The sequence below is a fragment of the Aotus nancymaae genome, unplaced genomic scaffold (assembly GCF_030222135.1).
Source record: "Aotus nancymaae isolate 86718 unplaced genomic scaffold, 86718_ANA_hifiasm-v0.15.2.pri h1tg000014l, whole genome shotgun sequence".
Taxonomy (NCBI): Eukaryota; Metazoa; Chordata; class Mammalia; order Primates; family Aotidae; genus Aotus; species Aotus nancymaae.
The window spans coordinates 80,324,702-80,395,000 of NW_026988425.1; the positions used below are offsets into that span (position 1 = coordinate 80,324,702).

A 70,299-nucleotide genomic window follows, 5' to 3' on the forward strand; every position below is an offset into this window, starting at 1 on the left:
TAAAATTCCACATCCCTTCATGATGCAAAGTCTCAACCAACTAGGCATAGAAAGAACATGTCTCAACATAATAAAGGCCATATATGACCAACCCACAGTAAGTATCATGCTGAATAGGGAAAAGTCGAAAGCCTTTCCCCTAAAAACTAGAAAAAGACAAGGGTTCCTGCTTTCACTACTCCTATTAACATAGTACCGGAAGTCCTAGCCAGAGAAATCAGGCAAGACAAAGTAATAAAAGGCATACACATTGGAAAAGAGAAAGTCAAATTGTCCTCTTTGCTGATGAAATGATCTTATACCTAGAGAAACCTAAAGACTTTACCAAAATTCTTTTAGATTTGATAAATGAATTCCATAGTTTCAGGATACAAAATCAATGTGCAATAATCAGTAGCATTTTTATACACCAATAATCTAGCTGAGAATAAAAACAAGAAGGAAATCCTATTTATAATAACTACCAAGAAATAAAATACCCTGGAATACATTTAACAAAGGAGAAACATCTCTGCAAATAAACTATAAAACACTGATGAAAGAAATAAAGATGACACAAAGAAATTGAAACACATTCCATGCTAATGGACTGGATGAATTAATTTTCTTAAAATGACTATATTGCCCAAAGCCATCTACAGACCCAATGCAATTCCTATTGAATACCAATGATATTTTTCACAGAATTAGAAAAACAATCCTGAAATTCATGTGGAACCAAAAAAATAAAAGCCTGAATAGCCAAAGCAATCCTGATCAAAAAGAACAAAGCTAGAGGCATAGCATTACCTGACTTCAAAATATATTACAAGGCTATAGTAACCAAAATAGCATGATACTAGTGTAAAAATAGACACATAGACAACTGAAATAGAATAGAGAATCCAGGAATAGAGTAACAAATTTACTGTCATCTGACCTTCAATAAAGCCAACAAGAACTTACATTGGTGAAGAAACAGACCCTTCAACAAATGCTGCTGGGAAAATTCGACGACCAAATACAGGGTTATGAAATTGGACTCTATTTCTCACTGTATACAAACATCGACTCAAAATGGATTAAAGTCTTAAATGTAAGACCTGAAACCACAAAAACACTAGAAAAAAATCTAGGGAATCAGCCAGTGTGGTGGCTCATGACTGTAATCTTAGCACTTTGAAAGGTCGATTGGGCAGATCACAAGGTCAGGAGTTTAAGACCAGCCTGGCCAATATGGTAAAACCCCATCTCTACTAAAAATACAAAAATTAGCCAGGCATAGTGGTGTGAGCCCTAGCTACTCAGGAGGCTGAGGCAGGAGAATCGCTTGAATCCAGGAGGTGGAGGTTGCAGTGAGCCGAGATCGCACCACTGACTCCAGCCTGGGCAACCAGAGTGAGCCTCCATCTCAAAAAAAAAAAAAAAAAAAAAAATCCAAGGAAAACTCTCCTAGATATTGATCTAGGCAAATAACTTATAACTAAGTCCTCATAAGCACAGGCAACTGAAACAAAGATAGACAAATGGAGATTAAACCAAAAGGCTTCTTCACAGCAAAAGAAATAATCAACAGAGTGAAAAGATAACCTGCTGTATGAGAGAAAATTTTTGTAAACCCTTCATCTGACAGGAGACTAACATTTAGAATATACAATGAACTCAAACAACTCAATGGGAAGAAAAGTAATAATCCCATTAAAAAATGGGCAAAAGATATGAATAGCTATTTCTCATAAGAAGACATACAGAAGGCCAACAGTTATATGACAAAATGTTTGACATCATCAGTCATCAGAGAAATGCAAATCAAAACCACAATGAGATATCATTTTACCCCAGTAAGTATGGCTATTTTTAAAAAGACAAAAAATAGCAGATGTTGGTAAAGATGTGAAGAAAAGGGAATGCTTGTACACTATTGGTGGGTGAATAAACTAGTATAAACACTATGGAAAACAACATGGAGATCCCTCAAAAATATAAAAATAGAATTCCCATATTATCTAGTAATCCCACTACTGGGTACCTACCCAAAGGGAAAGAAGTGAATATATCACAAAGAAATATATATATACACACACACACACACACATATATATACATACATAAGTATATATATATACACATACATATATATTTATATGTTTTATACACAAACAAATATATTTATATGTGTTTCTTTGAGAATATATACATATATATATACACACCACACACACATACACACACACACACACACACACACACACATATATATGTACCATATTGTCTATTTATCCATTGATGAACATTGGATAGGGCATGGTGGCTCACATCTGTAATCCTAGCACTTTGGGAGGCCAAGGGAGGTGGATACCTTGAGTCAGGAATTTGAGACCAGCCTGACCAACATGGTGAAACCCTGTCTCTATTAAAAATATAAAAATCAGGCCAGGTGGGGTGGCTCACGCCTATAATCCTAGCACTTCAGGAGGCTGAGGTGGGCGGATCACCTGAGGTCAGTTTAAGATCAGTTTGACCAATATGGTGAAACCTCATCTCTACTGAAAATACAGCCAGGCATAGCGGTACATGCCTGTAATCCCAGCTACTCAAGAGGCTGAGGCAGGGGAATCTCTTGAATCCAGGAGAGGGAGGTTGCAGTGATCCAAGATCATGCCACTGCATTCCGGCCTGGGCGACAGAGCTGGGTGTGGTGGCACACACCTGTAGATTCAGCTACTCAGGTGACTGAGGCAGAAGACTTGCTTAAACCGAGGAGGCAGAGGTTGCAGTGAGCCAAGATGGCACCACTGCACTTTAGCCTGGGCAACAGAGTGAGATTCTGTCTCAAAAAAAAAGACAAATATTGCATGTCCTCATTTATATGTGGCAACTAAAAACTTTGATCCCACAGAGGTAGAAAGTGAAAAGATAGACGACAGATACTGAGAAGGGTGAATGGAGAGGAAGGGGAAGGATGAAAAGACATGGATTAAAAGATACAAATATATAGTAAGGTGAAAGGAATGAAAGAATAAATTCAGTGTTTGGTAGCAGAATAGGGAGATTATACTTCATAAACAGGTATTGTACTCAAGTGATGGACATGCTAAATACCCTGACCTAACCACTGTGCATTATATACATGTAACAAAACTTCAAATGCATCCCATAAATTTGAACAAATTTCAAAAAATAAAAATAATGTTGAGGGGGGTTGCCAAGATGGCTGATTAGAAGCAGCTGGGTATGTGACTCTCATACAGAGGAGTGAAAGGGGTGAGTAAATACAGCACCTTCAACTGACACATCTAAGTACATGCATTGGAACTAATCAAGGAAACAACTCGACCCACGAGAATGGAGAAAAGCAAAGCAGGATGATGGCCCATCCAGGAGCGACACAGAGCCAAGGGAATTGCCCCCTGCCCCCACCAGGGAAGCAGTGAGTGAGTAAGCAACCCCAAAAACCCATGCTTCTCTCAAAGATCTTCACAACCCTCAGGTCAGGAAATCCCCTCATGAACCCACTGACCAGGGACTTCAGTCCGACACACAGAGCTACATGGACCTACACAGGTACACATGGAGGCCCAGGAGACTTAGATACCTGGGCATTTCAGGCTTCCCAGAAAAAGTAGCTGACACTCTGGCAAAGCAGGAAGTTAGACCCCCAGACATACCTCTACGAAAAGGGCTGAATCTAGGGGGCTGAGCAGCAAGTCTGTAGGCCCTACTTCCACAGTACTTCACAGGATAAGATGCACTGGCTTGGAATTTCAGCCAGCCACCTACAGCAGTATTGTACCTACCTGAGAGGAAGCTCCAATGGAAAGCGGTGGGCCTCCATCTTTGCTGTTTGAGTGATTTAGCTGTTCCAGCCATTGGGCTTTGGAGAGTCCAAGCTGACCAGGTGCGGAAGCAGTACCTGAGCACAGCACAGGTGTTCTACAAAAACGTGGCCAGGCTGCTTTTTTAAGTGGGTCCTAGATCCCGTTCTTCTTCCTAACTGGGTGGGACTCCCAGCTAGGGTCTCCAGCCACCCCCACCACTTTTTCCTGGCTAACAGAGATTTGAAACCTCCCCAGGATGGAGCTCCCAGAGAGAGAGGTGAACCACCATTTTTGCTGTTTCGGTGACTTAGCCATTCCACCCTTCAGACTTTGAAGAGTCTTGAGGTGACCATAGCTGCTCTGTAAAAACATGGCCAATCTGTTTTATTAAGCAGGTCCCCAGTTGCATTTCTCCTCACTGGCTGAGCCCTCCCAGCTAGAGTCTGCAGCTACCTCCTACAGGTGCATTGAGGGTGGCAAAAGATTCAAACCTCCCTAGAATAGAGCTCCTAGAAGTAGGAGCAGGCCACCATTTTTGTTGTTTTGCAGCCTTCACTGTTGGTACCTTTAGGTACTACAAAATCTGAAGTGACTAGGGACTGGAGTGGGCCCCCAGCATATGCAGCAGCCCTATGTAACAGCACCCAGGCTGTTACCTGGGTGCCCATTCCCATATCTCTTCACTGGGTAGGTTCTCTAGGCTTGGCCCTCCATCCACCCCTCACTGAGGGTATCAAGCCAGTGAGTAGCTTGGCAATTCCCAGGACAGAGCTCCCAAACAACTGAAAGCCTCTCTACCAGTACCTCTGCAGTGGAGCTGGCCTTGCTACCTTCAGGCTAACGAAGGACCAAAGACCCTAAATGCCTTATCCACACCTCCAACAAGCTGCAGCAAACCCAAGCAGAGGAGGCCAGTCCATCTTCCATGGGTCCCATCTACCCCCAACTGCTTGTCAACCGACAAGAAACCCCCAACTAGCACCCACAGCACAGACCCTCCATCCAGGCCTGATTGCACTTAGTTATTGCTGACCTGCATCTCTCTGGGGTGGAGCCCCTAGGAAACAAGCAAAAGACTCTTGGCCACAACCACTACTAAGGTCCCTTCCTCTGCTGTCTCCAAGTAGGAGAAGGAATATAAACACTGAGATCACCCCAAAGCTGCAGAGGGCAGCACAGGAATGCCAAGCCACAATCTACAGCCAGCACTCAAGGTGGAGAACCCACACTTGCAGAGCATTGAGAGGAAACGTAGCTGATGAGAAAACATAAAGGAAGCACCTGACTGAGCAAGAGTCTACCAACCAACCAATATGTCTAAGTGCCACCTACCGGATCACACTTCAAAGCTTCAACACCAAAAATACCAAGCTAACGTATCTCCTCTGAAACCAAAGACACTAAGTCAGCTTCAAATAAAGACCCTCCACAAAGCCTTGACCCTGTGAAAACATTCAGAAAAGAAGTCTACTGACTGTACTCAATCTACACTGCAGTTAAAGAAACACACAAATGCAGAGATAAGAAAGACCCAATGCAAGAACTTTGGTAACTCAAATGGCCAGAGTGTTGTATGTCCTCCAAACAACTGCACCAATTCAGTAAGAGTTCTTAACCAGATTGAGCTGGCTGAAATGACAGAAATATAATTCAGAATACAGATAGAAACAAAGATCATTGAGATTCAGGAGATGACAAACCAAACCAAGGAAACCAAAAGTCACAGCAAAGCCACACAGAAGCTAAAGAATCCTATATATAGGATATTCTGTCCTTATATATACATAACTAATGTGTCTGACAGAGCCAAATAACACAATACAATAATTTCACAATGCAGTCACAAGTATTACCAACAGAATAAACCAAACTGAGAAATAAATCTCAGAACTTGAAGACTAGCTCTCTGAAATAAGACAATCAGACAAAAACCAAATGAAAAAGAATAAAAAGGAATGAGCAAAACATCCAAGAAGAAGTATGGAATCATGTAAAGAGGCTAAATCTACAAATCACTGGCATCCCTGAAAGGGTGGGCAAGAAAGCAAACAACTTGGAAAACATACTTCAGGATATTGTTCACAAAAACTACCCCAACCTTGCTAGAGAGGCCAACGGTCAAATTCAGGAAATACAGAAAACTGCTGCAAGATTCCACACAAGAAGATCATCCCCAAGACACTAATCATCAGATTTTCCAAGGCCAAAATTAAAGAAAAAATGTTAAAGGTAGCTAGAGAGAAAGGTCAGGTCACCTACAAAGGGAACCCCACCAGGCTAACAGTGGGACCTCTCGGCTGAAACCCTACAAGCCAGAGGAGATTCATGGCCTATATTCAATATTCTTAAAGAAAAAAATCTTCAACCAAGAATTTCATATCCAGCTGTATTAGTCTATTTTCACACTGCTGATAAAGACTTACCCACGACTGGGTAATTTATAAGGAAAAACACGTTTAGTGGACTCACAGTTACATGTGGCTGGGGAAGTCTCACAATCATCGCAGAAGGTGAAAGGCATGTCTCTCATGGTGGCAAACAAGAGAAGAGAAATTGTGCAGGGAAACTCCCCTTTATAAAACCATCAGATCTCATGAGACTTATTCACTATCATGAGAAAGACCTACCCCATGATTCAGTTACCCTCCACCAAGTCTCTCCCACAACATGTGGGAATTGTGGGAGCTACAAGTCAAGATGAGATTTGGGTGAGGACATAGCCAAACCATACCACCAGCTAAACTAAGCTTCCTAAGCAAAGGAGAAATAAGATCCATTTAAGATAAGCCAATGTTACAGGCATGAGCCTGTTTTTAAACTACTAAGTTTGTGCTAATTTGTTACCCAACAAGAGCAAATTAATATACTTGAATATAGGTTGACTCATACTTCATTTTTTACCCCATATCTGAAAGCATTAATGTAACTTATTTGTCTTATTGATCAGAATTGGGTATATCAAGTATCACCATCAAAAGCAATATAGAGTTTTTACAGTAAAGCAAATTACACTAGGCCATAGGAAACTGGGGAATCCATATTATTATTGCAGTAACAGTATGTGTCAATGGTATACATCATATCCTAATGTCTTTAATAACAAAAGGCAACATTCCAGTATTTTTAAAAGTCTCTAATTGTTCGGCACCTAGCCAAAGCTTTGGTAGTTAAATGTTTTGAAGTGATCTCTTACCTTCATGCTGTACCCTATCATAATCTACGCTATTCTCTAATGTAATCTATAGAACAAACACTGAAAAGCTACAAGTCACGCTTAATGTAAAATGTGTTTCTAGAACAGCGACATAGCGGGGGCTCGTTAGGTCCCTCCTAATGGATTGACAAAATCCACCATTCAGGAAAGTTCTTATCTGTTTTACACTTAGAAGTAAGGAATAATACATGGAAACAGTAGAACATTTTCATTTCTGTTAAAAGAATAAAAATATTTTTTAGGTTTTTATCTTGGTCAAATGATCTCAGTTTTCCTATATGAGAAAATGCAAAAACCAATATACTAAAACATATAATAATACATTCTATTGAATGGAGAAGTATCTCTTATGCATAAACACATGGTGTCAACACACACCCACATGGCAGCTCAACAAAACCTAGATGAAAGGGAAATGACCGTGGAAAACTTGGGCATATAAGCATTATTTCGTTTACACAAAGCATGCTTCATTTCTTTGGGACTCCTCCAAAAAATGAAGCCATCTCTTTAATTGGCTTAGTTGTGTTACAAACAAGGTTACTTTTCATAGTGGCAAGTTTATGCTTTCTCCCTTGGTACAGTAGTTCTGAAAATAAAAGAACTTTCTTTAGTGAGCATCTTCTCTATCAGTTAAAAACAGTGTAGCTTCTAGTTAATGACCTTAACCTATCTTCCTCATTTGCTGGTCTTTTATGGGGATTAGTGGTTCCTGTAGTTGAGTATCTATAGTAGCTTATCACCTTTGACAATGGAAAAATCAGGGCTGAGAATCCTCTTTTGAAAGAATAAACACAACTATTATCTTTATGGTGCACGTTTAGCATATGAGTACACCCTGATGTGTGCAAGTAGTCTCTTAACCCTCTCTATCTCTTCATGCAAGCTTCTGGAATAAAAAAATGACTTTATGCTGGCTTTAAACTAAATTTAAACTACAGGTTCTAACTTGATAATGACAACCAGGCCTGCCAAGGAAATGCCTTGTTGCATGCAGACTAACCTTATAGGTATTTCAGCAATGTAGGTGAAAGAAGGAGAAAGCGATCCCATTTCCACACTGTAAATTCCCTTTCTTTTATCAAGGAAATGGATGAAGCCCTGCTCAAATCCCCTTCAGATGTCACCCATTCTCTGTTGAATCATGCTATTCTTGTAAACACATAATATGACCCTAGAGCTACTCTACACATAACTTAGAAATCCTTCATACTGTAGTAACACCTTCAACTGCATGCTTGAATGAATGTCAAAAAGGAAGCAAAATGGGACTAGGGTGGGAATTAAATTTTTTTATCCTTTTTAAAATCTAAATTGAACCTAAATCATATAGACCCTTTGACATGTACTTTTGAATCCAAATGAAAATTCTAAAACATTCTCCACATTAAATACTAGCTAATTTTTTAAAGGAAGTAGAAAAAAAATTCTACTTCCTTTAAAGAGAGAAAAGATTTCTTCTTTGCAAAATCTTTAATGGAAGAATGACTGGATTGATGTGCAGCCAAGGTAGCAGGAGACATAGCAAAGGTATTTCAGCGTTATCGGTTTGAAAATCTACCACTGAGCATTGCAAACCTGAAGAGGCTGTAAGAGCCTCACAAAGGCAATCACAGAAATCCAGGAAGGTTGTTTGGGATTCAAGTCTGATTCTTTTTTTCCCACTATTTTCTTTCCTTTTAAACCTAATAGAAATGATACCCATTATGTGTTCATGACCGTTTCCCTGAAATTCTGGGGAAATCTGTGGCCAGAAATGAACTTTCAGTAACATTGCTTCCTGGTAGAACTTAAAAGAATGTTTCCATTTCTCCTGAACATTCTAAGGCAATGTGTAAAACAGTGGATTTGATTCTGGAAAAAAGAGAATCAGAAGTAAGCCAGCACCAGGAAGATGATTCCCTAAAGAACTGGGTAATTCCACTAATACATCAAAGTATAACAGAATTACTTTATAAAGAGCAACGTCTTTAAAAGAATATGCTGCCTTAAGGGAAATCATACCAAAACAAAGGATCCTATATTTTCACTCTGCTTCTCTGTGCAAGGCCTTTGTGCATCTAATCTCATTTAATTCTTACAATATGTCTAAGAGGTAAATAGTATTGTTCCCACATTATAGAAAAGGAAACTGAGGCTCAACGAGGTTAAATAACTTGTCCAAAGTCATACAGCCTGTAAATGACAGGTGCAAAAGTTTAGATTTTAATCTCCTGCTCTTGATCTTGTAAACTTCCAGAATAAAGGTTTCACCCAAATCTAGCCTAATATCTATAACAGAAGACCAGGCACTACCATTTCACAGGGCATCAGATAAGAGAATTAGAGGAATATGTCTATTCTTAGGGTCAGAATAGGAAGTAGTGCCTAAAGTGGAATAAATTACACCAAAAGTAATGATGTGGAAAGAATCAAAGAAAATCAATTGAAAGAAATGAAAAAATATAAATATGAAATAGCTAAAAATATCAATAAATAATAAAATAAAATGTTTTAAAAAGCAATGAATATGACATTGTATCTTAAATTCCTCTCCTTTAATTCTTCTCTTCTATCATATTACCTAAAAGTAAGATGACTATTATTTCATAAAGCTGGATTACTTTTGAATGCAAAAGGAGGCCCTATTAAAAATGATTCTAGTTCAACATAGGTAAGCCAGAACTCTTAACCACTCTGCCAATGAAGAACGAAGAGAGGTTTTATTCTACGGCAAACAGTTCCTTTTTTAATAGGGCTGATAATAAGCAAAACATAAACTTCTTGTATCTTTAGTAACTACCAAACTTCCCTACAATTTCTAATTTCCCCCCTAAAGCTGACTTCCTCTAGCTACCAAAATGTATCCTTTAAAAGAAAAGATATTATGAGGTATTAATAACTGGACATATTACCCTTTCAGGAGTATTTCTGTTTTAACACAAAACTACGTCTCAAGCTAAAGGAGTGAATTTCTTAACTGTAAAATATCGGATGTAAACCACACAGGTATTTGGGGAAGCCAAAAGGCTCCTCAGCATCTGTGAAAATATGCTACCCACATGTAAGATAAGCCCTGCCTATCAATTCACCTCCAGCTAGAAATACAATTGCAACTGACTTGAGGGATGATGTCTTTATGAAAGACCAAAGTTGTTTGGAAACAGATATTGGCCAATTCAGTTGAAATTGTGAAATATAAGCAAGTGGAAACTCTGCATGTCTCAAACCTCAACATTTTTTTTCTATTGACAATGTCAAAAGTTTTCATCAGGAGAAGAGTCACGTGCATAACTGTCTTTCTTGTAAAAGAAAGCCTAAATGCCCCACCAAAATGAATCACCCAATCTAGAAGAGGGTTCTTTCAAATGAGGAATTCCAAGATCAGGTTAATTACAGACACAAGTGAGCAAGTATTTACCTAGGAGAGGTACAGAGCAGACTTTTTGATGTGTTTAATTAAATTCAGAAATTAGTGAATAAGTGAGTATATAAGTGAACATAAATAAATCTACTACTAGAAACTAAGTCAGATCTCAGACTGATCTACCCAGATAGTCCGACACAAAGTTATGTACTCTTTCTATGTGCAAGACTCAATCTCAAGCTCTGAAAAGTAGAAGTGGTACCCAGAGAATAATAACTATTAAAACAAAACATAAGAAAACTGCAATCGATAAAATTATTCACTTAAACTAGAAAGATGAGAGAAATATATTTATAAAAAGAGAAGCAATAGAGAGAATTTGGGATTTACAGATGGATGCATTCATGAAATAGAAATCAAGAATCATTTCTGAGCCGAAAGATGAAAAGATAAAATGCTTTAAAATGAGCTAAGAATGTAGAGAAGATTGAGTAGAAATAAGAAGACAAAAAGAATGTATGTTGTTTTCATTTATGTTTAGTAACTATAAAAATGAATGCATCTATCATAAATGCTTAAGTAAAATCATATGACAGAGAGTTACAAACAATGACATTTGAAAAGAGGAAGAGAGAGGATTTTCAAAGCTAAGGAATAAAATTATACAAAGTTATAACAATTAGAAAGAGAAGAAGGAATACCTTCAAAATATCTGAAGATTGATAAAGTAACACAGAATAAGCAACGAAAATGTGACTTGAAGCAACAGATAAGCAACAGAATCTATTGCAGAAAAAAATCCAACCATGACATTTTAAAATTAAGCATAATTAGATGGAAGGAAGGCAAACATCAGAAGTGATAAAGGCAAATACACAAGACCATGCACAAGAAATAATGATAATAAAAGAACAAAGAGCAGAAAAGAGGGGAAAAAGGAAGAAAAGAAATACGAAGAAAACAAAGTAAATTTTTTATTCCGAAAACTCTACCCTAAAACTACCCATTTCTATACACACACTCTATAAAGAACCAGACACACAACTCTTTTCCCAGACACTGAGAATGTCTTTGCCCCCAGACATAACCCCTAACCCTCCCTTACAAAAATTCTCCTCCGTGTGCGACCATCTCCTGGGAAAAGCAACTGTTCAGGCAGCAGTGCCTGGGTTGGTCCTTCATTAGAATAGTTCCCACAGGCATGTGTCCTCGCTAGTCATACACAGGAATCCCATATGGCACAATCTGGATCTCGTGGAGGTAAAATCTGCATAAAGTAGGACAAGGCTAGGGCCAGTACAAAAGCAGAGACATGCATGTAGCGACATTGGCTTCATGCCCTCTGACCCAGCTCTGTGCCTGTTCCCACACTCCGTACAAACCCAAGCAAGTGTGTCTGAGGGCCTGTAGGTAGCAGCAGCCTGTCACAGGATGAGGATGGGGCTGAAAGGAAGCCCAGAATTAGTCCCCCGACAGTGTGCGGATCGATTTTAAGGCAGTGGCCTGTCATCCAAAAAGAAAACCTGCATGTGGCTGCAATTAACCCCATTAGCATGTGTCTAGCATCGTCCTACTGCTAAGCAAATGACCCTGTAGGGAGATGACCAGAGAACATATTCCTCTGATACCTGAAGATAACATTAGCTCAGTTGTCTGCTATCAGACTGGACTAATGGACTTCAAGCTTTCCTTTGTGCATGTATGCCAGCGTGTGTGTGGTTTGGAGTAGGTCTTTGTTGCTTGTTATTGCTATTGCTTTCTTTGGTCATCATTTTTTTTTTTTTTTTTTTTTTTGGTCATCATTTTAGGTCTACCCACGTTGAAATAAAGCTATGCTTATATCTGCAATTCCTGGAAAATAAACAGATTGCCAAGGGTTACAAGTCAGTATATATTATGGTACTGTAAATTATTTAAAAATATTTCTAAGCAAACATATTAACTAACAAGCATTTCTTAATAGAAGCCATATGAACACACACACACATACACTTACACACACACACACACACAGTGGACACCACTTCCCAGCTGCTCAGTGTAAGAAAGCAAGGCCAAAGTTATCCTCCCAACTTGGAAGTCAGCTCTCCAGCTTGTTACAGTGTTTGTGTGTTGCTCGGTACTCCTTGAATGAAAGAAACGAGAAACACTTAAAAAGTGTGAATTAATCAATTCTTGGTATCAGCCAATTACTCCATAGTTGGCACTTTTATAATTACAATTCAAAAATGCATGAAAGATTATGACTAAAGCCCATGTTTTAATTCAGGGGTGGGCATTTTATTTTTGAAACGAAAATGCCTCCTTAATTTTCCTAACTTTTCTGCCTACATTTTAAATACTTCAATACAATACAGCTTCAAAATTCTTTATTAAACATTTTTTCTCTTACGGTTTAAAACAGAATGGAATTTTGATGGAAAGGAAATTTTAAGCCTCCTCCAGCAAGCTTTTTGGTATCTACTGCATGTTTGAAAAGCAGTAAGGACTCCATGGAAGGGCATTTAATTATTTAGGAACAAGGAGAAACAGCCATCTCTCCTTGCCGGGCATCCTGGGCTCCTAGGATATGACATGGATCCTCTAACTCACATGCCCTCTCAGTGTTATGGATTCTCATCGAACAGATTATCTTTCTGAAGATGATTTGGCCTCAATTTGCCATTTGTCTTCAAACATGACACAAAATCCAGACAAACTGCCGCACCTGAATTTTAAGATGTGCCACTCACAAAATAGCAAAAGAAAGCTGCTGCATGGGGTACTCAAAGACAGCAGAATTCATTTGCTATGCAGCTGTAAGCACAAGCACAGTTATCATAAGTGCCCATTAATGCATCCCCCACGTGCTGGACACTTGGCAGGGCTGCTAATCACAGTGTCCTGCAGCCCACCCCGCCCGCCCCACTCCCCTCTTCAGTGGGAGTGCTATACTGGCATTCTTGTTTTGCCAGAATATGTTTGACCCACTCCAACATGAGGTGAAGAGTAAAAGCAAAAAAAAAGAGAAAGGATAGGGGAGTGGATGAAAGAAAATGAGGATCATTGTTTTTTAACATACTTAATAATAACATCTAATTTGAAATCACATAAGGGACATTTTTGTTTTTTGTTTTTTTATTGTTTTCTTCACTGAACCACAATTATATTTTTAAGGAAGAATAAATTGTATTCTTAAATATTCTATTGCTTTAAGAAATGTTAAGTATGTTATCCACTAATGCTTTTTAATGCATTTTAAACATATATTAGTGACTCTTAATCTGAGTAAAAGTATATGACATATAGATTGCTATTGTCTTTCTGAAGAGTTCTGCAAGATGTTTTCTAAAAATGATTTCTAACCTAATATTATTTTCATTTATCAAGTAACTAAAATTTTAAAACACTGCAAGACGGCATCTGTAAATAGAAAAAATTCTGCACCAGGGACTACACTATACATTTTCGCTAAGTTGAATGTTCCAATAAAAAGTTTGGGAAAATTTCAGATGCTATAAGCCCTTTTACACAAAATTGAAAGATACAGTGTGGTTATGCTCATAGACAGCATAAATTATTAGAGAGAGAGTGGGATTGTTCAAATGCATCTCTTTCACTGCAGATGTCCAGAATTCTCATTAATATTATGTTTTGTTTGGTTAAATGATACTGGCTCCAACTGTCTGCTTTTAAGATACAGACACCCAACTGAGAAGGCTCTAAGTGACTCGCTAACACCTACATCTTTATGAGTGGCCTGAGGGCACTTCTTGTCCCTCAGATTGGAGGGATCTGTAGGAGAAGGGAGTAAGACCCAACCCTGAAGTACTGAGATTCATTAAGAACAAAGGACGTCTGCCTCACCCTTACACTTAAGAGGTAGTTCCTAGATCTCTATTTAAATTACAGTATGGCCAGGGCCACCGTCCATCCCTACAGAGAACAGGAATGCTTAATCATAGAACTCCAAAGGACTATTTGTTCGTAGGATTTGTCACCTTACATGTTTTACAGTATAGAACTTACACAAAGTTCCAATTTAACTTTTAAAGCCATTCTATCTTTTTTAAACAGATGTCCATCTGTTTGCAGTGGTTTTCAGATGAAAATGAGGGCTCCAGTGGTCTCCTCATTAACGGTGACTTTCCTGATTTCTGACTCTCACTGTAATTCACTCAAACCATGAGAATTTCAGTCAATTAGCTTCATAATCTGCCCTAGATTGCTCAGTTTTGCTCTTGAAATTTTCTTCATTCTATCAGTGTTCTTTTAACATTTTAACACAGAGCATTTTAGAATAGGAAAAATAAAAGTTAACTTCTTTTAAAGCAAACCGTAAAGTCATACCCTCCCTAAAACCCCATACCTGACACAATTAACAGATTGATTTTAAGGCACTGAAGGGTGCATTCTTTCTGTGACACTGCCCTGAAGGCTCTTGCAAATTCAGAAGGCAGCCATTTCTCCCAGCCTCCCATCCCATCACCTCAGCAACAGAAACCCTCGGATGCACAGGTCACTCCACTTGAGGCTTTGACAAGAACACATTCCCCATGGGTGGTCTGGCTTTTACAAGTGTTTGGGCACAAATACATTAACGTGACCTTTTTTAAAAGCAGCTGATCTTTCTATGCATTCATGGAAAAATCATCACACCAGTTCTCTGCTTTCTAAAATAAATCTAGCAATGCCAAATACTGCACAATTTCAGATTGTTGTTGATTCCTGAATTTCCATCATGCTTCTACCAACTAGTCAAAAGCTTATGCATTGTATTCATGTTTTCAGCTCTGCTGTTCTTGGAGCATCTCCATGCTTTGCTGCACTGCAATGATATTTAGTGTCCTGTCAGTTCCCCAGTGGCAAGGAGTGCAACCAAATGGTTTTGCTACTTAATCGGCACAAACTGCAATCACTTAGAAACCAGACGCAGGAAGGGCTATTCCTGACCACAGTGTCAAAAATGCATCCAAATATGTTGAGTGGCTTAGACTATTCACAAGCAGTGTGCTCCTAAACTTTTGTACTAATTTTTTAAAAATAACATTTCAAGAACCAGCTTTATTCTGATAAATGCAAAAGAAGTTAATTCAATCTAGTTGAGATATTGGGCATATTTTTCACATAACAGGTTGTTCAGAGTCTCAGAAAGTATTAAAATATTTTCTTCATGATTGGAAGGAAACATTATTTGCAACAGCTATAACCTGAAGGTGAAAATGCCTAATTCACTCACAGATTATTAAAAAGCAGCAGGACGTACTCAAAATGAAAGGCCCTTAGTTCTTCAGATTGAGGTGACTAGTTAAGGAGAGAAACAGCAGGACTTTCCAAGGTTTTTTTTTTTTTTTTTTTTGAGGTCTGAGTTTTGAGAAAGTTACAAAGGCTTCCTAAAGTTCTGGTGGTTCAGGGAAGAAGCTACCAAATTAATTTGAATGCTTTTAAAAGGAGGGAAAGGAGAATGAGTGAGTGGTGAATTATTCACAAGGCCCCACTAATTAAAATGTATGTGTATTTTTTATATGTATTTGTGTGTTTTAAACTGATTTTAAAAGTCACTGACTTTCACAAAATGCAAATATGTGGGTCAGCTTCAAAGGAAATCTAAAGTGAAGAACAAATGGACACAAAGCCTATTTTAGATACCTATCCACCAACCCTGGAACTTCCTGTTACCGAAAAACAACCCAGCCACCTCCTGTCTCATGATGCTACGTGTGTTTCATGCTCTCCTCCTTGTTCCTGGAAATGTCCTTTCTTTCCTCCTTTGTTCTGTCCAGCCTCTGTTCTTACTCTTTCCTCCCTTCCCCATAACCTCTGCCATTCTTCAGCAGACTCTTGCTCTGTGCCATGACCTTGCCCATGTTCATTCAGGTCAGAGCTTCTTGAACTTCTCCCTGACCCTGACTCTTGTTCCGGCTCTATTCTTGTCCTAGAGCTGACTACCAGAGGGCTTCCCGGCAGGCTTCTCAGAGGACTGAGGGCAGAGTCAGCCTGGCTAGACATCCTGATCCATGCACTTAAGCCCCTTATCGACAGCATCTTCCCAGAGGTGGAAAGTGTGAGTTAATTTTGAACTTGAAAATTTTGCATGGTTTCCAAATGTCCTGAATGTATTCTCCTGTTTCATGTGATTATCACTTTGCAGCATGCTGCTGGCTACCTAAATCCCATGCAAATCGCTTGCAAGATGTAGGTTCAGTGAAAAACACTTTCCCACATGTACAATTAGAACCAAGCATTATTCCCTACAAATCTACCTCTAAGAAATGAAAAAGGGAGGTTATTATTATTTTTAATATTAATAGCAACTATTAAACGTTAATTTAACCTAAATCATCTGCAAGGGAAATCTGTGCTGCTTGCTTGTTAGTTGAACGGAGTGCATGATAATGTTCTGTTGTGTGCTATGTGGCATACTCAGTTGCTAGGTTACCCAGAGCATCAGGAATTCAGGGAACAATGTACTTATATCTTTTTCAATTTTGAAAAATAAAATAGGTATTGACATAAAATACAGTGTGGCACTGAAGTAATTTTGTAGTGGAGAGATCAGAGGAAGGGGGCCTTTCATCTCAGTGACAGCAGTTTACTCCTCGTTTTGACTTACTGAGGGCAGTGGCAGGACAGCACAACAGGATGTCAGTCTCTGGCAGAATGCTTGTGGTCCCTGTACCCCAGCAACTGTTTCTTGAGTCAGGCTCCCCAAAGCCATCCAGCAGCTGCTGTTCTGAGCTATGTCAACTGGTCCTACAGAAACCCTTGACAGGTCCAGTGATGTATGAGTGTGCAAGGGAAAAGCCAAGCCTTTCATGTTAAGAACAAATATGACAGATCTGGCTAAGGTCCTCAGTTGGCAGGGGCCACGCCAGGAGCTTTTTTTTTTATGATGATTATTATTATCACCTTCGTACTCAGAGATAATGTCATAATTTACAGTCAGGCATTGTGTGACCCAAATGATTGATGCCACTTAGACATGAATTGGTGGGGTGAATAATGGTCTTTCAGTGGGGCCCAGCATGGGAGGAAGCTCTCTCAGAAAGGCTGCTTTCACTTTGATATTCTGCTCAAGACAGGAAGGTGGACTTCTAGAAGTCAACATTCCATCAAGCTCCACTTCTGAAAGCATCCCCAAGGCCCTGGTGAAAACTAGGGGTGGGGAAACCTCAAAAGCTCCTTTCCATTCTTTCTAAAAGTACATTTGCTTGTGTTCAACCTTCAGTAGTGGATGTAATCACAGAAGCTCCACTGAGGTGTGCACCATTAATTCTCTGATGAAAAAAGAGCTACCTTAGGAAGATATAGTTCAAGGAATCTGCCCCCTCCCCAGCAGCATTATTTAGTCAGAACCAAAACTAGAGTAGGTTATGTCCATGTTCTTTAATCTATTCATCATGGCATTATATTGAGCACCTACAGCTAGACATTATGCTAAATGCTGAGAGAAAATCAACAGTGATTAAGATGATCTTCTTATTTTTAAAGTGATTAAAACCAACTAGGCATACTGTAATAAATTTAAAGAAAGAGAATGCAGGATGGAGGAGATTAGCATTCATTTTATACCTATGTGGTAGGTACTACAATGCAATTAGGCAAAGCTTAGGAAAATTGAAATTGAATCTAAGAGATGTTAAGTATCTTGCCCAAAGTCACACAATGCGTAGAGAACCAAGATTCTAACCTAGATATTTCTGAGTCTTCTTTCTCCTACTCTACTTCCCAGTGTTCAGATAACACTGTATGGTGAGAATTATTTTTCAAACTCTAATACAATGTACCACAAAAATTGAGAAAAGATGACTTGTGAGCAAGGCCACCAGAGAAGGCTTCTTGAAATGCATGGTGAAATGTGAACCTGAAGAAGGAGAGAATTTATAATGAGAGGAGAGTGGGCTATAAAAATCTTGTTGGGAGTTATTTTTTTCTGTCTGGAAAGTCACTACACCTTTGTTTTAGCACTGCCAAAAAGGAGAACTACTCTTTAAAATGATTAAACCTGGACAGCTTGCACCATTAAGTAGCAACATTCATTTTTCTCAAACACTACAGTTCACCTGTCTCACTGAAAGACATTATTAAGCCAACACCATATAAGCATCTTTCATCTTGAATTTCCTTTTTGGCTTTATACCTACATCCAGTAATATCTTTCCTCCAAAGGGCCTAAATCACTTAAAAACAGATGATATATATTATTACTATTTTACCAACAATGTCATTGAATTGTATCCACTATGTCTCACACTGTCTATCCCTGGAATTATCACATGTACTAGTGATAAAGATTATTCCTTATGAACAGAAAAAACACAGGTGCACTGAGCCTTTCCAGGAAATAAAATAAGGCAGAATTGCTTCATAAATAATACACAGTAGATGTGCAATAAATACTGAATAAGATCAACTCTAACAACACATCAACATCCTCAAAAGCAACCTTGCTGAGGGTCCTACTTCTTTCCATTCTGAGTCTATTAATCCTGGTCAGTCTTCAAGGGCCTTCCATAGCCATCATAGGAAAGCCTAAATTCATCAGCATGGCATCTTAGGTCTCTCCACAATTTGACACTAGTCTGGAATGACATTTTCCAAAGTCTCTTCCCTGTGTGAGTCTAAGTTAGGTGGATACAAGAGAAAGTTCCCAAGGAAGTTCCCAAGGAAGCAAAAAAGTGAAGCAGGAGCCATGATGTCACGCAGGTTAGTGGTGTTGGTGCCAGCCGCCATCACCACTCACACACTCTATGCCAGTCTACTGGATCACCTTCTGCACCTTCTGCAGGGCACTTATATCAAAGTTGAGGGCAGTGATAGATGAAGGTTCCAAATTGTTCTCATGGGTTCCCGTTTGTCTTCTCTCTCTCCCTCTTCAGATCCAGCTTCTTTTCAAACTGCTGATCCTGCTGACCTTCAGGCCAAGCCCTAGAAGCATAGCCAACAATCTTCCATAGACTTCTTCAGCTCCTATAATTATATGAGGTCTAATCCCAGTAATAAATTTATTTCAAATTACTCTTACTGTATCTCTTTCCTTGATTGAGCTCTAATGAATATGCTAACCTATATACCTGCAATGGACTGAATGTCTATATACTCCTCCAAAAATCATGTGTCAAATTATAACCCTCCATATGACCATATCAGGAGGTAAGGCCTAACATTGTTTGGCTTCGTGTCCCCACCCAAATCTCATCGTGAATTTCCATAATCTCCATGCGTCTTTGGAAGGACTCAGTGGAAGGTAATTGAATTATGAGGTTGCTTACCCCCACGCTGTTCTTGTGATAGTGAGTTCTCACAAGATCTGATGGTTTTTTTAGGGGCTTTTCCCTTTTTGCTTGGCACTTCTTCTTGCTGCCCCGTGAAGAAGGTGTCTTTCTTCCCCTTTGCCTTTTGCTGTGATTGTTAAGTTTCCTAAGGCCTTCCCAGCCATGAAAAACTGTGAATCAATTAAACCACTTTTTTAAAAATAATTACCTGGTCTTTGTTATTTCTTCATAGCAGTGTGAGAACAGACTAAAACATGGTCTTTAGGAGGTTACTACGTTATATACTAGGTTAGAGACTACTGTCCTTATAAAGGGACCCCAGAGAGCTCTCTCACCCTCTTATCATCATGTGAGGATATCCTGAGAAGTCAGCCTGCAATCAGCGACCCAGAAAAGGGCCCTCACTGAAACCCAATCGCTCTGGCACCTGAATCTCAGACTTCCAACCTCCAGAAACCAATTTCTATTGTTTATAAGCCACCTAGCCTATAGTTCCTCATTATAGCAGATGAACTAAGACACTATTCTTAATCATCTGCATATTCCATTCCTCCTTTTGTACACCATAACTCAAAGAGAAGTTATCATTCCAGTTTATTCTATTGCTTCCCCCTAGGATGCCATTCCTTGCCTCCCTACTGCCATGGTTTGAATGTGTTCTCTCAATTCACTTGTAAATTTAATTCCCAATGCAACAGTGTTGTGAGGTGAAACCTAATAAGAAAAAAATTGGGTCATACAGGCAGAGTCCTCATGAAATAATTAATGTCTTTATTGTGGGAGTCAGTTAGTTATTGCAAGAGTGTGTTATTATAAAAGGGAGTTCACCCTTCTTGCTGTCTCCCATGTGCTTGCTTCCACCTGTTGCCTTCCACCATGGAATGACTCTTGCCAGATGCCAGCACCAGGCTCTTGGACATCGTCACCTCCAGAACCATGAGACAAACTTCTTTTCTTTATAAATTGCCCACTCTATGGTATTCTGTTATAGCAGCAGAAAACAGACTAAGACACTTATATTTGAGATGATATTAATAATAATAGCCAACATATACATAGATCTTAACATTCTAGACTTCTTCAGCTCCTATAATTATATGCACCACTAAGAGATAAGGTACTATTGCTTTCCTGACTTTAGAAATGAAGAAAGGCAGTCTCTGAGACATTAAAATTAGCTTGCCAAAGAGCCCACAGCTAGTAAGACGTGACAGCAGATTTTGAACCCAGTCAGTCTGATTCCAGAATCCCTGCCTTTAATCACTATTCTGTGCTTTCTCTTACATACCATATAGCTTATATCTAAGGTGTGCTGTGTCGACAAAGCCTCAGATCTCAGTGGTTGAACATAATAAATTCGACTTTACACTCATGCAAAATTAAATCTGCACCAGGCATTCTCCTCACCATCTGGAATCTGGCCCCTAAGATTGCTGCTGCAGAGAAAGAAATGACCATAGGATTTTGCAGGCCTATTTTAAAAGTCAGGCCTGCAAACGACTTACATCTCTTCCACCCACATCCCATTGGTCACATCCCAGTGACATAGACCTGATCTAACTGCAAGAAGGCCTAAAAAGATGGGTATGTGAATGTGTACCAAACACCAACAGTCTTTTTCATGCTTATCCTTCAAAATTCATCTTCCTCCATGAAAGCTGTCTTCTAAGCAGAATGAATCTCTGTTTCTTCAGTATCTAAAGCACTGTTTGCAAATCTATTTAGTAGCATATATACCTTTTTAAAAATACCATTTAACTTCATTTTTTATCAAAGTAAAAAAAAGAAGAATGTGCACATTGTTGAAGTCAGTTAAGCATGCCTCTTCAGGAAGATAAACAGTAGACTCTTACCACAGCCCTTTAGGGCCTTCCCTCTCCCTGCTCCATTCTAGACTGTTTATCGTGTAGTTCTGCAACTCAGTTGCCATCCCAATTCTTCCTTTCCCTTCTCTCCTACATGGAATCACTGCATTGTATTTTTCATGTCATTATCTGAATTATACCTTCATTTTGTTAAAGCAAGTCTCAAATGGCTTCTGCAAACATTGGAGGCAAATTTTCTGAGATTCTGCCTATAAAATGTATTCATTTGCCTGTGTACTTAATGTATTCTTTGAATGTATATAGAATTCAGGGCTTCCACTGTTGACACTGAGAACTTTGATGACGTTATAATTCTTGATTCTTTGTAAGCGAGCTACTTTTCCTCACCTGCATTTTAATGAATCTTCTTTATATTTGTGTTGTCCTGAAATTTCTTTGCAAGGTGTTTGGCTGTGGATCCTTCATAAGCCCTCATGCTGGGCACTCGGTGGGCTCTTTCAATGCTGGAATGTATGTCTTTTAATTCTGGAAAATTTTCTTATATTATGTCTTTGTTCAGTTTTTTCTGTTTTTATTCTCTTTCTGAAAATTTTAAGATATTGATCTTTCTGGATTGCTCTCTCTCTCTCTCTCTCTCTCTCTCTCAATCTCTCTCTCTCTCTCTCTCTCTCTCAACAGGGTCTCACTCTGCCACCCAAGCTGGAGTGCAGCCCTGTGATCATGGCTTATTGCAGCCTCGACCTCCAGGACTCAAGCTATCCTCCTGCCTCAGCCTCCCTTGTACCTGGGACCACAGGTGTAGACCCCTACACCCAGCTAATTTCTTTATTTTTTGTAGAGATGGAGCCTCCCCATATTGCCCAGGCTGGTCTTGAACTCCTGGGCTCAAGCGAGCTGTAAACCTCTGCCTCCCAAAGTGCTACGATTTCATGTGTGAGCCACTGTGCCAGGCCTTAGGTTGGTCTCTTAATATTTTTAACTTTTCTTGATTTTTGCGCATTTCTTTGTCCTTTTCCTCCACTTTCTAAAAACTGACCTTAACTTCTGCATTTTCTATTCCTTTTAATTATTATTTTTGCTATCTGATGTTTAATTTCCAAGAACTCTTTTTTGTTGTTTTTTTTTAGTATCTTTTTAATGGTTCTCATCAAAATTTTCTTCTTCATAGGGACTGCATGTATATATCTTTCTAAATTGCCATTTTCCATGAGGCATCATTTTTAACTAAGAATTTTTCAAATATGTTATTTTTAATTGCTGCTGTTTTGGTTTATGTATTTTAATTGAAGCACTATTAAGGACCATTTCAGTACTATTCAGAATAACATTTTTTAAAGAATAAAATGTTTAGACAAAAACTTTCTGTCACTGATCCCTGTAACTGTGTAGACCAGCCTTACATCTCCACAGATACATATGGTATAACTGTGAATATACCTATATTCTCTCAGCTCTCTAGGGATTTTATCAGTGGCTTTGAGGTAGAAGAGTGAATTTCTTCTGTTTTCTGCCTTGTCTATATTTTCCTCTAAGTTCTTTTGGTTCTCTCTCTCTCTCTCCCTTTCTTTCTCTCACCCCGACCCTTTTCTCTTTTCTGCTTTTCTTGCTGGAGGTTTTCATCAGATATCTAGTAAGTTGTTGCCTGTTCACATTTAAGAGTGAAACACTAAAAGCTGTTTGGAAACTGTACGTGCAGGTGGAACTTATCAATCAATTGGTGGGTTTCACTGTTGGCTGGAGACATAGCCCTTTGGAGGGGTGACTTCCAAATATCAGTCTCTTTAAATAGACACAGACCAACACTCTATACTAGTTCAGTAGCTGTGGAGAAAATCCTCCACTCTCTCTGGAGGATAGAGTCCTGATTTCAAGTATTCTTACAGCCAAGCAGCTCAAGGAGGGCTTAACATTCAGTATGAAGGCTTTCCTTTAGTCCTCCTATTTTTAATATATAATGTCTTTCTTCTCACCATTCATTTCAGCCTCTCCAGTTCAATTTCTTCACAAAATAAAACCAATGCTTCCTGTTGCCATTGGTGAAGGAAAACAACCAAGGAGCTCTAGATACTTGTTATAGAAATGTCCAACCAATTCTCCATGTTTTCAACTCCATGCCTTATTCCTGTCTTCAGTGATGCCAAGTGTCTTTACTTTCTTAGACTTTCTGAGATTTTCTAGCAAAATTTCACATTTCTCATTGGCATTACTTTCTGTAGGTATTTAGAATCAGGTTTTCTGCCTCTCGGAACTTTTATGTCCATTTCTATCTTATACAAAGGGCTTACTCTATTATTGTATATTCTCCCATTCTGTTTATGCTTATTAGTTCACACCTTTTCTCTTATTTTATTGGTATTTCAAGAGGGTACAAGGTAAACAAATATATTCTATCCACTGTTTAACCAGCCTGTGTTCTGTCCATGTACATACTTTCTTTACTCCAACAGAATATCAGTTCTTTGAAAATGGGTACTGTAACTCATTCTGCCTTTTATCTTCCATGGTATCTTGACATAGTACATGGCAGGATCTCAATAAATGTCTATTTTATTGGAGAGCTGGAAAATGACCTGAAATTCCACCCAGAAGCTCACAAAACCTTTTTCCCTTCAAATTATTTGAAAAACACTTTTTTCAGCTTTTAAGTTCAGGTGAAGGTTCATTAAATAGGTGAACTTGTGTCACGAGGGTTTGTTGTACAGATTATTTCATCACTCAGGTATTAAGCTTAGTACCCATTAGTTATTTTTCCTTATTGTCTCCCTTTTTCCAACCTCCACCCCCTAAAAGGCCTCAGTGTGTGTTGTTTTCCTCTATGTGCCCATGTATTCTCATCATTTATCTCCCACTTACAAGGGAGGACATGTGGTATTTGGTTTTCTGTTCCTGCATTAGTTTGCTAAGAATAATGGCCTCCAGCTCCATCCATGTCCCCACAGGGACACAATCTAATTCTTTTTTATGGCTGCATAGTATTCTATGGTGTATATGTACCACATTTTCTGTATCCAGTCTACCATTGGTGGGCACTTAGGATGATTTCATGTCTTTGCTATTGTGAATAGTGCTTCAATAAACATACACATGCATGTGTCAGCCATTGTGGAAGACAGTGTGGTGATTCCTCAAAGACCTAAAGACATAAACACCATTTGACCCAGCAATCCCATTACCAAGTATTTACCCAGTATGTACCCAAAGGAATATAATTCATTCTATATATAAAGACACATGCACTTGTATGTTCATTGCAACACTATTCAGAGTAACATTTTTTAAAGAATAAAATGTTTAGACAAAAACTTTCTGTCACCGATCCTTGTAATTGTGTAGATCATCTCCTTATCTCATGGTTTAGATATTTGTGTTGACTCTTTAACCTTGACTTTTTAACCAAAAGCCTAAAACAACAAAATTTACAGTGAAATGATCAAAACATCTCTGGTCATTTTAAAACATTAAAGACAAAGCCTGCCGGAATTTCAGGGTAAATGAGTTATATGCTGTGACAGAAAAATCTAGTTATCTCCCATTTCACTCTCAATCTTCAGCTTTCCATTGGCATCCTCCTGCTATTGTCACTGGAATGATTCTGCCATCAAAAATACTTAGAAGGTAGTGACCTAATCTCTCAGTGATTTCTTTAAACAATTGTATAAATATTGATTACTTACACAACTAGGAATAAGATAGTGTACTCAAAGAGATGACGATTTAAAAGGACAAAGTATAAATCCACATCTGTTTTCTATGACACAAATAAAGATTATTTCTAAATCATCAACATTTTCTTCTTCATACCATCTGTGTGTATATATATTTCTAAATTGCCATTTTCCATTGGGCATAATTTTTAGCTGAGAATTTTTCAAATTTGTTATTTTAACTGCTTCTGTTTTGTTTTATGTATTTTAATTGAAGTTTTAAATTTTGTGCTTACACCCCATGGAGTAATAACCACAAAGGGTAGAATTTTGTTAATTGAAAGAATAAATTTAAAAACAATGCCCTAAATAAGTTAGACAACTAGGTTATAGGTGGGATTTCCAAGAGGCATACAGATATATGTGTTAGCGTGTCCCTAAATACATGCGGATCTTTTTATATACTAGCAACAGATAGAATGGTAATATAAAAGTGCAAACTTCTTTCAAAAAAAGCATTAAATTCTTGAACTAGTTAAGTTATAAAATGTTTCTAAAGAAAGAATTTCACAAAGATTACAATGTCATTATTTGTTCCTAATCATTGAGTAACCACTATATGTCAGATACTATTCAAGGCACTAGAGAAAAAGAAATGACCAAAAATAAAATAATGTGCCTTTAAAGAATTTACAATCAAGAGACAGACACATAAACAGTTACAAAACAATGTGAAAACTCCTAGAGAATGGCTAGGCATGGAGTTCTACAGAAATAGAGAAGAGGAGAATTTTCAGTTGAGACTTGCAAGATAGACATTATCCAGGAGAGAAAAAACTGCAGTGGGCATTCTGTAAGAAAAGCCAAGTGTGCAGAGCACACAGAAAGGAACCATTTAGTGTGGAGAGCAATGAACAGAGTGAGGGTCAAAGGGGGAGGAGAGAGCCAGAGAGGGAGGCAGGGCCAGACTATGAAAGATTATATATGCCATGCTAAGGAGCTTAGACAAGAAGCATCGGGAAATATGTAGGGAATTGTATGTGATGGATAAATAAATCAAGTCCATATTTTAGAGAAGTCACAGTGATATGAAGGAGGAATTGCAAGAGGACAAGAAGAAAGGTAGAGGGTTGTTGCACTACCCAGGAGAGCAATAATAAGGGCCTGAACTGAGGGGCTGGAAGGCAAATTCAGACTATAAGAGATGGAATTGACCAGAACTGGTGATTAATAAGACGAAGGTGTGAAGGAAAAGAAGGAGTTGAAGATGACTGTGACAGTTCTGACTTGGGTGCCTATATAGATGGTGTTCATCACTGAGACAGGACATGAGAAGTTGGTGGGTAAGAGAAAATGTAAGGAGTTCAATTTCAACATGCTCTGTTTAATGCAGTAAGGTCATCCCCAAGTAGAGATTCAAGTAGACAGTTGGTTCTGTGTGATCTGGCCATAATTTGCCTCTGTAATATGCTTCATTTTCTCCCATTTTACCTGCACTCCACTTAATAGTAACTTTCCACCATTACTGGGATACTCCAAGTCTGTTGCACCTTAAAGCCATTGAGTTTCTTGTTCCCTACCTGAGAACTTGCGTGGCTGATCCGCTTACTTCATCCACATGTCTATTCAAAGGACTCTTGAAAACAACTACCCTTGTCACCCCATATGTCACTCTCTAGCCCCACATTACTTTCTTTAAATATTTATCACTGCTTGAAGTTACATTATGCACTAATTTTCTTTCCTGCATTTCCTGATACTCTCTAACAGCATTCAACAGTTTAGAAATGAAAAAAGTGAGTTGGACTAATCCAAAGCATATAAGGTGGCAAAATATCTGTTTAAGAGAAGTGAGAGATATGACAAAAAAAAATGCCAAAATGTTATTCAATGACATTCACATTGGATTTAAAAAGAAGTAAAATATGACCCTGACTCAATTTGGTTTAGAAGAAAAGAAAAGAAAGAAATTTGCTGGTTCATATAATGGAAAATTGCAATAAATATCTCTTTAGGTATATCTTGTCTTTGCTTGAGATGAAACCTATCTTTATCTCTCAGATCTGTTTTTCTCTGTGTGGGCTCTGTTCCTGACAGGTCCTCCCTAAGTGGTAGCCAGACTGATCAGCAGCAGAAACAGGCTTACATATCCAGTTCCTGTTGCTGATCAGTTTGGCTACCTCTTACTCAGTAAAGCCAACCAAATCTGGATTGACAGGTCCACCACTGAATCAGTCACTCTGGCTAAAGAAATAGAATATTTTGGTTGGCCAGGTTTGGGTCACATGCTCATTCTTGCATCCAGATGGTGACATCAGCCTCCCCCAAACCATAAGAGTGAGATTAGAATAGGAAAGTGTCTGTAAAGGGATACTGAGCAAAGAACACATGTGTACTTTAGAATGTAATACTTTTTGGAAGCAATAGGATGAAAAAAGGAATTCTAAGGAAGGTTCAGGTGTTTGAAGACCTCAGTGATATGAAAGGAAATTGTTGAGGAAGGGAATGAGGAAATGAATAAACCAGCAGGATATAGACTGGACAGTGGCAACACCTAATAAATGTGAAGCATAATCTGTGAGTCAATATATAGCAGCATAAAAGAAGGACAGGATGATAAAGTTAGGTACTAGAAACCAAAAAGAATATAATTAATTAAAATATTTAGAGTAAACCCCAAACCCATCGCAACAACCTATATTTTAAAAAGAGGAGAAAAAGAAAATAAGAAATGCTGGCAAAAGTGTGGAGAAACTGGAACCCCTGTGCACTGCTAGTGGGATTGTAAAATGGTACAACCACTACGGAAAACAATATTGCAGTTCTTCAAAAAAATGAAAAATAAAACTACCATATGACCTAAGAATCCCACTTCTGGGTACATATCTAAAAGAATTGAAAACAAGGTCTCAAGGAGATATTTGCAGACCTGTGGTCATATTATTCACAATATCCAAGAGCTGGAAGCAATCCAGATATTGACAGATGGATGGATAGGTAAACAAAATGTGGTATATGCATACAATGAAATATTATTTGTCCTTAAAGGGGGAAGAAATCCTGTCACATGCTATATAACATGGATAAAACTTGAGGATATTATGCAGGTGTAATAAGCCAGTCACATAAAGACAAATACTATATGATTCTACCTACGTGAGATATCCAAAGTGGTCAAATTCACAGAAATAAAAAATGAAGTTTTGGTTGCCAGGGTTCTGGGAGGGAGGGGAGAGAAATGGGAAATTTTTCTTTAATATACATATAATCAGTTTTGCAAGATAAAAAAGTTCTGTAGGTCTATTGCATAACAACGTAAATATTCATGAAGGCATAGCCTTCATGAATAACATCAGTAGCCTTATAAAAGAGGCCCCAAAGCGCTGTCTTGCTCCTTCTACCATGTGAATACAAAGCTAGAAGCCTCTATGAACCAGAGAATGGGCTGTCACCAGACCCCAAATGTACCAGCACTTTGATCTTAAACGTCTCAGCCTCCAGAATTGAGAGAAAAAAAATTCTGTTATTATAGGCCACCCAATCCATGGTGTTTTGTTATAGCAACACAAACAAAGTAAGAAAATGAAAAATGGGCGAGGCGCGGTGGCTCAAGCCTATAATCCCAGCACTTTGGGAGGCCGAGGCAGGTGGATCACGAGGTCAAGAGATCAAGACCATCCTGGTCAACAAGGTGAAACCCCGTCTCTACTAAAAATACAAAAATTAGGGTGGCACGCGCCTGTAATCCCAGCTACTCAGGAGGCTGAGGCAGGAGAATTGCTTGAACTCAGGAGGCGGAGGTTGCGGTGAGCTGAGATTGTGCCATTGCACTCCAGCCTGGGTAACAAGAGTGAAACTCTGTCTCAAAAAAAAAAAAAAGAAAGAAAAGAAAAATGTAGTGAATAAGAAGAGTTTTTTGAGGCTAAAAATAATGTATGTGCACCCTTAAAGGCCAAAATTTGCCTGGTTACATTTCTTCCATTTCTTCTATTAACATTAATCTCTCTTCGATAAAGAATGTAGTTTGTATGATGACACTGTAGTTCCCAAAATAATTGGTAATTTAACCATTTAGATTAGGGATTATCATTCCCATGTGTTACATGGTTAAACCTAGAAAAGTAATAATGTACAACAAGTTGTTTTAGCCAAGAAGCTAGGTTTTTAAACTAATTTTGATATATTGATAGTGTTTAATAAAAGTTACAAGTCAATATACCATTTGGTTAATATTACAATCACCATAGACAGAAGTGAGTAGATTGCTCATCACTGGTGACCCTCAATCATCCCATATATGCATGCATCATATCATCATGTTCAGGAGTTTCGGATAGAAATGCTCTCATCCCATTCCTTTGGTTTCCCTAAGAAGGTATTTTCCCCTAACCACTCGTACTTTTTGCCCCACAGCACCTCTCACCTCATCAGGTAGAGAAACTTAACCTGTAACAGACATAGAGGTCAGAGGCATGGGTGTCTCTTGTCTCCCACGGCAAGCCAACATCTTGCCCTGCTCCTCCATGCTGGAAGTTGTACCGCAGCAGGCCCCATGTGAGGTGGCCTGCTCTGATCCAGTGCTGCCTGTGACTGGATGAGTAGGTCAAATTTTGCAGTATGATAATAGGAATCCCACTGTTGCCCACATTCTCCAATATTAGCCTTACCAATGATAAAGTGAACACTTGGGCTCTCCATCTGACCACCTTTTGTCTTATTTCTTCAATGATTCTGCACTCTGGATGAGATAAGGGACTATACACAAATTCCAGAAAGGTCTGCTTTTAACAAAATATATTTTGGGATATCAAGATTTAATCCAGTTTGCGCTAACATAAAATGTGATTGTCTTTATTGATTCAGATATTAAATACATGGATAAATATAAAGAGAAATGAAGTATAGGTCTTAACTAACCAGCAGAGACAGGAGCTTGAGAATTCAAGAATGTTATAAGAAATAGGGCTCTTTCACTTGACTCTTTTAACTATTCTCCAAATATGATAAATCTATTAGTATTAGCATCCCAAACTGCAACTGTTGTGTTAAAATTTAAATAATAAATATAGATTTTTTTAAATCCTTAAATTTAATATTAACTTTACTTCTGTATGGAGAAGTAAAAAAAATTCTCCAGACAACCGACTAACATTTATTTCTCCAACACATTCACCAAACACCAACTGATCACCTAAGGACACTATGTATACAAACCCTCATGGTTTCTACTTTTAAAGAGCACAAATAAAACTGTGGAGATGTACATGGGTACAGGTACCTAGAATAAGGAGGTATTTGCTAAGTCTCATAAAAGGTAAAAAAAAGTACCACCTCACACCTATTCCAAAAGTGACTACATAATTGGAAGTAAATCACTCCTCAGTAATTGCATAGCATTTCATAGGTTTAAATGAAATATTGGTTGGCTGTTTGTTTGTTATTTTCCTCTCTTATTCCTTTCTGTCTCCACTGTTAAGTACAATTATTGGCATAAAAGAGGTTTTCAATACCCATTTCTAGACTGCATTCTAGCCTGGGCAATAAAGCAATACTCCCGTTCTCTCTCCCTCTTTCTCTTCCTTTTTCTTCCTCTCCTTCATTCTTTTTTTTTCTTTCTCTCTTTCTTTCTTCCTTAAAAAAAAAAAAAATTGCCCTGTATAACACAATTAGATCGTTGAGGATTTCAAAAGTTTTAAAACTCTGGGTACTTTACCTTCTCCGAAAGTAAAAAATAATAATAATAACATGGATGTTTACAACAAATAGAGGTCTCTTTCAGAGGAGAAGTACCTGTGCAAACTAGGTGACATTTTCATCGGAATGTGTAAAACAGTAGCAAACGTGAAGTTTGGAAAGCACAAAGCAAAAAGCTTCTGGGGAGAAGTGAGAGAGAAAACTGGAAAGGTATTTTGGGGCCATATCTGGAGCAGGGCTTGAATCCTAAAAAGAGTTAAAAATGATTGGAAACAGGGCTGTGTGGGATGAGCAGTGAGTCAGCAAGAGATGAATAAAAGAAGTGCTGAGCAGAAAGGACAGCTCAGTTAAAGTGAACAAGCATAAATTTGTGGCAGACTCAATCAGTGCAGCTTTCTCTAGCAGCACTCTTCAGCCTAGCTAGGAAATATTTAGAAGTTCAAGGTCCATGGGAAATTTTAGGCAATAAGTGAAGGCACTGCTGAGTCGGCTGACCATGAAAACAAGCTAGACGGAAGAAATAAAATTGGAAGTTAACAGACAAGAAGAAAAAGAGCAGAGTCAGGGTTGTGATGAGAAGAAAGACCAGGATTAGTATGAGAAAGAAATGTAGAATAGCTGACATTAGAGAGATTGTGGAAGAGGCAAGATACTCAAAACTGGAGATTCATAGATGATGAGATCCAAGGATGGAGAGGAGTTGGGGATCACTGGTGTCAAGGAGGTAAGGAACTGTGGAGTCACCAATATGATAAAAAAGATAGATTAAATTCACTGGGTAAGGAAGAAAAGTGCCATAGAGTTCCAAATACCATAGCAGCTAGGAGAGAAGGAGGGTTGCATGAGACAGTCTGAAAGAGAAGAGATTGCTGAATTTCAACAGCCAGAACAATAATGAGGAATGGGCAATGGAGAAGAAAGATTAACCCTCTTTCTTCATCCTTGGTTAGTGATAAAGGAAGGGAAAAAGAGAAAGCTGTCCTGGGAAGAATTTCATGGAAGGTAACATCATTAACAAGAAAGCCAGGTTCACTTATAGAAGAGAGGTAGAAAGAACATTTGTGAAAAATAAATGGAAGATACAGGAACAGTTTTATTAAAATAGAGGGAAAATAACAGGATAACCATAGGACCTGGTAGCACAAAAAGGCAAAGACTGCCTCTAGGACTCATTAGGATTATTTACAAATATTCTGGTTTACAAAGCAGATACAGACATGGGCTTTCATTAGCCAATTGAGCATGATCAAGTGACATGTGTCACTTCCAGTGGAAGCTTTACGTGCTATGCACAGTTCACCACATCTCTTGACCTAAGGCAATTCTAGAGTCATGTGTCATACGGAGCTTTGGTCACCGGGGTCTCTGAGTGATGCAAAAAAGCAGAACTCCCTTGCCGACCCATTATACACATTTTGCATGAGTGAAAAATAAACCTTTTTTTGTTTAAGCCACTAAGATTTGGGAAGTGTTTGTTTCTACAGCCTGACCTATTTTGATTAATAGGTAATCCAAGTAACTAGAGGAGAAAAGCACCTTTAGAAAGTGCTTGAAATGTGTTCTTCTCATGAGTCTACCTATTTTACAACAATATTTTAAACAAAATTTTCTTCAAGATACAAAGAAGAACTATGAGAATTTAGGTAAGAATACTCCAATATTAGGATCCTCTAGTGCTCACTGATGGTTTAAGATCAGCAGTAGCAACACCTGGAGCTTGCTGTCTCCTTTCTCAACCTCTACCCCACCCCAGTCTGTTAGCTCCATTAAGCCTAAGCCAAAGACTCCAGGGAGAAGGCAGGGGAAAGAGATCACTCTGGCAAAAGATCTCTCCTGAGCTGGAGGTGGAAGAAATCGCAGACAGGAACAATTTGTGCTGAGGCAGAGTCCAAAGAACAGAGAAGTCAGCCAGAAATTGGGATGGGGGTTCACTAGACATAGAATCTAGAAGCTCAAGGTGAGACGGGTAACTAGGACTCAGCTAACCAATATTGGCAGTGATTAAAAGACAGAATTTAGTGACTGTAGATTTTGAGAGCTGATAAGATCAACAAATTCCAATATTGGATGACTCATCTGCTGTTTACTTTGGATTTGCTTTTTTTGGGTTTTTTTTTTTTTTTTTCTTTATTGGCTTTTTACAGAGTGGAAGATGTGATGAGCAGGATTTGGTGGCCTATGAGGGCTCCAGTTACACCTGTCATCACCTGTAAAAATTTTCACCAGTTTACATTTTAGTTTTTTAAGATACCCTGGCCATGATGATACAGAATAGAGGATCTCATTTTCTGGATCTAAGAAGCACAAAATATGTATCCTCCTTTTTCCATCATTAATCAACTCTCTTTCTTATACCTGCTCTAATTGCTAGGCTTGTGGACTCTTGCTCGTCTACCAAACAAAGATGTTTGATGAAATAGTCCCTTCTGCTATGGGGTGATTCCAGCAGGAAGAGGCAGACCCCTAAGCAGCATAGTCTCACTCAGAGATGTCACTTGTGGCTGGCAATATACTATACACTAATGACTTCGTGACATTGTTTTCTTAGCTTCTCAAAGGACAACTGGCTTAACTGAACGACTAGCTTATTTTATCACTCTGTAGGTCATCCTGACCCTTAGAAACAGAACTAAAGAGAGGAGGGAGCACCATGCAATTGTCACACCGTTAATCCTAGCCCTGGAAATGCAATGATAAAGAAGTTCAGAGATGCAAAAGAGACTGCTGGGAAGGTTGACTGCCTTCTTAGATCTAACAAGGATAATTCCAGAGCCTATAACTTCTAGTAATAAGGCTTCAAATTGACAGCATTTTGATGTGTGTAAGTTATTGACAGATTCTTCTTTACATTACACTAAAGGCTCTCAGGAGTTAACACGATAGGCCACAATCTAGAAGACAAAATGAGAGTCATTTATGCATTTTGGTGAGATGTGCATCAGTGAGGAAAAAAAGAGATGGAAAATTTTGCATTTGAAGATTCTGAATAAGCATCACATATCTGTTATTGTTGCCATTAGACTAGTTTCCATTTATTTAGCATTTTCAAAGCCAAACACTGTACCATAGGGTTTCTTTTGTTGACTTTACATCTTCTCTTTTTACAAATGAGTGGGATCTGCCACCTTAATTATACAGAATGATATTTCTTCTACCTTTTCATTTAAATTATGTTTAAGCCAGGCATAAGGTACTACTTCCATTTAAACGAATTGGGTTAATGGAGTTTTGATAACTTAGCCACTTTTATTCAGAATAGGCCTAAATTAGACATATGTGCTGCCAACCAGAAAGGAATTTTATTTCAAAATTATGGCTTTGGATAGATAAGATTTTTTCCAACTCTTACATAATACTTACTTTTGACTTGCAATCACTTGTTATAGGCAATTTTGTAGTATAAAACCTGGACTATGGTTAAGTTTTACCAAAGCAAGAAATTATAGAGAATCGACAGATATCTGCCCACAGCATGGAACATTTTCTCTTTTACTATCAAAAATGCACCAGGAAGAGTGTGGGTGTGAAACCTAAGTAATTCCAGTTCTGCCATAAAAACAAGAAAGAAAGGATGCTTAGGAATTCCAGAACATAATTGTGTGGCAGGACCTTGTTTTTGTGAGGAAATAAATTGCTTTGTTTACCTTGCCCCCTTTTGTTGCATTAGAAGGATGAAATGTAAATGTTTCCATTCTTCACCAGGGAATATTTGAAAATTAATTCTTCCATGAATTTGAGAAAAGGAGATAGCTCATGAAGTTGATTCTGATTCTAAGGTTTATGGACCATCAACATCTATTGAGAAAAAACAAAGGAAGAAAAGTCTTTAAGAATAAAGAGAAGGAGACTAGATAGAAAAGTGGAGGATAAGGTTCACCAGATGGGCTGCTGACATCATGGGCCTGATTCTAGCAAAGTTAGCTGGAAGGGAGAGGGCCTATTGCCCAAGAGGAAACAGTGAGCAGAATTAAATAGGAGCTTCTGTTTATGGCTGTCTTATAATGTCCTGGATTATGAAGAGAGAAGAGCCTTCACTGCCAACCACCGAGAACCACCCAATCCACTCAAGCCAGAACCACATATATTAGTTTTATACCACTGCTGTAAGAAATTACCACAAACGCAATGGCTTAAAACAACACAAATTGAATCTGCTACAGGTCTGGGTGTCATGATTCCAAAATAAGTCTTAAAGATTCTGGCAAAGCTGATTCCTTCTGGAGGCTCTCAAGAGAATTCATTTTTTGTCTTTTCTAGCTTTTATTCCTTGCCTCATGGCCTTACATCACATTATTTATCTCTCTCTGTAATTACTTCACCTTCTACTTTTGAATATCTACAGTCCTAGTATAAGAACTCTTGTGATTATGTTTAGGGCCCACCTGGATGATCCAGAATAACCTCTCCTTCACAAAATCCTTAACTTAATCACAGATGCAAAGGCTCTGACCAGGGACAATTGTTAATGACCCCACGGATAGAATAACATTGAACATGTGTTGAAAAAAAAAATTTACTTCAACCCTACAAAGTAAATATAATTAGAATAATGTCCAATGATAAAGCCAACTTTGAGTTGTAGTGGAATTATAAGAGAACTATCTTAGTGTGAAGTTCCAGGATCTCCCTAGTCTATTATTTTGTTAATTTAATTTAACAAAGTTAATTAACTATTGTAAATACCTGCAAATTAGCTGAATAATGCATGTTCTAAAGAGAAAGACAAATTATTCTTTTTCTATAACTGGTTATTGGAAAATTTAAATCATTTAATGCACACCCAGTCCAGTTTGTGGCACTGTTGCACATTAGGTGTGGTTGACCCAGCAGCAGTGTAAAGCTATTCACAGATTCCCGTGGTTCTCGAATACCTTTCTAGCCAGGAGAGTAGCAACATGTTCCCTACCTTGGAGAGGTGTAAATCTGAAGCACAAGTGAGCTAATATTCCAATAACATGAGACCCTTTTAAAAGCTCAACACTCAAAAAAGATGGGAAAAGGTTATGTTTGAAGACAATACACAGCACAGGCATCTTACAGTAAATTTTATTAGGTTTTTAAAGAGAATTATAGATGATAATGGATCTGTGGGATAATAGATAGTCCCAGAGGAACTACAAAGCTGTGATGCATGTGAGGGCCTTCACTAATGCCATCAATAGTGAAAGTGTAGGCCCAGCAGTTTATGAATAGTCAATGTATTCAAAAAAGAAATTCAGCTTCATATTAACATTGATATAATCTGTGGATATTTAATTGTCAGTAATGATTTTATTGATTTTCATATTTTAGTAATACAAGCAAATAAAATGCCTTAGAACCTCAGAGATACTATTATAGAAATAAAGGCATTTTTTTCTATAAGTAGGCTATTATAGTAGCTTTTCATTCATTTATTCATTCATTAAATAAATATTTTCTGAGCATTTGCTCTCCTGAGCATGGACATACATAATGGTTATCACTTAATTATCTATAGTTTTATAATCTACAATACACTTTCCAGGTAATATCCCACTTAATAGCTGTGAAGTGAGTATTTTTACCATCATTTTATGGAAGGGGAAACTGAAAGTTCACATTATCAAGGATCTTCCCAAAGGTCACCCAGTCTTGGGGAACAGGCAGAGCTATAATTTCATCTCAATTCTCCATTTCCAGAGCCATCACAGAACACTGTTTGACTTCTCCCGGCCTTTGAAATCTTACTGTCTACAAGGAATCTTACAATACAAGGTAAGAAGCCTCTATACCACAGTCTCAAGAATATGCAAGTATTTTTCCAGGCTCCCAGCGATCATAAATCACACTTTCTAGAGAATTGCCCCTTTCCAGTATCTCTCCTTAGATCAAAAATTAACCACCTTTGCAACTTTCATCTAAAGTTTTATCTCTCGATTAACAGCCATTTTCCACAATGGAGCACAGCTTGTAATGAATTCACAAAACTTACTGCCTGTATTACAACAAGGAAAAAAACACTGAAGCCTTTCTGAGGTCTATATCTTAGGCAGCGCATGATTTACTCCCCAGTGAGAAAATTCACTCCCATATGCTAGCTTTGCAGCAGACAAGGCTTGAATTGTACCTTAGAAAAGTTGCAAAGGCCTTTGAATTGCACCTTTGTGAGGTCCTGTGAGTAATCAGAATTTAAATGTTAAATCCCTGAGTGGTCAAGCTCTGTGATATAGAGAAAGTGCAGAAGTTGAAAAGAAAAGGGAAATTACAACTAATGAGGACAAGGAAGACTTAGGAGAAAGCAGCCATGGAGCTGTGCATTGATAGTCTAAGTTGACATTCAGTGGAAGATTGTGGGGAAGAGATTCCAAGAGGATAAAATGTCATACACAAAGGCAAGAACAAGGGATGAGCTGGTTCTATTCTGGGTTCACTAAGTAGGCAATGGGAGAGTAAAGTAAGAGATAGACTAAGGGAGTAAAAGAAGCTGGAATGAAAGTTCACCTAGTCTTGGGGAACTGGCAGAGCTATAACTTAATCTCAATTAAATATTCATTAGCAATAGAAGTTACTGAAAATTTAAGACAAGGGTGATGTACCCAAGGAGACACATTTGGCAGAAAGGCAAGATGGATTTAAAAACCTGAGAGCTTTCCAATCTTCCTATTTTTCACTAACAAATATAGAGACTGAAAATAGCAGATACTCATCGTCCTGGCTGCATTCGCACTAACAGCATAGGAAATTGAACCAATCCTGGGTCATGAGATATAAAGAGAAATCTTCTGAAAGTTATTGAAAGTTATCTGGGAAAGTTTTTCTCCCTTGATAAGACTCATGAAGAGAAATCCTCCTTCTCCCTTCCTGCAGCTAAAAGTTCTTGTGTGAGAATCCGATGCTTGGAGCTGCAGCAGCTATAGTGTGACCATGAAGGGAAGCTCAGGGAAGTTGAGGAAAACCACTCAAGAGGCCTGACACTGAAGAACTATTGAAGCAACCATGGAAACTCCTGTTGAAAATCTTCTTTATGTGAAAGGAAAATTAAATCCTGGTGATTAAAGCTACTTTTAGTTTGTTTTTGTGTTAGTTTCAACCAAAAGTAGCCTGACACCAGAAGCTACCACAATGATGCTGGTGAAAGGTAGCAATTTCCAGGATGGTGTCAATGAATTTGGAAGTAATCGGATGCTTGTTTGTTTGTTTGTTTGTTTTTGTTGTTTTTAGAGACAGAGTCTTGCTCTGTCACCTAGGCTGGAGTGCGCTGGCGCAGCCATAGGTCACTGCAGCCTTGACTTCCTGGGCTCAAGAAACACTCCTGCCTCAACTTCCTGCATAGTTGAGGCTACTGGCTTGTGCCACCATGCCAAGTTAAATTATTTTTATTATTTGTAGAGATGATGGTAAGGCTAGGCTTCACAGGGTGGTCTCAAACTCTTGGCCTCAGCCAGTCCTTCTGCCTGTCTCCCAAAGTGCCGAGATTACAGGTGGGGATGTGTGCAAGACATGAGATAAAATAAATAGAACCCCATGGACTGATTTACCACATCGTATATAAGTTTCCTGCACAGTGAAACTAGAAATCATCAATCTGTAATTGATAAGTTTTGTTTATAATTTGGCAAGTGAAATAAATCTACGTAAATGTGAGGGTAAGGAAACCTGAAAACAGCCAACTCTAACCAAGAATGTAAACCTAGGTGGCAGGCATGGAATATGATCATTATGAAGGAAGTTGTAATTTAATAAATTGTATTGTGCCTAACTGAATCACAAAATTGTTCAAATTGGAGTTCCGGGCCAGGAAACTACAACAAAAAGCCAGAAAAGGATGAGTCAGCGTTTATCCAGCACATTCGAGGAAAGGGTCCTATACCTGGAGGCTGTGGGAAGATCTATGGCCAGACTCGGAATATGTTGACCTCACCAAGCAATTGCCATCCTTTAGGCATTGTTGAGGGGTAAAGGAAACAGTTGGTCTTCTACTTTGAAATACTGAATCAGTTCTCTCAACTTCAACAAAATAAATGTACAAGAAAAAGAAAGTGAGTAAAACTCAGACCATGGTCTTTTAACTGGTTGCTACAGAATGATAATTTCAGTAACAAATAGAGAATTTTGAAAGGTGAGGATGGGTTGAGACATTAAAGCTGGTTTGGGCTATGTCAAGTTTTAGAGGCAAGTAAGAATACAGATGTGTGGATCTCTGGAAGGTGACCGGAAACATTCACCTTCTAGATGACCAGAACTCCAGGTCTGAAGTTCATGGGGAAAAGCTGACTATTTTATCTGAAGCTGTAAAATTGGTCAGATTGCCATGAGAACGAAACAGAAAAGCAAGATGGAAGAAGAAACTCACATCTGCTGAGTACCTACCACATGTTTGGCACAACCCTAAGAGTTAAACATGTTATAAATTTAACCTCACAATAGTACTATAAGGAAAAAGATTACAAATGCCATTTTTAAGAGAGCAAACAAGGTTCTGAAAACTTACATGTACTTGCCAAGGTACAAGAGGTAGCACAAACAGCATTCAAACGCCAGTCAAAAAGCAGAAGCTTTTGTAATCTTTCAAATGTACATACTAAAACACTTAGTTGTAAAACTAACACACTCATTCTTATTTTAATTTTTATCATTACAAAATCATTTTTACCAGAATCAAAGCATAAATATAAATTTTGTATGAAGAGCCTAGAAAAGGCTTTATTCATTCAATTTTACATTTGAGGAAACATGCAGAAGGTCTTGTACAAAACCATTCAGTGTCCAATCAGAAGTCCAATACTAACATTCGATAAATGTTATTGAACCTCTATCATATGTGGGAAATGAAAGCTACTAAGATCCCACTCTCAATAAATTTACAGTCTAGTTGCATATATATATATATATATATAAAATACCACATTGTATATGGTAAACTACTGGAGTCAGATATTTACATTTTTCAAATAACTATCTTCCCCAAATATCACTCTAGCATTTAGATTGTTCCCCATAAATGAGTCACTGAAGACTAAAAAGTCTAATAGTAAACTTCTCTAAGCAAGTATATTTAAATCTCTATTATTTTCTCATGCAACATATACAATATGGTATATTAGACCATTCTGGCACTGCTATAAAGAAATATCTGAAACTGGATAATTTATTTTAAAAAGAGTTTAATTGGCTCACCGTTTTGCATGTGAGCACAGCTGGAGAGGCACAGGAAGCACAGCTTGTGAGGCCTCAGGACATTTTCAATCATGGCAGAAGGAAAAGCAGGCACATCTTACACAGCCAGAGCAGGAGGAAGAGAGAAGGGGGAGGTGCCACAGACTTTCAAACAACCAGATCTCCTGAGAACTCACCACTGTTATGGGAACAACAGGGGAAAACACACTCTTGTGATTCAATCGCCTCCCACCAGGCCCCTCCTCCAACACTGGCAATCACAATTCAATATGAGATTTGGGCAGGGACACAAATCCCAACCATATCATATGGAATAACAAGGTTTTCATGGAGTATTTGTTTTCACCCATTATATATTTTTCTATCTAAGCGTGCCTATTTACTTTTATTACATCATCAATAAGTCATTGGTTCCACATGTCACGTGGTAGGCACCTGAAGTGTGCTAAACATTGTGTTAGGCTCCAGAGAGAAGAAGAGGAGCAGAGCATTGTTCTCACTCCAGATGGGCTCACAGGGTTACAGGGAGAATGCAGCTTAGTTAGTTATTACATTGCTCACTAGAAACATACTCCACAGTTTACAGCAAATTGTGCAGTTACACTAAATACACATTTCAACGTTTTTTTTTTTTAAGTATGCTCTTTGATCCAGGGAAATTACAGACTTCTGATTAGAAGCAGTATTAATAAAATGCTAAATCAAATTTATCCCTTTGCAGAAAACTAAAATTTCCTGGAATATTTGCCACAAGGCTAGGATAAAAAGTATTATACAAGAAAACATTTTTTTAAAACCACAGCATGTTTATACAAGTTTTGAAGTAATCCTTAATGAATGTGGTCGTATTTTTTTATTGGAATGCATCCACTTCACAACTTTTAAAGATAAGAACAAGCATTCAAATGTCTACAAATGTAAGACCAGAAATCTGAAACAGAAAAAATAGGTAAACAAACAATAACAACAGATTTTAGAGGTCAGATAATTAAAGAGCAGGATTTTGTGAATGTATTCATTACGTTAATATTTAAAAATGTAACTAAGCACCTCCAAGTTATTGATAAATACTCCATAGATATTTCATACCAAATGTGATTCTAGTATTGAAGAAAAACTCTTTTAACTGTAGTGAAAAAGTTCTTATAGCAACAAAAAAATAATATCCCATGGTGAACTCATGCCTCTTTTGTAAATTGGTTCTAATACTGTTTTTAATGTACTTTTGAAGAGAAAAAACCAATGAAGCTTCTAATACAGGCATTTGAAATATTTATACAGTAAAGTAACATGACAAATATCCTTCCCTCTTTTCTCTCTGCGTCCTCTCTACCCCTCTTTCATTAGACTGATTGCCTTGAATATCTTATGATACTGGTTGAATCTGCTCAAAATAGAAATACAGAAATTGGATAAAAATTATCCACCCTAAGTTGTTAAGAGGGAATAACACAGAAAAAAGATATGTGTTTAGCATATGGAAATGAATCCTTTAAGGTATGAAGTTTAAGGTAATGTTGGGAAACATCTCTTTGTCCAGACACTTCAGAATACCCTCAAATCATTCCTGCATATGCATGAATATGCCACCCTTTTTATGCCACCTTTTTGCCAATAAACAAGGAATGTCATCCTCCAAAAATATAAAAGGCTGAAAAATGAAATAGGGCTAACAATAAGCTCTGTCTATACAATACATTCAAAGAGAACCAGACGGAAAAATTGAGTCACCGTGAGCGTGACTGCCATATTTCTTAGATTTCCTAGAACAGTCCCAGTAATAAATATTCTGCCCATTGTGTAAAAAAAAGTTTAAATACCTAGGAAATGCCACTACGTTGGCTAGTTTCCCAGACTACCTCTCATACCTGGAAAAAAAAAAAATTCTCTGTCATCCTAAGTATTCCAATAGAGACTTAAGAAAATTTCTTCACTATATGTGAGCCACACAATAAAAACTATCATTAAGAAAACCAGGTGGCTGGCAAGATGGCTGAATAGGATCAGTTCCAGTCTGTAGCTCCCAGCAAGATCAACATAGAAGGTGAATGATTTCTGCATTTTCAACTGAGATACCCAGCTCATATCACTGGGACTGGTTAGACAGTAGGTACAGCCCACAGAGGGAGAGCCAAAGCAGGGTGGGGTGTCACCTCACCTGGTAAGCACAGGGAGTCAGAGAACTCCCTCCCCTAGCAAAGGGAAACTGTGAAGGACTGTGCCTTGAGGAATGGTGCATTCGGCCCAGATACTATGCTTTTCCCATGGTCTTCCCAACCTGCAGACGGTGAAATTCCCTTGGGTGTCTACACCACCAGGGCCCTATGTTACAAGCACAAAACTGGGTGGCCACTGGGGCAGACACTGAGCTAGCTGCAGGACTTTTTTTTTCATATCCTACTGGCACCTGGAATGCCAGAGAGACAGAACCATTCAATTCCCTGGAAAGGGGGCTGAAGCCAGAGAGCCAAGTGGTCTTTATCATCAGATCCCACCCCCATAGAGCCCAGCAAGCTAAGATCTACTGACTTGAAATTCTCGTTGCCAGCAAAGCAGTCTTAAGTTGACCTGGGACACTTGAGTTTGGTGGAGAGAGGGGTGTCTGCCATTACCGAGCCTTGAGTAGGCAGTTTTCCCCTCATAGTGTAAACAAAGCCCCTGGGAAGTTCAAATTAGGCAAAGTCCACTGTACCTTGGCAAAGCCACTGTAGCCAGACTGCCTCTCTAGATTCTTCCTCTCTAGGCAGGGTATCTCTGAAAGAAAGGCAGCACCCACAGTCAGGGGCATATAGATAAAACTCCCATATCCCTGGGGATCTGTGGACACAGCTTCAGCAGACTTAAACATTCCTGCCTGCCAGCTCTGAAGAGAGCAGCAGATCTCCCATCACAGTGCTCAAGCTCTGCTAAGGGATCGACTGCCTCTTCAAGTGAGTCCCTGACACCTGTGCCTCCTGACTGGGAGACACCTCACAGAGGGGATCAACAGATACCTTATATAGGGGAGCTCTAGCTGGCATTTGGCAGGTGCCCCTCTGGGGCACAGTTTCCAGAGGAAGGAACAGGCAGCAATCTTTGCTGTTCTGCAGCCTCTGCTGGTGAGGGCCCAGGCAAACAGGGTCTGGAATGGACCTCCAGCAAACTCCAGTGGACCTGCAGCAGAGGGGCCTGACTGTTAGGAGGAAAAGTAACAAACAGAAAGGAATACCATCAACATCAGCAATAAAGACATCCACACAAAAATCCCATCTGAAAGTCATCGGCATCAAAGACCAAAGGTAGATAAATCCAAGAAAATGAAGAAAAATCAACACAAAAAGGCTGAAAATTCCAAAAACCAGAACACCTCTTCTCCTCCAAAGTATCACAACTCCTCACCAGCAAGGGAACAAAACTGGATGGAGAATGAGTTTGACTAATTGACAGAAGTAGGCTTCAGAAGGTGGGTAATAACAAATTCCTCCAAGCTGAAGGAGCATGTTGTAACTCAATGCAAGGAAGCTAAGAAATTTGAAAAAAGGTTAGAGGGATTGCTAACTAGAATAACCAGTTTGGAGAAGAACATAAATGACCTGATGGAGCTGAAAAACACAGCACGAGAACTTTGTGAAGCAGACACAATTATCAAAAGCCAAATCAATCAGGTGGAAGAAAGGATATCAGAGACTGAAGATCAATTTAATGAAATAAAGTATGAAGACAAGATTAGAGAAAAAAGAATGAAAAAGAATGACCAAAGCCTCCAAGAAATATGGGACATGCAGATTTGTTACACAGATATACTCATGCCACGGTGGTTTGCTGCATCCATCAACCCGTCATCTACATTAGGTATTTCTCCTAATGCCATTCCTCCCTAGACCCCACCCACTGACAGACCCTGATGTGTGATGTTCCCCTCCCTGTGTCCATGTGTTCTCATTGTTCAATTCCCACTTATGAGTGAGAACATGTGGTATTTGGTTTATTGTTCTTGTGTTAGTTTGCTGAAAATGATGGTCCCATATTGCTCAAAGTGGCTCTAGCCCCTACTGACTGCTAGGCCAGAAGAGAGCAGGGCTGCCTTTCTGCAAGACCAGGGTGCATCTGATCTGCTTATTCCCCCGTTCCCTAGCCCTCTCCAAAACCCCTACCTGGCCATTCCTGCAAGAGCATGCACACAGCACAGCCTCTGCTGCCCCATCTGAATCCTTTGCCGGTGTCCTAAGAGCAGTTAGCTCCCCAACCCCAGCATAGTCAGTGCTCAACCCCAAGGGGCCAGAGGACAAAGACACAGGCTCAGTCCCAATCCACAGGGTTCAAGCACACAGATCAGGAATACTGAGCAGAGATTTGTGGTGGCTGGAAGTTAAGTAAGAGAAAAGACCTCACTCTTACTAAACTAACAAGACTGAGGTGTGGGTTTGTGGACCAGCACAGGAGCTGAGCATGTCTCCCCCTGCAAAGTTGGTCCAGGAAGAATGTAGCCTGTTTGCCAGTGCAGCCTCTGCCCAAGGGAGCCCCATAGCCCAGAACATCTAACAGCCCAGTGATCTGGACACAGAAGATTTGAGACAAAACCAGCTAGTTGGGCCAGCAGCTGGTATAGACACTAGAAGGAGACCTGGTCAGGGGAGTGCAAGATGAGCAGCCCCCACAGCCATCTGCTGGGCAAAAATCCCTGAATCATGGGAGCCACACCAGCAGGACACCCATGGGAACACCACTATGCCTGGGGACCTTACACTCTTGACTTACTGCATCAATAGACCAGTCACAGACAAATCCTACAACATGTTCTGATTCTGCTAAGCATAGAGAACTAGTGGGTCTGGGAGCAGCTGCAGATCTTCTGAACTTCAGCTTGGGCCGCCCCTAAGAGATGGGAGAGCACAGGCCACCAGGGCCCTGCTAGGGGCTAAGGAAATGTGAGTGTGGTGCCAGTGATTAGAGGGGACTCCCCTAAGACCCAAGAACACACTTAGCAAAGGAGTCATCTTTCACACCAACCCCCATCTTACCTACACCAGAGCACTGCATGCAGCAAATATATCGAAATACAAAAGGGTCATGCAGCTAATGAGCCTATCTGCTGGCCCTTACTCTTAAGCACTATCTACTAGATCACAGCCTGAATTACACCACCAAACAAAAATTCTTAAAACACCTCACTTGTGAAACCAAATGCAGGAGTCTAGCCACAAATAAAGATTCTGTACAGAGCCTTGACCCTTTGAAAGCATCCATAAATGTAACCAATCGACTATATTTAACATACACAACTGTAAAACCCTCAAAAGAAATAAAGAATATAAAAACAAAAAGCTTCATCCAAATGACAACTTCAAAAAAATAAAGGAACACCAGCTCTCTCAGATGAGAAAAAAAATCAGTGCAAGAACTCTGGCAATTCAAAAAGGCAGGGTGTCTTCTTACCTCCCAGTGACTGCACTAGGAACCCAGCAATGGCTCATAACAAGGTAGAAATGCTTGAAATAACAGACATATAATTCTGGTTCTTATGGCAAGACAGTTCAACAGGATTCAGGAGAAAGCTGAAATCCAATCCAAAAAAGTCAATAAAATGACCTAAAAGTTAAAAGATGATAGCCAATTTAAGAAAGATCAAAGTGAATTTCTGGAATCAAAAAGTTCACTACAAAAATTGTATAATACAACCTGAAGCATTAACAACAGAAAAGACTAACCTAGGAAAGAATCTCAGAGCTCAAAGACTGCTCCTTTGAATCTCACAGGCATATAAAAATAAAGAAAAAATAATTTTAAAAAATGAACAAAATCTCAAAGAAATGTGGGATTATGTAGAGAGACCAAACCTATAACTGCTTGGCATTCCTGAGAGAGGAGAAACAGTAGACAACTTGGGAAACATTTAAGGATATAGTTCATGAAAATTTCACCAGTCTTGCTAGAGAGGTTGATGTGCAAATTCAGTAAGTTCAAAAAGCCCCTACAAATTCCTACGAGATGACCATCCCAAGACACATAGTCATCAGATTCTCCAAGGTCAATGCAAAAGAACAAAAACTTAAAAGTAGCTAGAGAAAAGGGTCATGTCACTTACAAAGGGAACCCATCAGGCTAATAGGGGACCTCTCAGCAGAAATTATACAAGGCAAAAGAGATTGGGGACCTATTTTCAGCATCCTTAAAGGAAAGAAATTCTAAGCAAGAATGTCATATCCAAACAAACCTTCATAAGCAAAGGAGAAAAAAAATTCTTTCAAGACAAGTGAACACTATGGAAATTTATTACCACTAGAGCAGCTTTACCAAAGGTCCTTAAGAGAGCTCTAAACATGGCAACAAAAGAACGATACCTGTTACAACAAAACTACACATGACTACATAGCCCACAGACCTATAAAGTAACTACACAATCAAGTCTACAAAACAACCAGCTAACAACACAGTGACAGGATCAAAGCCTCACATGACAATATTAACCTTGAATCTAAACTGTCTAAACATTCCACTTAAAAGGTGCAGAGTGGCAAAGAAGATTAAAAAATAAGACTCAACCATCTGCTATCTTCGAGAGACCAGTCCACATGTAGCAACACCCACAGGCTCAAAGTAAAGAGATAGACAAAGATCTGCCATGCAAATGGAAAACAAAAGAACAGGGGTTGCTATTCTATCAGCTAAAACAGATTTTAAACCAACAACAGTCAAAAAAGACAAAGCAGGGAATTACATAATAATAAAGGGTTCAATTCAGTAAGAAGACTTAACTCTCCTAAATATATATGCACCCAACATTAGAGCAACAAGATTCATAAAACAAGTACTTCTGGACCTATGAAAATACTTAGCCACACAAGTATATCAGCACTTTACTGCCAACATCTGAAATTATTAAGGAAGAAAACTAACAGAGAAATTCTGAACTTAAACTCAACATTTAATCAACTGAACCTCATAGACATGTACAGAACACTTCACCCAACAACCACAGAACATACATTCTTCTCACCTGCACATGGAATATACTCTAAGATTAATCACATGTTTGGCCATAAAGCAAGCCTCAATACATTCATAAAATCAAAATTATACCAAGCATATGCTCAGACAAAAAGAAGATTGCTCAAAAACACAAAATTACATGGAAATTAAACAACTTGCTCTTGAATGAATTTTGAGTAAACAACAAAATCACAGCAGAAATCAAAAATTTTTGAAATAAATGAAAACAGAGACATAACATACCAATATTGCTGGGATGTAGCAAAAGCAGTTTTAAGGGGAAATGTCATAATGCTAAAAGCCTACATCAAGAAGTTAGAAAGATCTCAAATTAACAATCTACATCACACCTAGGGGAACTAGAGAAACAAGAAAAAACTATCCCCAAAGCTAGCAGAAGAAAAGGAATAACTAAAATAACAGCAGAACTGGATGAAATTGAGATGCAAAAAAAAGTCCATATAAAAGACCAACAAAAACAAAAGTTGGTTTTTTAAAGCATAAACAAAAATAATGAACCACTAGCTAGATTAACAAAGTAAAAAAAGAGAGAAGATCCAAATAAGCACAATCAGAAATGTCAAAGATGGCATTACAAGCAATCCCACAGAAATACAAAAGATCTTCAGAGACTATTATGAGTACCTCTATGCACAAAAGCTAAAAATCTACAGAAAATTGATAAATTCCTAGAAACGTACAGCCTCTTAAGACTGAAACCGGAAGAAATTGAAACCCTGAAGAGACCAATATCAAGTTCCAAAATTGAGTCATTAAAATTATTAAAAACCTGCCAACCAAAAAAAAAAAAAAAAGAACTGATATCAGTCCTACTGACACTCACAGCCGAATTCTACTGGACGTACAAAGAAGAGCTGGTATCAATCCTACTGACACTATTCCAAAATACTGAGGAGGAGGGTCATCCCTAACTCATTCTATGAAGCCAGCATCATCCTGATACCAAAATCTGACAGAGACAAAACAAAAATGAAAACTTCAGACCAATATCCTTTATGAATCTAGAAGCAAAAATCCTCCACAGAACAATAGCAAACCAAATCAAATAGCACACCAAGAAGTGAATTCCCTATAATCAATTAGGCTTTATTCCTGAGATGCAAGGTTGGTTCAACACAGGCAAATCAATAAACATAATTTAACACATAAACAGAATTAAAAACAAAAACCATATGATTGAGGGACAGAGCAAGGTGACCAAATAGAAACCTCCAATGATCATGCTTACCACCCCAGGAACACTAGATTTAATATTTATGCAGCCAAAAACATATGAAGAAAACGTCTCATCATCACTTGTCGTTAGAGATGCCAATCAAAACCACAATGAGATACCATCTCATGCCAGTTTGAGTAGTGATCATTAAAAAGTCTGGAAACAACAGATGCTAGAGAGGATGCAGAGAAATAGGAAAGGTTTTACACCATTGGTGGGAGTGTAAATTAATTCAACCATTGTGGAAGACAGTGTGGCAATTCCTCAAGGATCTAGAACCAGAAATACCATTTGACCCAGCAATCCCATTTGGGTATATATTCAAAGGATTATAAATTATTCTACTATAAAGACATGTGCATTCATATGTTTGCTACAGCACTATTTACAATAGCAAAGTCTTGGAACCAACCCAAATGTCCATCAATGATAGACTGAATAAAGAAAATGTGGCACATATACACTATGCAGCTATAAAAAAGAACAAGTTCATGTCCTTTGCAGGGACATGGATGAAGCTGGAAACCACTATCCTGAGCAAACTAACACAGGAACAGAAAAACAAACACCGCATGTTCTCACTCATAAGTGAGTGTTAAACAATAAGAACACGTGGACACAGGGAGGGTAACATCACACACCGGTGTCAGTCAGGGGGTTGAGGGGATGGGGAGGGAGACCATTAGGACAAATACCTAATGCATGTGGGGTTTAAAACTAGATGACAGGTTGATAGGTGCAACAAACCACCGTGGCACATGTATACCTATGTAACAATCCTGAACGTTCAGCACATGTATCCCAGAACTTAAGTAAAATTAAAAATAATAACAATTTAAAATAAATAAATGAATAAATTTCAAATTCAAGGTAAGAGTATCGTGGGTGTTTTCAACCATAATGATAATTCTTTGTTTCTTAATTTCAATTTTGAGTAGTTTTATTATTCTTAATATTGCTTGTACAACTAAAATAATATAAATTAATAACTTCTTGCAAAATAAAAAATCTACACACACACACACAAAAAAAAACTTTCATAAGAACCAAAAATCAGATAAACAATCACAGTACCTACTTTTAACCTCATATTGCTGAAAGAAGCACTGAAGAGGGTAGAAAAGAGTCTTGAATTGCCAATGCCACCCTTCCCCTGTCCCTCCAGCAGTGGCTGTGTGGTGCAAAGAATCCGTGCACTTGGGGGAGGAAGAGCACAGTAATTTTGAGACCTTGGATTAAACTCAGTGCTATCCTTTCACGGTGGAAAGCAAAACTGAGCTGAATTCAGTCAATGATCACTCATGGAGGGAGCATTTTGACCTAACCAGGGAGGAATTGCTTAACCAGCTGTTGGAACTTAAGTTTCGGCAAGCCTCAGCATTTCAGTGATCTAAAGTGCTCTGGGTCCTAAATAAACTTGAAAGGTAGTCTAGGCCACAAGGACTGCAATGCCTAAGCAAGTCTTAGTGCTGTGCTGTGTACAGAGCCAGTGGATGTAGGGTGCATATGACCTAGTGAGGCATCAGCTGGGGCAGTTAAGGAAGCACTTTGTGCCACCCCTCTCCTAACCCCAGGCAGCAGAGCTCACAGTAATGAAAGCAACTCTTTCCTTACACTTGAGAAGCAGAGAGGGCAGAGTACAGAGGACTTGCAACTTGGTTACCAGACCAGCCACAGTAGAATAGGGCACCAGGAAGAGTCATGAGGTCCCCATTCCATGCCCTAGTTCCCAGATGACATATCTAGACATGCCCTGGGCCAGAAGGGAACCTGCTCCCTTGAAGGGAGGGACTCAGTACTGGCAAGATTTGTCACCCACTGAATAAAGTACCTTTGGACCTGAAAAACGGCCATGATAGCAAAGTATTATATCATGGGCCTTGGATCAGCTCTGAGACATGCTGGCTTCAGGTGAGACCCAGCACATTTCCATTTGTGGTGGCTATGATGAGACTCTTTCTGCTTGAGAAAACCAGAAGGAAAAGTAAAAGGGACTTTGTCTTGCACCTTAGGTACCAGCTCAGCCACAGTGGGGTAAAGCACAAATGGGCTCTTCAGGTCCCTGATTCCAGGCCTTGGCTCTTGGATGACATTTCTGGAAATTCCTTGGGCGAGAGGGGAGCCCACTTTCCTGAAGGGTGAGTCCTAGGCCTGGCAGCATTCAAAACAAGCTGATTGAAGGGCTCTTGGGCTTTAAGAAAACATTGGTGGTAGCCTAGCAGTACCCTCCATGAGTATGTGGTGGTAATGGCAAGGAAACAGTGGCAAGGACTTTGTTTTCTGGTTTGAATACCAGCTTCACTGCAGTTGAATTGAGCACCAGGCAGATTTCTAAGGCATTTGACTCTGGTCCCTGCATCCTGGAGCATCTCTGTAACCACATGGGGCCGGGGGAACTCACTGCCTTGCAGGGAAGGACACAAGCCTGGTGGGCTTCACCACCTGCTAATGTAGAGCCCTAGGACCTTGAGCAAACATAGGCAGTAGCCTGGTAGTGGTTACTGTCAGCCTTGGGTGAGATCCAGTGCTGTGCTGGCTTCAGGCCTGACCCAGTGCAGTTTCAGTGGTGGTGGCTACAGAGGTGCTTGTGTTCAGTTACTCTCCAGCCCCAGGCATCTCAGCACAGAGAGAAAGAGAGACTCCATTTGTTTGGGAGAAAGTAAGGGAGAGACAAGAGTCTCTGCCTGGTAATTCAGAGAAATCTTTCATATTGTATCTGAAATCACCAAGGTAGTATCTCTGAATCTCCAAGAACCACAGCATTATTGGGCTTGTGATGTCTCCTAATGCAGATATAGCTTAGCTCACAATACCACAGTCCTTTCGAATACCTGGAAAGCCTTCTAAGAAGGATGGGGAAGAACAAGCACAGACTAAAACTACAGTAAATACCTAACTCTTCAATACCCAGACACTGACAAGCATCCACAACCATCAGTACTATCCAGAAAAACATGACCTCACCAAGTGGACAAAATAAGGCACCAGGGACCAATCCTAGAGAAACAGATATGTGATCTTCCAGACAGAGAATTCAAAACAACTGTTTTGAAAAAATGCAAAGAAATTAAAGATAACACAGGGAAGAATAAATTTAACAAAAAAATTGAAATGAATAAAAAGAATCAAGCAGAAATTCTGAAGATGAAAAATGTAATGGACATACTAAAGAATGAATCAGAGTCTCTTAAATAGCAGAGAAAAAAGAATTATTGAACTTGAAGTATGGGTATTTGGAAAATACAAAAAGAATAAAATAAACATTAAGAAAATACACAGTCAAAGGAGACAAAAAAAAATAAAAACAATGAAGTGTGCCTACAAGGTCTAGAAAATGGTCTCAGAAGGGCAAATCTAAGAGTTACTGGCTTTAAAGAGGAGGTAGAGAAAGAGATAGGGGAAGAAATTTTATTCAAAAGGATAATAGCAGAGAAGCTCTCAATCCTAGGAAAAGACACAAATATTCGAGTGCAAGAAGGTTATAGAATACCAAGCAGATGTAATACAAAGAGAACTATCTCAAAGCATTTAAAAATCAAACTCCCAAAGGTCAAGGAAAAATGAAGAATCCTAAAAGCAGCAAGAGAAAAGAAACATATGACATTCAATAGTATTCCAATACATCTTTCCAGTGGAAATCTTAGGCCAGGAGAGAGTGGCATGACATATTTAAAGTGCTGAAAGAAAAAAATTTTTATCCTAGAATAGTATATGTAGTGAAAATACCCTTCAAACATGAAAGAGAAATAAAGATTTTTCCTAGACAAATAAAAGCTAAGGGATTTCAACACCCTACCTGTCCTAGAAGAAATGCTAAAGAGAGTACTTCAATCAGAAAGAAATCTTCTGAAGGTACAAGTCTTACTGGTAACAGTAAATACACTGTAATTGTGGTGTGGAAACTATTCTTACATTAATTTTTAAAACTGAAAGATGAACCAATCAAAATAACTACAACTTTTCAAGACACAGACAGTACAATAAGATACAAATAGAAAAAAAAGGGGGGATTTAAAAAGTGGGAGTACGAAGTGTAGAGGTTTTATTAGTTTGTTTTTATTTTTTTGGTTTTTTGATTATGCAATCAGTGTTGTGTAGTCATCAGTTTAAAAGTAGTCATCAGTTAAATCTATTAAAATAATAGATTACAAGGTAGCATTTGCAAGCTAGGCCTTGCAGCATTCAAAATAAGCTTATTGAAGGACCCTCATGCTTTAAGAAAACATTGGCAGTAGCCTAGCAGTATCCTCCATGGGGATGTGGTAGTGGTGGTGGCAAGGAAAGAATGGCAAGGACTTTGCCTTGTGGTTTGAGCGCCAGCTTCACTGCAGTAAATAGAGAACCACGCAGATGTATAAGTCATTTGATGGTAACCACAAATCAAAAAACATACAACAGATACACAAAAAATAAAAAACAAGGAATTAAATTATATCAACAGAGAAAAAAATGACCTTCACTAGAAGGAAGTCAGGAAGGAAATTAAAAAAGAAAAGACCACAAAACAATCAGAAAACAAACAACAAAATGGCAAGAGTAAGCCCCTACTTCTTAATAATAACAGTGAATGTAATAGACTAGATTCTCCAAACAAAAGACCTAGAGTGACTGAATGAATAAAAAAGCAAGATCTAACAATCTGTTGCCGGCAAAAAAATGCATTTCACCTATAAAGACACACATATACACTTAAAATAAAGGGTTGGAAAAAATATATTCCATGCCAATGGAAACGAAAAAAGAGCAGGGATAGCTATACTTATATCAGACAAAATAGATTTTAACACAAAAACTGTAAGAAGACACAAAACACAAAAATATAATGATTAAGGGATCAATTCAGCAAAAAGATACAACAATTGTGAACAAATGATTAAGAGGTCAATTCAGCAAGAGGATATAAAAATTGTAAACATGTATGCACACAACACTGGAACACTTGAATCTGTTAAAGCAAATATTACCAAAGTTAAAAAGAGAGATAGACCTCAATACAATCATAGCTGGAGACTTCAACACTCCACTTTCATCACTGAATAGATCTTCCAGACAGAAAATCAACAAAAAAACTTTGGACTATAGACTAAATGGACCTAATAGATATTTACAGAACATTTTTCCAACAGCTGCAGAATAAACCTTCTTCTCCTCAGCACAAGGATTATTCTCAAGGACATACTATATGTTAGGTCACAAAACAAGTCTTAAAACATTCAAAAAGATTGAAATAATATCAAGCATTTTTACTGGCCACATGGAATAAAACTAGAAATCGATAACAAGATAAATTCTGGAAACTATGCAAATACAAGAAAATTAAATAATATGTTCCTGAATGACCAGTGGGTTAATTAAAGAATTAAGAAAAAAATAAAACTTTCTTGAAACAAATAGTAATAGAAACACGACATACCTATGCGATATAGCAAAAGTAGTTCTAAGAGAGAAGTTTATAGCATAAGTGCCCACATCAAAAAAGAAGAAAAACTTCAAATAAATAACTTAATGATGCATCTTAAGGAATTAGAAAAGGAAGAGCTAACCAAACTTGATATTAGTTGAAAAAAGGAATAAAGATCAGAGCAGAAATAAAGGAAATTAAAGCAAAGAAAACAATGCAAAAGATCAACAAAATGGAAAGGGTTTTTTTTTTATAAGACAAAAAAACTTGACAGACCTTTAGCCAGACTGAGAAAAAAAGAAGAGAGAAGGCCCACATATATAAAATCAGATATAAAAAAGGAATAATTACAACTGATGCCACAGAAATTCAGAAGATCATTAGTCACTACTATGAGCAACTATATGCCAATAAATTGGAAAATCTAGAAGAAATGGATACATTCTGATACACACACAATTTGCTAAGATTGAATCATAAAGAAATTCAAAACCTGAACAGACCAATAACAAGTAACCAGGTGGAAGCCATAATAAAAAGTCTCTGCAAAGAAAAGTTCAGAACCTGATGGCTTCACCACTTAATTCTACCAAATATTTAAAGAAGAACTAATATCTGTTTTACTCAAACTATTCCATAAAATAGAGGAGAGAATACTTCAAAACTCATTCTATAAGACCAATGCTTGCCTTATACCAGAACAAGGCAGACACATCAAAAAAAGTACAAGCAATATCCCTGATGAATAGTGATGTAAAAATTCTCAACAAAATACTAGCAAACTGAATTCAACAACAGCAAACATATCATTCATTATGACCAACTGGGATTTATCCCAGGGATGCAAGAATGGTTTAACATACACAAATAATTCAATCTGATGCATCATTTAAATAGAATGGATGACCAAAACTATATGACCATTTCAATTGATGTTGAAAAAACATTTGATAAAATTCAACATCTCTTCATGTTAAAAATACTAAATAGAGCAGGTATAAAAGAAGGAACAAACCTCAACATAATAAAAGCCTATATGACAGACCCACAGCTAGAATCATACTGAATGGGGAAAAACTGATAGCCTTTCCTCTAAGATCTGGAACATGACAAAGTTGCCTACTTTCACAATGTTATTCAACTTAGTACTAGAAGCTCTAGCTAGTGCAATCTGACGAGAAAAAAAGAACAAAGGGCGTCCAAATTGGAAAGGAAGAAGGCAAATTGTCCTTGTTCACAGATGATATGATCTACCTAAAGACTCCACCAAAAAATTATTCGAACTTATTTTTTTGATTTAGTAAAGTTGCAGGATACAAAATCAGCATACAAAAGTCAGTAGCATTTCTTTATGCCAACAATGAACGACCTGAAAAGGAAATTAAGAAAGTAATCCCATTTACAATAGCTACATATACAATTAAATGCCTAGGGATTAACCAAAGAAAGGAAAGATCTCTATAATGAAATCTATAAAACACTGATAAAAGGAGTTGAAGAGGACATCAAAAATGGAATTCAAAATAGAAAGATATTTCATATTTATGGATTAAATAAATCAATATTAATCAATATCATTAAAATGTACACACTACCCAAAGCAGCCTACAGATTTAATGCAATCCCTATCAAAATATCAATGACATTCTTCACAGAAATAAAAAGCACAATCCTAAAATGTATATGGAACCACAAAATACCCAGAGTATCCAAAGACATCCTGAACAAAAAGAATAATATTAGCGGGATCATATTATCTGGCTTCAAATTATACTAAAGAGCTATAGTAACCAAAACAGCATGGCACTGGCATAAAAGAGAGACATAGACCAATGGAACTGAATAGAGAACCCAGAAACAAATCCACACACCTGCAGTGAACTCATTTTTGACAAAGATATAAAGAACATACATCAGGGAAAGGACAGTTACTTCAGTAAATGGTGCTGGGGAAACCAGCTTCTAGAACTAATAAATGATTTCAGTAAAGTTTAAGAATACAAAATTAATGTAGAAAAGACAGTAGAATGTTATACATCAATAGCATTCAAGATGACAGCAAAATCCAGAACACAATCCCATTTGCAATAGCCACACACGAAAAATAAAATACATAGGAATATAGCTAACCAAGAAGGTGAATGATTTCTACAGAGAGAACCACAAAACACTGCTAAAAGAAGTCATAGATAACACAAATAGAACAATATTTCATGCTCATAGATTGGAAGAATCAGCATCATTAAAATGGCCATACTGCCTAAAGCAGGTTATAAATTCAATGCTATTCATATCAAACTATCAACATCATATTTCACAGAATTAGAAAAACGATTCTAACCTTTGTATGTAACCAAATAAGAGCCCAAATAAACAAAGCGATCCTAAGCAAAAAGAATAAAGCCAGAGGCATCACATTACCCAATTCACACTGTACTACAGGGCTACAGTAGTCAAATCATCATGGTACTGGTACAATAATAGACATATAGACCAAGGGAACAGAATAGAAAACCCAGATATAAAGCACACACCTATCACCATCTGATCTTTAATAAAGTCAACATAAATAAGCAATGGGGAAAAGATTCTTTATTCAATAAATGATGCTGGGATAATGGACTATTAATATTCAGAAGAATAAATCTGTACCCCTATCCATCACAATATACAAAAATTAATTCAAGATAGATTAAAGACTTAAATGTAAGACTTCAAACTACAAAAATCCTAGAAGAAAACCTAGAAATACCCTTCTTGACATCAGCCTTGGCAAATAATTTATGGTTAGGTCTTCAAAAACAATCATAACAAAAACAAAACAAAAATTGACAAGTGGGACCTAATTAAACTAAAGAGCTTCTACACAGCAAAGGAAACTATCAATGGAGTAAAAAGACAAACTACATAATAGGAAAAAATATTTGCAAACTATGCATCCAACAAAAGCTTAATATTCAGAAAATATAAGGAAGTTAAACAAAAGAACAAGCAAAAACCAAATAATCTCATTAAAAATAAGGCAAAAGACATGAACAGACACTTCTCAAAGGAAGACACACAAGTGGTCAATAAACCTATGAAAAAATGCTCATCATCACTAATCATCAGAGAAATGCAAACCAAAGCCATGAGATATCATCTCACACCAATCAGAATGGCCTTTGTTAAAAAGTCAAAAGAAAAAAAAAAGCAGACGTTGGCAGAGAAAAGAAAAAAGAGAATACACTTGCTAGTGGGAATGTAAATTAGCTCAGCCTTTGTGGAAAGCAGTTTGAAGATTTCCCAAAGAACTAAGAGCTGGATTACCATTCAACCCCAAATCCTATTACTGGGTATACACAGAAAAGGAAAATAAGGCATTCTACCAAATAGACACATGCGTCTGAACGTTTATCACAGCACTATTCACAACAGCAAAAACATGGAATCAATCCAGGTACCCACCAACAGTGGACTAGATAAAGAAAATGTGGAACATATACACCATGGAGTACTATGCAGCCATTAAAAAGAATAAAATTATGTCCTTTGCAGGAACATAGATGCAGCTGGAGACCACAGAAGCAGAAAACCAAATGACACATTTTCTCACTTATAAGTGGGAACTAAGCATTGGGTATTCATAGACATAAAAGCAAGACCAAGAAACATTGGAGAATACAAGGAGAAGAGAGGAAGGGGACAAGGGTTGAAAAACTACCTACTGGGTACTATGCCCACGATCTGATATGTGGGTGGTATGTTCAATCACACCCCAAACCACAGCATTACACGGTATACTGTGTAACATGCCTACGCATGTACCCTTAAATCTAAAATAAAAGTTAGAAAAAAAATTGAGAGTATATTTCAAATGTCTGATTATAAAAAATGATATGTAAATGAGGTGATTGATATGTTAATTAGCTTGATTTAATCACATTCCATTTTATACCTACTGTATATCAAAAGATCACATTGTACTTTATAACTGTATACAATTATGATTTGTCAATAAAAAATAATACTAATTTTTAAAAGAATGGTAACTAAAGCAAAAAGGGAGAGAATTGAGAAAAACAAAGAAGAAAAGATTTTCAAGAACAAATCAAAACAAACACACCAGCAAAAAAATAAAAATAAAAAATAAAAAATTATGTACAAAGCTACTCCAAAGGGATAGAAAGGTGGGAAGTAACGCATGTTAACTGAGTTTCATGTGCTCACAAACTACAACCAAATCCTTTCCCTTCATCACTCATTCAATTTTTTATTAGCTTCTTGCAGAAAGTTCAGCATTATATCAAGTCACGTTGTATTGCTCACTTGTTTTTCATTTAAAGGTGGAAGAGAATAATGGGACAAGAAAAGTATCAGAAATAAGATTTTTGTAAGTGATTCTCAGTTAAAGCATGAGAAAGGATAAGTTGTGTCTCCATGACGCAAAGTAACCATTTGGTAAGTAAAAAATCCAGTCAGTCTGTTGTTTGATTTGCAAAGTACCATACTGAGGCAAAAATCATTAATTTCCTTCATGACTCTTGAGGGGATATGCATGCATATGTGTACATATGAGGGTAGTGTGTGTTTGTATGTGTGTGTATGTGTGTCTGTGTTCAGATTAACCCGGCTCTGCCCCTAAGGAAAAATCAAACTAAGTCCTGTCTCAGGAGTCCTTCCAGAGTCATATAAGCATATGAATACAGACCAGAAAATTCTAGAAAAGACCACCACCCTTGAGGGTGTTAATATACACCAGGTTCATATCATCCACTCTGAGACAACCTCCAAAGCTTAGGCATAGGGACATCTCTCCATGGCCCCTAAAACTCCACAATCTAAGCATTCACTAACCACTACCTGGAAGGTTCTACTCCCTCACAGAACATTGTTGGGAAGCGTGGCTCGTGTCTGCTCTTTCACACATGCCACTAATGACCCTTCTTTGTATTCTGGGGAAGCCCCTCTAGGGTCAGGAAAAGCTACTATTACTCTCTTGAACTCACCTTAAAAGATGGGGTTCTATTCTTCCCTCCTCTCAGGCATTAGTGTATTTGAAGAACAAAAGCAGAAAAGTCAGTAAGAGAAATCCAGACGAGTCACCTAAGATCTTCAGAATACTATGCTGGATTCCTCTTCCAGGATTGTATAAAGAAATACCTTTTTTTCTTCCTGTTAAAACTACAATAGGATAAATAAAAACAGCAAGAAAAAAGTTGAAAAGACAGTTATATATTAACTTAAAACATAAAATAACTGTTTTCTTAGTTCAAGATGTCTAAATATCAGTAATTTCTTGTGGTACAAACTAATATTTTCTTCTTCACAATTTATTCTATGTTTCACTAATTTTTATTAAAATGACTTTTAATTGATCAATTATTTGAGGGTCCATCTCTACCTAAACATAAAAATGTATGACTTATCAACATTTCCTCAGAAGCCATTGTTATCTGGCTTCAACTCCCACAGACATTTTAGTACTGTGCTGCTAGTGTGAGGGTCCTGCCAGCATCAACACACATAAAGAGTAGCCAGTAGCTGCTCTTGGACTGTCATCTTAGTCCCATTGGCCCAACAGGTGCGGAGGAGATAGAAAGAAAAACAGAACCCAGGCTACCTGTATAAACTGCAGCTTTATGCTTTCCCCAAATCATCTGAACCTCAGAAAGTAATTTTTAAATTAATTTATAATGAAAAGGTTTGTCATATTTTCAGTCTCTTTGATAGCTTCATAGTAATTAATGCCATGACAAGAAGAAAATCTCTGAAAACAATAAGTAAAAAGAAAAGCTAATTTTCCTATTTTTGCTAATACGAGATGCTTTGGTTCTCTCAAAAGCTAAATCATTTTCAATAATCTTTTAAATTTTATATTTACTTAAAAAAGAAAACTTCAATTCTGTTTCAGTCTTCTCAAGTGCCTGATAATTCCTCAGGTTAACAGTTTTAAGTTTATTTAGAACAAGGAACGGAAGTCTTCACTCAGCCTCGTAGAGGATGTATCTAACTTCCACCTTGGGGAGAAATCAAAGGAAGGGGCCACATAGCTCTCAGATTGGGTAGCCCTTTGTTGGTGGTCTACAAATGGGGCCAACTGGTATTCATTCAGATTCAGATTGCAGAACCATGAGCCAATTAAACCTCTTTTCTTTATAAATTACCTAGTCTTAGGTACTTCTTTATAGCAATGCAAGAATGGACTAATACAGAGGGTATGAGGGAATGCCCTCTCTCTCCCTTGCTCTCACCTTTCTCCCAGTTATCTTTGGGTTTCTTCTATTTGTCTTCTCTTAAATCCCTCTCCACATAGCACATGCCTCTTTTCTCCTGAGGAAACTTGAGGCCCCAGCCTGATCTAATGCATTTTACAAACTCTGGAACCTCGGACTTCATTGAGGATTCAGAGAGGTCTGTCTCTACGAAGCTTCCTCTGAGTTAGTGGTCTTGGAAAGGGTGTGTACTTATAGGTCAACTAGAACATCTTCACCAGTAATGTTGCAACTCACTTCCCTCCTAAATACTTGATGATACACACCTCTTATCACAGAGAGGGTTCATTTTCTTCCAAAAACCCCGGGGTCTGGTCTCCTGAGCAAGGCACTGCCTAATCTTCATGAGGAATGAAGCCTGGATAGATTCATCTTGAATGGCTCAGGCAGGAGCATTTTCATTTAATGTAGGTACCCTCTGTAATAACAACCAGGCCAAGAAAGCCATGAGTTTTAAATATCTTAAGATTAGAGGTATTATTTCACAAAGAATAAGTATCAAAGTCATGTTTATAGTTGATATACACATTCCTCATGTTAACAGGAATGTGATTTTTAATAATGCATATTTTACTTTTTAAGCTTTTTTCTTTATTTTCTAGTATTTTTCATATTTGCATGCAAAATTTTTTGTTTGCATGCAAAAAAATTACCTGAAACAGAACATATTATACAATTTAAAAACTTTTTAAAGAAATAATTTAATATCACATTTGTTCATATATCACTAATTCCTAGCAAGAAACACATGGTAGGCATTGAATAAACACATTTATGGCAAGTAATTTGAGAATGTTTTCAATTAAACAGGTAACATTAGTGAAGGTATTTAAACACTAAAACATTCCAACAAAATCATTCTCATCTTTATTTCTAATATCCATTATTAGCATGCAAAACTATTTGGCTTTCCTAAACTCTAAAGTTATGTTTCACAGCTGTGGTTTTGTAGCTGTGAAATTTAGTCCTCCGATTACATCTTAGCTATTTACATTTTAGCTGTGAAATAAAGATTTTGTTTTTAGCCAGCTAGCAAGAGTACTTTTGTTACATCAGTTTCAAAAACTGTCAAATCAGAAATAGCAGCTTTAAATATATCAAAATGTACTTTGCTTTTTCTTATGTGATAATATCTGCTATGTACTAATCAGTTAAGTTGAACATTTAAACTACTTTATCATTCTTCCACAGAAATTCTGTTACGTTCTGAACAAAGAAAACATCCAGTGTAAGGAAAATGGCACAGGGTCACTGCTGCTTCTTCATCGATAAAGTACACAAAAAATTCTCTGTTCCAAGGCAAAGTTCATATGTACATGAGCACAAACAAATATTTTACCAAGGAACAAACCAACCCAAGTGTAACTTAGCGTTGGTAGCGATATCCATGTGCAAACCAAGGCGTAACTTGCTTAACTGGGCTATTTAGAGAATCTAAGGTAGTGATACACAAAGAGTGGTCCCTGGATCATCACCCGGGAGTGGTAAGAAATGCGGATTCTCAGGACCCAGGCCATTCAAATCTTGAAGCAAATCTGATTTTAACAACAACCTCAGGGGATTCATGTTCACAATAAATTTGAGATGCATTGGTCTACAGCTAGATATTCTCAACAAGAACTTTGGACAAAATATGCAAGTTGTGACTTCATAGATGTAATTAGATTAGGTTGGTCACAAATACACCAGAATACTTGTATTCAAATTTCTCATTCTTAGTGTAGTCACATTAGGGAGCTATACACTTATGACCCTGATACTCCATTGCTGGCACTATATTTGGAAATCCCCTTTTGGCCTCAAGAAAACTTGAAAAATTAGTGTCATTACTTTATAGTTTTGTCTCCTTTTGTGCCAAAAACAGCTTTTCATGCTGATTTTATTCAAAAGACTAAGCCAAATAACATTGGACACTTTCCAAAATAAAATCCATTTTCAAATATAAATATTTTCTCTCCTTAAAAGTAATAAAAGATTGGGCTGTAGGCTCTAAAAATCTGAAGAAGAATTCAAAAGATGCTTGAACAATGGCAGCATAATTGTAATATAACAAGTGACTCCTATAAAAAGAGAAACTTTTACTTATGTGTATAACTGTTTTTGCATTTTTGTTTTTTAAATGGGATATACCACTGAAGACTTAACTAATTAACAGAATGACCTGCTGAAGACTTAAGTGGTGCTTTGTCATTGCCACTGCAGCAAGAAGATGCCATGAAGTTTTCTATTCTGTCCTTCAGCAATGGAATCTTCTGAGATGGAGAATACCCTCTAGCACGGTGTATCTTTGGTGGGTCTTTGGATGATACATGAAATAAAAGGTTGGGCACCAAGATCTGAATCATGAGAAAATCACCCTAATTCAAGGGATTATCCTGGCCTAGAGCTCTGTGCAGTGCAGTGTGGAAAAAGGAAGCAATGCCACAGGCCCTAGAGGATATCAGGCACCAGGGTTCTTCTAGGCAAAGACTGGCTATATCAATTCATTCTCACGTTACTACTTGAAACTACCTGAGACTGGGTAGTTCATAAAGAAAAGAAGTTTAATTGACACATAGTTCCATAGACTGTACAGGAAACATTATTGAGGAGTCCTCAGGAAACCTACAATCATGGCAGAAGGTGAAGGGGAAGCAAGCACATTTTAACATGGTAACAGGGGAAAGAGAGAGAGTGAAGGGAAAGGTGCCACATACTTTACAACAACCAGGTCTTGTGAGAACTCTGTCATGAGAATCACCTCCATGATTCAGTCACCTCCCACCAGGCACCTCCTCCAACACTGGGGATTACAATTTGGCATGAGATTTAGTTGGGGACACAGATGTAAACCATATCATTCCACCCATAGCCCCACCCAAGTCTCATGTCCTTCTCACATTACAAAACACAATCATGCCTTCCCAACAGTCCCCCAAAACCTTAACTCGTTCCAGCATTAACTCAAAAGTGCAAGTCCAATGTCTCATCTGAGACAAGGCATGTCCCTTCTGCCTATGAACCTGCAAAATAAAAAACAAGTTACTTACTTTCAAGATACATTGTGGGTACAGACGTTGGGTAAATGCTCACATTCTCAAAAGGAGAAATTGGCTATAAGCCCATGAAAGTCAAAAACCCAGCAGGGCAGTCATTAAAGCTTAAAGCTCTGAAACCATCTCCTTTGCCTACAAGTCCCATATACAGGCCGCAATGATGCAAGAGATGGGCTCCTAAGGCCTTGGGGAGCTCTTCCCCTGTGGCTCTGCAGAGTACAGAGCCTGCAGCTGATTTCACAGGCTGGTGTTGAGTGCCTGCAGCTTTTCCAGGCACACAGTGCAAGCTGTTGGTGGATCTATTATTCTGGGGTCTGGAGGATGGTGACCCTCTTCTCACAGCTCCACTAGGCAGTGCCCCAGTGGGAACTCTGTGTGGTGGCTACAACCCCACATTTCCCCTCTGTGCTGCCCTAGTAGAGGTTCTCTACGATGGCTTTGCCTCTGCAGTAGACTTCTGCCTAGATATCCAGGCATTTCCATATATCCTCTGAAATCTAGGCAAAGGCTTCCAAACCTCAACTCTTGCCTTCTGTGCACCCATAGGCCCAATACCATGTGGAAGCCACCCCAAGGCTTGGGACTTGCAACCTCTGAAGCAATGACCCAAGATTTATGTTGGCCTTTTTTATCCATAGTCGGAGCTGAAGTGGCCGGGTTGTAGGGCACCATGCCTTGAGGCTACACAGGATAATGGGGCCCTGGGCCTGCCCACAAGACCAAGAAAAAAATGAAATTTTTCCTTCCTAGGCCTCCAAGCATGTGATGGGAGGGGCTTCTACAGGTATCAGTGGAGAAAGCAAAGCAAAGTGGTTAAGTGTGAGTTTTGGGGGGTTTCTGACCCAAAATTTACTACCCAAGTGATCTTAGGCAAGTTACAGAGAGTCTCTGCATCTAATTTTCTTCATCAACAGTAACAGAATTGTAGCACTTCAGCATTTACTAGATGTGAACTGCTGCTGTTGTTCTTGTTGTTAAATTGAAGTATAATTGATCTTTAAACAATGTGAGGGTTAGAGACACCAGCCTCTCAGGCAGTTGAAAATTCCCATATAACTTTTAAATCCCCCTAAACCTAACTACAAATAGCTTACTGTCAACTGAAAATCTTACTGATAACATAAAGTCTACTAACATATATTATGTGCAATAAATATATTGTGTATTGTAGTCTTACAATAAAGTTAGCTGGAGAAAAGAAAAGGTTATTAAGAAAATCATAAGTCATGGTGGCTCATGCCTGCAATCCCAGCACTTTGGAAGGCTGAGGCAGGAGGATTGCTTGAGAACAGGAGTTTGAGACCAGTCTGGGCAATGTAGCAGGACCTCATCTCTAAAAAGAAAGTTTTTAAATAGTCAGGCATGGCAACACATGCTTTTAGCTCCAGATACTCAGGAGGCTGAGGTGGGAGGATCACTTGAGGCCAGGAGTTCAAGGCTGCAGTGAACTGTGATCATGCTACTGCACTCCCGCCTGGATGACAGAGCAAGACTCTGTCTCAGAGAAAGAGACAGAGAGAGAAATTTAACAAGGAAGAGAAAATATACTTACTATTTATTAAGAGGAAATGGATCATAATAAAGGTCTTTGTCCTCATTGTGTTCACCTTGTATAGGCTGAGGAGGAGGAAGAAGAGGAGGGATTAATGCTATCTCAAGAATGGCAGAGGCAGAAGAAAATCCACATATAAGTGGACCTGTGCAGTTCAAACCCATGTTGTGCAAGGGTCAAATGTATATATTAATAGGGTTATATACTAATTGTATCTATAGGATCATAAAAGACTCCAACAAGAAATATGTTGGAATTTTATCCTGCAGGATGAGTGTAATTCTCCAGGTTAAAAAGAGAAACAGCATTTCAGGCAGAGTGAACAACCTGGGTAAAGTCACAGAAGAGTTAAAGTACATGGTCCACCCAGGGATGAAAGAGAGTTTAAATACAATCATAATAAAAGGTCTGGGGAAAGAGGTGAAAATTATTATGAAAATGTAAAACAGGGCTATGGTGTGGCAGGCCACATAACATGTAAGCGGTGGGGAGTCAACCAATATTCTAAACCAAGGAGGAGCAGGATCAAATATGTATTTGAGAAAAATAATTGTGATCCCATGCAGAGACTAGACTGGAGAAACAGAAGTCAGTAGGATAGAGCATATAGAACAGAAACTACCTGATAAAAGTCAAACAAATACACACACCCGGAAAACCACAGGAAATCCTTGGTTTGAGAGGTAGGGAAGCCAAGCAATATATATCACTTTTTTTCCTACCTCTATCACATGTATATGCCCACAATCACAGGTATCTGTGGACTGATTACATAACCTCTGTGACCTTCTTTCCATTCATAAAATGGAGATAATAACAGGTTGTTGTAAAGATTGAATGAATAGGTTGATCCATGACAAGTGTGTAGCACATAGTAAGGGCTGTATAAACATTAGGGTTTTTTTGTTGTTGTTATTTTGCTCCGTCCTATTACATCATTCCTTTCCTTTTTTAGTTTAATTACTATCCCATTCCCATTGTCAACTATTTTTATAACACCAAAATTCCAATTTTAAGTTTTAGGCTTAAAGTGTGCATAGAGTTCTACGATGTCGATTCAACTGAACACATTTTAACAGCCTACATCTTGTATTAGGAGAATTTTCAGACGTGAAGGGGAGCATCCACATATGGAAAGAATCATCCACTCTTTTCAGCACTGAAGGAGGAGGATGAGAAGTACACAATGTGGTAAAATACAACGTGATATAAAACAAAAGATAATGAGAGAAGTCACAAAAAAATGCTTAATGGAAAAGCATTTTTGCTGGAAGTCAGGAGAACCGTGCTCTAATCCATAATTCAATACTCAATGGACAGATTTCCTGAGGCAAGTTGCTGAACCTTGGCTAAGCAGAGAGATGTGATGGGTAGGCACTTCCGTCTGGAATTAGACTGCGCGTATCACCCTCTGACTCACTATTTAATCGCTGTGCACCTTTCGACAGGCTACTTTACTTCTCTATACTTCTGTGGTTTAATCTATAAAGTGAAATGATGATAACATTATCCACTTCCTACAGCTGCTGTGTAGATCAAAGAAATTAAAACATGTAAAGTTATTAGAATACTTCTTGCCACTAAGTAAACTCCTTTAAATTACCGCTATTTTAATATTTCTGAACATCGGTATCTTTCAATATAAAATAAAGATAATAATTGCCTTTAACGATCTGTCTTATAAGATTGTTGTGAGATAATTTATATGAAAGTGCTTTGTCAATCACTTTCATGGTGTGTATAATATATGGTGTGTATAATGGTGTATACAATATAATAATGAACACTAATATTAGTAGGTAACAGATAATTCCTTCTCAGAGTATGCTTTAGCCATCTTATAGATGGAAATTTCACTTGGAGTCCTTCCTACATGTGCCAAAACTAAAATGAAACCTTTACTTCTATCTTGCTGGAATTCTAATCAACGAGAATTTGAGACAATGGGAAGAATAACAAAAAATGTTACTGAGTTTATTTTTTAATAATCATTTAAATGGATTGTCTTAACAGATGAACCTGTAGGCATTGATGACCACATTCTTAAGATGATATTAGAGTAAATACAGAATATTCAGTCTTTTAAAAATGTTAACCACTTGGGATGTCTGTTGACATTTTGCAAAGCAAACCATAAATGTACTTAAACCGATGAGTAAAACATTAAAATTAAAAATCAGCCCATCTTTTCTCCGAGTACCTTTTTCAAATGGCACAGAGAACTTTACACAAGCTCCAGGCACCTCTATATTTAATTCCTAGGGGCAACGGTGTTCGTCAGTGCATTAAGCTGCCTGGTCAGGTACTGCTGAGTCAACCTCATTCTGGGACTCTCCTTGCTTGTGAATGCAGCACACAGGCCTTGAGATGTCATTATTCCAATGTTATGATAAGGCACTCACTTATGCTGCTTTACAGGAGAAAGAACCAAAGTTTAAAAAGCCAGAGCCACCGATTTATATTATGCTACTGTAACACTCTTGAGCAGAATCTCATTTTAAAAGACAGTGCCTGCAAGAGAAAAAGCTTCACTGGCTTAGTCCATGACCATGAAATTGGTGGTCATTTGAAAGGTGTCTCTTCTTTTTTTCCTTTTTTTACCATCAGTTGTTTAATTTTCATTAGACGTCACAGTCTTGGTACTAAGGCAGCACCAGTTTATTTGTAGCACAAAGCACAAAGGTGATCTTCTCTGAATGGAAAAACTACCATTAGGTCACTGGACCGATGAGCTTCCCAGGGCCAGCACTTCTCAGCTTGGACATCTCAACTAAACAAGTTTTGAGTGCATGCTCTAAATTATCTTGTTTGCATAAGGGGCTATAAATTAAGTTATTTTGAGGAAATGACCACTTTCTGAAAATCTTCAAAGTGCACCAGGAAACATGAAACTTGGGTGTGTTATAATTAATTGGGAAAATGGTGGATGCCTCAATCATTGCAGTTTGGCACTGTTAATGAAAGAGATCCATCACAGCAAAGTTTAGGTTTCATAAAGTGCTTCTTGCCGAGGGAATCTTATATCACAAATAGCAGCATGTTTAGTCCTCTGCCCTTTTATAAGAGATAAAATTGTGGTACAAATAAAGTAGGCTTTTTTTCAAAGGTGGCACAGAGCTGAACAAAGTCAAAAAGGGGCATTTATATCTATTGATTTATAACCTTTATAATGGTTACTTAAGAATGTATCCAAAGGAAATTCCTATTGTTTATTTTACTATTTGTTTAGTTGAATTGTTAGTTAAAACTTTTTTCTAGTAACATTTGCCAGAGGGTAATGCTTATTATAAGAACTAAAACTAGGAATGACATGCAGCCTCACATGTAGCAACTGAATACAATTTTAATTTCAAAAAACAGCCTATTCTAGCAACAGGACTAGGATTAGATAATAGCACCGTTTCAATTCTAATACTGCCATCAGTCTTTACTGTTGAGATTGTCCTTTCTTGACTCTGAACCACACCCAGAAGGTAGTCAATCTGTGAATGTTTATTTACACTTCTTCTTAACATCTTGCACATTATTGACTGTTACAGCTGCCTTTGAAAGAGAGCTTTCAAATACCCATGAGGGAACCAGAGATTTTTTAAAATAAATAAATAAGGCTCTAACTATCAACGAACAGTTGATATTTGACTTTGGAATTTGAGGGATACATTAATAACTGCTTATGTATCCACAGGCTTCCTTACTCTGTGCCTGAACTCAGCACCCAATCTATGTAGCCCAGCTATCGGCTTCTCAGGGTCCTAATGAGAAACAAACAAGAGGAAATCAAACACTCGAGTATTGACAGTACAGACCAGAATCTGGAATTACTCTGAATCCTTACAAGTGTTTAGAACGACTTCACTGGTGATGTGAATTTGTCATCCTGTATCAAATGGCTGGGGACACTGCCTGCCAGTAAAGCTCCACTCAGATCTCAGAGAAGAGAGCAAAGGTCAATCTTTCAAGGAGAATTTAGGAACATATTTAGAAATAAGGAATAGTTCTACACTAGGAAATACATAGATGTATTACTCTTCATACAAAGAGTAAGAAATTTAAATCCTCCACTACATACATGTAAGTTCATACATGCTGATCATCAACCAGCATCTTTAGCGAGTCTCTTCCATTGAACTCACTACAAATAAATAAGCTGAAGGGCAACTTCTGAAAGATTGTCAACATGTGTGTTTTTCTATATAGTTGACTGGGTAGGTTTTTACCTAGCTCTACACAGTATTTAACACCAGATGATAGATTAGCTTCTCAGGGGAAATAACTGTACACATTTATTATATATAATACAATAGTCATTCACAGAAGACCCCCATTGTACATGACAACACCCTAGACAACAATGAACCCAGTCCCTGGAATGAAGAAACTGTACATCAGAAACAACTCAAATGGTCTTCAACAACTGTTAAAAAGATGAACCCTCTATGGCACATCCATGCAATGAAATACTACTCAGCAATAAAAAAGAACAAACTGTTGATACACCCAACAATACAGATGAAGATCAAATTCATTATGCTAGTAAAAAGAAGCCAGACAGAAGAAAGCTGCATACTGTATGATTCCATTTATATGACATTCTGTAAAAGGCAAAACTACAGGAATTGGAAATAGATCAGCAGTTTCCAGGGTTTCAGGATATTGGGAGGGATTGACTACAAAGGGCACCACGTAGAAGTTTTGGGGGGAGATGGAACTCTTCTGTTTCCTGCTTGTGGTGGTGATTACATTAGTCTACACATTGGTAAAACTCAAAGAATTGATAGCCTTGAAAAAGTGAATTTTACTGTATTTAAACTAAAAATTAAAAGCGTAAAAGCTTCATATAGTCTATTTCTCATTCTCATGTATTCAAGAAGAAGAATTGTCTTTCAAATATTCCTATTAAACTCCTGCTTATCACTTTCAAGAACTTAGCTTCAACGTCAGCTTTTCTATAAAGCCTTCCCATACCTCTCTATGTTCCTGCTTCTTTCTAAGTTTTTTTTTTTAGGGAAATAAACATTACTCATATAACCAATACCCATATGATAAAGCCTACTTCTCTTCCAGGAGTAGCCTCCATGCTAGAGTTGGCACGCATTCTTCCCCAACATGCTCTAATACTTTCATTACATAGTTATGTACCAACAAATTTCGTCATGGGGAGGATAATTTTATGTTAATAGATATTAATATTCCATTAATATCACATGTATTCTTTTGCAATTTGCTTTTTTCATCCAATATTGCTTTTAAGATAGTCCATTCATAAAGAGCATTTCACTGTAGGAATATGCCAATACATTAATTCACTGTACTCTTGACAGATATTTAACACTCCATGTTACACTGTGCCACATTGATCTGTTATTATATCTCTTCTTCTTGCAAAGAGATGAGCAACTCCAGAACAGAAAGCATCCAGCATTCCTCTTCCTTTCCCTAATTTCCAGTACACCTGCAAATCACTGCCTGCCTAATGTGTTTTGCATGGAAAAAGATGCTGTGTACCTGGTACACAATAAGCACCACTCCATAAAAGTGTATTGAAAGTATAAAAGCTGGCAAAATGTTATTTTAACTCTTGTGCTCTCTACTCACTTCTCCACGGTGTAAGATTTAAGGGGGAACTTACTCAGTTCTCACCAAAAAGTCTCTTAGTATTCCAGTGTGGAGGTAGAGATCTATGAAACAAGGTCACTTCACAATTCTCTTGCATAGAGGATCTCAAAGCACTACACAGACCGCTATTTTCTCCAGTGATTTTTCCTCTCAATGTGCCTCAAGGTCAGTTGAGAGCAGTATTCAAAGCTTGAATACTCTTCACCAGCAGCTGTAAAGGGCCGGGAAATCGGAGTCTGGATGTAAATAACAGTAACAAACTATTCCCAGGTCTTTTTTTTTTTTTTTTTTTTTTTCCTGATCTTTTCACGAATCCCCGCTT

At 38.1% G+C, this 70,299-nt stretch overlaps 1 long non-coding RNA gene across 1 annotated transcript; it reads left to right on the forward strand.

Moving 5' to 3' along the window:
- The first annotated feature begins 31,142 nt into the window (after positions 1-31,142).
- LOC105734636 (uncharacterized) lies at positions 31,143-38,113 on the forward strand. The gene is made up of 3 exons (XR_001111566.2): positions 31,143-31,499; positions 36,437-36,511; positions 37,604-38,113. It is a non-coding gene; the product is annotated as an uncharacterized LOC105734636 (long non-coding RNA).
- The last annotated feature ends 32,186 nt before the right edge of the window (positions 38,114-70,299 follow it).